Source organism: Mchenga conophoros, linkage group LG1 (assembly GCF_057382185.1).
Source record: "Mchenga conophoros isolate Kocher_MC1m ecotype Shallow Benthic linkage group LG1, M_conophoros_male_GT1.1, whole genome shotgun sequence".
Classification (NCBI taxonomy): domain Eukaryota; kingdom Metazoa; phylum Chordata; class Actinopteri; order Cichliformes; family Cichlidae; genus Mchenga; species Mchenga conophoros.
The window spans coordinates 21,814,331-21,886,419 of NC_140526.1; the positions used below are offsets into that span (position 1 = coordinate 21,814,331).

A 72,089-nucleotide genomic window follows, 5' to 3' on the forward strand; every position below is an offset into this window, starting at 1 on the left:
GTTTTTGAACAGTAAGTAATCAACAATTTGCTTCTATCCTATTGTAGATATGACCCACGTAAGCATTCCTGAAACAGCAAACTATATATGAGCTTTTCCACTGGATTGGTGAAAGACTGGATCAGCTGCCCAGCTGTGATTATGTTGCTAGCTGTATGTGACATTTACCTGAACATCAGCCAGCAGCAGAATAGGTAAACAGCCTAAAAAAAAAAAAGAGTCTCATCACAAAGAGCTTTCAGGAAAATGTAGATAATGTGGAATCCTTCACCAAAGTTTATGAAGCAAATATCCTCAGAGCACAGACTCGCACTGTAAAATTATCGTTTTTTTCATGTTTGCATAGAAAAAGATATCAATTAATTCCATGGTTTGAAACAATCACAACGCAAAAACAAACAAAAAGTGCACATTAGGCGGTATGTGGGTGGAGACGGCACAAACACGCTTGACTGTGGACTGGGAGGCTGGAGTTCAGGTTTCCTTTGGGACCACTGGGAACACAAACTACTCATGGTTTGGTCAAATATTTGAAACCCTGAAAACAAAAGACTGTTTATACATTATAGCAAACATGTTCAACAAAGTGTGATCTCCTCAAGTAACCTGAACACCAAACCTACTGCAGTGTGACTTAGCAGTGCTATAACTATGGCAACAAATCACAGCTGAAACCAGTTTTTATATGGACTGCATTACTTAAACGAATTGTGCAATTAGTAAGTGGATAATCTGACTTTTTTTTTTACTCTGGCAATGACAATTTTTGACAAAATTACTGTCAAAAAAGTGGCGGTAATCAAAGGGACAATTACTTTTTAAGTGAGGTCGCAGTGCTCATTCCTCGTGTCCTAACATCAGTTCACTGCACCCCCTCACACTGTACAAAGCCTCTTATGACCACATTAATGCAACTAATTACCATGTCAATCACAAGTAATGCTTATTAATTGCCCCTCAGAAAGGGGCTATATCAAACAGTGAGAAGTGCCTTTAAAAGCCCACTGAAAGGCTGACTGTAGGGTAGGTTGTGAGAGAGAAAGAAAAAGAGAGCGAGCCATGTTTCAGCCCTACTGCTGGCATTAGTCAATCTGCTGTCCAGATGTCTTCCACAGGTGACAGCTGCAATAGCCTAACAAGCAAATTAATCACGGAGCTTTTGTGGTGCTTCATTTTAGGGAAACTCATTTCGTTTCATAAAAGGCTTCATCTCGTGTGAAAAATGACAAATTGCGGCCATGGAGTGATGTGGAGGACCAAGCAGCCGACTCTCATTTCTGTACCATGCCTGCAAGGTGCTGTAGAATAGAAAAGCAGAGAGGTAAAGCAAGGGGAGGACTGGGCCAGAACCAGCAGCACAGTAATGAAGCCCAGCTCTGCCCCCGTGGGCTCAAGTTCTGACAAGCCTCACAGGTGGCTCAGTCAGATTAAAACCTGCCTTGATTATAAGTGCTAGGCTTTGAATGAGGGGGATACGCTCTGCTGTATGTCACTTATTGTCCCCAAACTGCAACATGGAGGACGTTTTGAAAAGGCGGCCCTAACGAGTGTTTGGTGGTAGGGAGTTTTCTTTGATTTAAACCGAGATGGCTTGTTAGAAGTGGCTACAAACGTGAATTTTAGAATACGTTTTACTGCAGAGCAGGCAGCCCAGCTTGCACGTTGGGGTATTTTTTCATGCTAAGTGACAAAATCCTTCTGCCAGTAGGAATATTATTGTGCCCGTTTTCCTATGGGCACAAGAGGAGCAAAGAGAGGATGATATTGCAGGCAGAATTTGGAGTCCGCAAACTGTAGAATAAGCTTGAGTGGGCACAGATTTCGACATAAGAGAACGCTTTTTTCTTTCCTTTTCTTCAGCGTTAATACCTAAATCTTGCTAAGTCAAACCTTAACATTAATGGTGTCAGATCAGAAAATGGTTTTGGAAGGCATTGACAAATGATGGCCTTCTGCTGATAGGGGTGACCATTCAGAAAGCACTTTTATGTGTTTTGCTGGAAGGCAATTACAAACTATGTATTTTGGACTTGTTGAGTGTGAGCAGGTATTGAATCGAACCCATTTAGCTGCACAAACAGAGTGACCCCGGGACAAACTGAAAATGTGCTTCACATTTTGGATGAAAAATCGAGCACAGTGTCTATATATTTAGTGGAGCAGCTGAACTGTGGAAATATTTTTATGACAGAACATTAAGAAGAATGTCACATCACAACTTAAAGGTATTTCAAACAAAAGTATGGAAAATTGAAAACTCACAATGGCTACACAGAACCAACAAATTAAACTTTTGGGATTTAAAAGCTTCAGAAAGCCATTAATACAAAAAGGAGATAAATCCTTGAAAGCCGTCCAACAAAAACTGTAATTATCATTGTCAGTAGAAAAGAAAAGAGCACAGGGAGGCAAGAGGATTACATTCCTTCAGTACAGACGACTGTTCTGTGTTTATTTCTCTTCATTTGTTGAAAGAAATTCTGGGGTGCCAGATGTCAGCAACACTTTATAATTTAGCATAATTATCATGTTCTTTCTATTCTACCAGCACATATTGTATTCCACTTTCTATTCTTCAAATTCTCACTTCAACTCACTCTGATTGCATAGAAATTCATAGTCCCCCTCTTGAATGTTTGACCATGGCACACATAGGGAATCTTTCGCTTAATGGATTAACAAAAGAAGATTCCTTGACAATACCAAAAATGTCTTCCAGTATACCTGAAAAGTTTTCACTTCGTTTATCTTCGCTGAAGTCTTCAACAAACTTTCTCAGACAGTTTATACCTCACTATTCAGAAGCTGTTCAAAACATTTCTAGAGGATTCATCATTGTGCACGGTTATGTACTGTATGTAAAGGGCAACTCCGCTTTCAGCTTTCACTTAAAAGATCCACTCTGACTTTTGGTCCTTAAGCTGTTACAAAGTGTGTCAGCAAATGCGATACTTACTTACCTTTCATATTTCAATGAATTGTGCGCTTCTGAATAAAGTGAAGAAAACACTACAACATTTAACAATCCAACTTGTGTAGGAGGAAAGTTTAGAAAACAACTCTTCAGTAAGAAGTAATACTAATTTTCTGAAGGCATGACTTTTAGTGCACTCAAATTACTGCCATTCATTTTCAAGGTAACTACTGCATGGTGCATTTTATGTGCATTTAAAACCAACTCGCCAACCGCAAATACCATCATAAAGGTAATATGTACTGTAGTGGGAAAAAGGCGACTCTAAAGGAATTCAACGAGGCGATAGGCAGCTAGTGAGTGTTGGCTGATTCTTGCCTCAGAGACTCTGCATTTCATGGGGAACCCAGACCCTGACGCCCAGATGCACTCCCTGCCCAGAGGCTGAGATAGGGCCAACCTCTGACTCCTCAATGTGGTCCCACTGCAGATATGCTCTTATCAGGACGGGCTGTAGCATACATCTTCCAACAACCAAACACAGATATAGAATAGAAGTCCTTGATAGGTGAAATTCTCAGCAAAGGTGACTGATGTGTATGATCCACTGAAGTGGAGTCCCGATCAGAGCGCTGTGAACTAGCAAAAAAAGAAAAGAAAAGAAAAAGAAAAAAAAATACTAGCAGGCAGCTATTTGGGATTAAGTGACTGATTGACATTTATGTGACTTAGTGCTATTGCTTGCTGCCCATATTAATTCATTCTTTGCATGAAGTAGCTTTAAAGGACAATTTTTAAATGAGATGAACGATGCAGCTCTCGCTTTTTAATTTAAGGTTACAATCAGCGGTCATCTAGTTTAGTGTGTGACGGTACAGAGACTTTAGCCACAACCCCTCTTTATGATCAGAATGTCTTTATTCCACTTTAAAAGGAATATAGCGCGTTATTAGCGACAGCGATTACTGCTATTAGCGAAGACTTTCGACAGAACCAAACTAACTACAGAGGTTTTGCAGACACATGACCACTAAACATGTGACTAGGGTTGCCAACTGCCCCGATTTGGTGGGGACATCCTGTATAATGAGCAAAATTGGTTGCCACTTTCTGACCAATAGACGGCAGTCTTACAATTATGAAATCTGATTTGACTGCAGCCGTTAGTCACACACACCAAATGTGAGGAGTAATACGTGATTCGTAAAAATAAGCTGCTGTGGTCTGCATAGCATAATCAGAAGACAAACAGGTATGGATAAACCTGCTAAAAAGAAAAGGCTGTGCAACTACAAAAAACAATGGGAAGAAAAACATAGCTGGGTTAAATCTGTCAGCAATGATTGAACTAAGGCTGGGAGTTTTCGATGGCCATGGAGGTGAGATGCAGCACAGAACTGATCAAAAATGAACTAAAGACCTCGATCAACTCTCACCATTCGTGTAAAGACTTCTGTTTGGCTGTGCAAAAATGACAAAGGGCTGCTTGAATCAGTTAGGAGAGGCAAAACATTTTCTTGGAAAAAGTAAGCTGGGTAATTGAAGCCTCTATTTACCGTATTTTATTTGAATTTCTTTTGCCTTTTTTCAAAGGAAATGCCTATGGGATTTCTGTTATGATTTACTGTATTTTTCTTTTATTGATTAAATTGGATGTCAGCATTTTACTGCATTTTTTAAATAATAATAAAAACATACAGTACATATTTACACTATGCCCAGCTGTGCATTGTGCTTCTGGCATGCCAGAGTGTCCCTTATTTGATAGTTAAAAAGTTGGCAACCCGACATGTGACCTTAATGTTTCTGCCACCATTTTAGCCCTGTGATAGTCATGGTGCCAATGTAAAGTTAAGTGAATAACACTCCAGCTACTCATAGTGTGGGAAAAATGTGTCTTCTCTGATTGGTTAGCAAGTGGTTGCTGTATGTGGTAAATGGTTGATGGCCATCACTAGGAAATCAATTAGTAAAGTCAGAATCACACAAGTCCACAGACAGCTCTGTGATCCCCTGGCAACCCCCGGTTGTTCGGGAAAAACGTGTATTCCCCAACCGGTTGGCAACAACCTGCTTTGGTTAGTAGCAGAATGCTAGCAGAACATGCCAACCTGTTTACAAAGATGCGCCAGCTAAAGCTGCACATTGCAAGCGGTTGTACTGCTTCCAATATAGTAGAGAACTCTTTAGCATTGTGTGCATGAAATAATATCAGGAAGTCCTATAAGCTATGTTCTTTTTTGTTTGTGATAACCTAAGCTAATCAGTTAGCACAAAAGCTCCATTCTGATTGCTTTGTGTTCTCATTTAGAGTAGAACAGCTCTACACCAGACCGTTTACCATATTTATAGTTCAAACATGAGCGTGGTCTATATCCTGTTGTGTAACCCTCGACAATCCTTTTCCAAATGATCAAAATTTATTTTCCGACTGGAGCAAAAAGCTGCACTTTCTTGTAGTTGTATTGTAACATCATGAAAGAAGGATGACTGTGCATTATCTTACAAATTGAGTTCACTTAAAGAAAAGATTATCTGTTTTCTTTTTAATTAGTCAATTTAATTTTAGCTTCTTTAGTAGCTCTATGAGAGATGCTTTTATGTTTGGGAATGGTTTGGAGTGTGTGCATGTGTGTATGAGTGAGGGGGTGGCGTGAAAGGAAAAGGACTACTGTCGACTTGAAGATATGGAAATATAAAGAAACACACTCACGCACACGCACGGACACTCAACACCCCCCTCCCCTGAGGCCCTATAAGCTAATTAGCTCCTAAAGAATTTATTTATCACAGATAAACTGTCAAACAATCTCACTGGCACATCCCCAGTGGAAATAAGAACTACTCATTAGTTTGTTCAATTAAGCTTTCTTTTCCCACTTCAGCACGCCCTTCCCACATCACCACCGCGATGAGAATACACTTTTTGGTACTGCAAAAGTTTTCTTGAGTAGATTTCTTATGTATACACCACAGCAGAAGGTTGAAGCCTTTAGCAACTCTGTCAGTTTGTGTGTGACCCAAATTATGGCGTAATCATAATAAATCTGAGGGAGAGCCTATTTATTTTCAATTCTAGGGTTTAAAAAAAAGACTCAGAGAATCAACCATGTGCTGGTACTGTTGAATAAACTCATGAGGTGAACTCGTATCACGTTGCAAAGTTTTCCACACGAAGGCCTATTCGAGATTATTTTAAGCTGTATGAACTGAATTCATAGTGTTGTTTCTGCTGCATTTCGTTTATGCTGCATAACAACAAGGTAGGACCAAGTGGATCCAACTTGTGTGGTGTAACAACTTGGTGTCAACAGCCAATTATTCAGTGTGTGCTGAAATAGTACTTTTGTGCTTCCATCTGTTTGGCATTTGCAAAAACATGCTCTTTTTTCAGGTTGGATGGATTGTGTTTGATCTGGATACTGACATATGCAGCTTATACTTGAATTTAATGTTTAATATTATATTCAGTATGCTCCACTGTAGTTTTAATAGAGGAAAAAGTATTTTTATTTCTCTGTTGGCAATATTTAATCTTGGGTAAGTTAAAGTTTTTGTTTTATAAAATTTTTTGTATTATAATGAGGAAAAATGTGTCAAATTTATGAATGACTCTGCCTTTTTTTCAGACTTATATATTTAATAGTGCTGTCAGCGTTGATCTTGTTACAATGGTGTTAACGCCATAACTGCATTAATCCGGCAAATGTCCGTTAGCTAGTTAACGCGGATTGCCCCGTGCTAGGGGCTGCAGGGCACTAACGCATTAGCTAACTGTGCTAACACGTTGACACCGTGCAGCCCTCGCACGGGGCGATCCGCGTTAACTCGCTAACAGAGATTTGCCGCGTTAATGCAGTTATGGCATTAACGCTGTTTTAATGAGATTAACACTGACAGCACTATTCTTTAAATTAATACAAAATAATTTTTATCTGAGTGTTACTGATATTGAAATGCCACATAATACATTTGTTGACATAACATTGAAGTGAGTTTGCTCGTTAAGGCCCGACCCTCATTACAGGTAAAAGGGTAGGGATATTTTCACTGTTTCTGTTGTTATTCTCTTGCAACGAGACACTTTGAAGCACAACGGTCATCAACATTGCATGGAGGCAAACTTCTCTGGCCTGCTGATGAATTCACTGAACTTAGAGAGGGGTTTTACCTTCCTCAGGCCTGAGTATCTATCCCCTCAAGACAATATTGCACAGACACCACGAAGGCAATATTTGGCCCATTCCATCACTCTAATTCACTCCCTCCACATCCATATTTCATTCAGCCTCGGCTTTAATGAAAGTCATGGCAACTTCACCACCACTGGAGTCTCCCTGCACACACATTGAACAAAAAAAAGAAAAGAAAAAATCATAAATAAGGACACTGGCCTTCATACAAAACAATATAAGAGTGACTGGGGCCCGAAAGTTGGGTGGAGAAAGACGAAGATGAAGTGGGGAGGGGGATTCAGCTGCATTGTAGTTGCCTAGAAGAATCTGGCTATCTCCCATCCCCAGCCCTACTTTTCCTCCATCTGACAACCCCTCCTTCTACCACGTAGACAAGTGCCTGTTTATCCCAGTGCCCTTCAGAAGACATTAACACAGGTCTCATGTGCAGCCCTGTTATCTTCCACTGGCCTGAATATGCTTAGATTTTAAGTAGGGTTTGCTGTGTTGACTTGGGCATCTATATCCCAAGGAAGTGAAGATGACATCCTCACTAAAAGGCTGCGGGGATACTGGGCTGGGTGGCACAGCAGTTACATGCATATGCATTGCATTTACATAGCCCCGTCCAGCTGGATACGGCGCTGCATTACCTAGAAGAGCAAAGGGGAATGTTTTAGGTTGCTAATGCTATGAAAAGTAAAATTCAGCATTTTTTTTAAAATCCTCCTGCAACTTACTGCATTTACAAAATAGGTACTTTAAAAATACAGGTGCCTTTATCCATTGTTTGTCTCCATTTTTTCCTCAAATATCACTGTGGTTTACCACTAAAGAAAGGAAAAAAAAACAGTCCAGTTAATTTCTGCTAATATGGCCACTTATCATCTTATGTTATGGTAATCCTATTTTGTAAGTAGGTCCAAACATGCAATACACAAGCACGGTATTGATCTTATTGTCTAGCTTTAACCAACAAAGTAAACGCCATGACAGCAAAATGTCAAACATCTACAAAACTGGCGTGTCTGAAATATTTATTTGCCAGTCTTTAGTTAGCAACAAGTTACACACATAAAGGCTTTATTTATTACAGTACATATTACAGTACCATACTATAGGAACTGATCATATTAAATTGTGAATGGCAGTAAATTACTTGCACAGGATGTCCATTTCATGCAGTCTAACCACTTGTTTCATGCATACAGTTGGCATCAGTTGCTCATTGGCTCTGCAACATCATAACTGCAGTGGCCAGATATATGAAAACTGTAAATTCATTACACTAAAACACACACAATAAGATGAACAAAGCTGTTCTTTATCTATTTTGATAGACTGATTGATTGTTTTTTTTCTTTTGGAAGAATACTATTTCTTATGTGGCAGTAGAACACATCCTTTACCTGCATTTGTTGAAATACATGTATCAACAAGGTTTCAAGTCAATGGTCTAAAAACAAATACAGATGAGTCTATTATGCTATTACAGCCACTCAGAGCAGTATGATGCAGAGGGAGATAAAGAACAGGCTGAGCCCATCAGAGGACATTAAATAGGACCAGCTCTCAATCTCTCAGTCTCTCCTCCCTGTGCTTTCACAGGGAACCAGCAGTGCAGAGGAGGTGGGGCTGCTATAGTGCGGCAGGCCAGAATCACACAAGTCCTGCAGAATTACACAAATAAATTGATACCAAACTCATATGCTGCTGTGTACATAATTCAGCTGAGCTCAAATCAAACATAAACAAATTCTGGGCAAAGATAAATCATTTTTGGGAAATTAAAACAAAACAATTACCCCATGAACAAAATGTGACATTTAAATTGTTATGCATCTCATAACATCTACGGGACCTTTTTCATTTCAAGCATCAGCTTTGAGTTTTTCTTTCAATAAAAACCAGAGGTAAAGATGTGTCAGTATAAAAGCAACTCCAACACAGTTTATTTAGTCTTTATCATAATGAGTATATCCATGCAGAGAAAGCGGAGATGCTGTTAGCTGCAGGTGAAGACTGACATGTAATGACAAAGTGTTTTGATTTGAATTGTGTATGTAAAGAGGATAGTCGCAAATGAAACGAGGGAGGGAAAACGCACACTGCAAATATCCCCCGGAGCAGCGCCTTTAAAGAAGCGGGCTAAGCATTAGGTATTCAGTTAGCAGATAAAGGCGTTCTTTCCACTCATAATCAAAATATACAGTAATGCATCATTTTCTACCAGATAGCTAGAAAAGAATTAGCTCAAATTATTTTAAGTTTTTGTTAATTACTTTTGGAGCCTGAAGCAGCTCATGCCTCTGAATTGCCAGAAAGTTTAGAATCACTCGGTCAAATTAGCTGACTTATAATTCAAGCACTTATCACCCAACTCTAAAGTAGTGCTTTATGAAGCATCCCGGTTTTTATCTGTATGTACACCTCCAATGTGATCACATGGCTAAATGATATTTCTGCTAACACTCATCCCTTAAATTAAAAAATGCAGTGGGCGTGCATTTCTGTGGGCATAATCTAATACTCTTGATCTCAATGGGGCATTTATGGAGAATTTTATAACTCTAATTATCTGAGCCCATTACAGTATATCAACTTTTAGTGGTCCATTGTATTCCCAGTATGCGCCAACTGGACAGATGCCTCTGTGGCATAGCACATTTATCTCAACTTAGAGTAAAAATACACCAGTTCAGATAATGTTCCTGCGGAGCAAACTCTCCTTTTTTTGACTCAGTCATTTAACAGGTGGGTCAGAGCAGCATGAGGATGGCCTTACTGTCAAAAAGTGACACCCAGGTTTTAGCCTCCATCTGTGACTCAAGGGTCACATTTGCATACAAAAACAAAGTTCAGCAGATTAATAACTCTAATAATATTAGCATAGTAATAGAAACTCCACATATAAGCAGGCATTTGATTGACAGGATTTGATTAAATTAAAACAACTTAGATAAAGGACACACTAAAGAATATGCAAATATGTAATGCAAAAGTTTGCCGTTTGTATCTGGAAGCCCCACAGGGTCTTGGCTCGGTCACTCTCAACCACCCTTGACAGTATATGCCATTTCGACTTGGAGACTTCCGGGGCATACTCAGCACACATTCCTTTATACTAAGGCAGCCACTTGGTTATGGTGTTCCATGTATGCTGTGTCGGTTAGCATCTTGCACCCTGCTGTTATGTCCTTGATTTGTCCAGCCGTTGGTGGGATTTCTCAGTATCAGCCACTTCTTCTGTCTGCTGGTGGTACATGCCATGCAGGAGCCTGTCCTTCCATGATGGTTTCTCTTCTCCCTCCTTTTCTTTCTTGAGCTTCTGCTGCTTGAGGCATTCGCTAAACACACGATTGGTTGTGACCATGTTCCTGATGTACTCTTTGATCTTAGTTGTTTCTTGATAGTGGTTCTGACACTCAGTGGTCTTCAGCCTCCTTCCGTCTGCTTACCGTACAGTCTCAGGGTGCTGGATTTGGGGTAAAAGCCTCCATGCATGGTAAGGAGTTTTCTTGTTTTGATGTCACCTTACATCAAGAAAGTCCTGGGTTCAAATTCACTTCCTCTCACAGTTAGATTAATTGGTGATTTTAAATTGGCTTTAGGCTTTCTTGCATTAGCTCTGCAACAGACTGGCAACAAGTCCAGAGTGTACTACGCTTCTCATCCCATTACAAATGGGATAGGCAACTGGGATAGGCTCAACAGTTAGCGTGGTTTAGGTAATGTAAATTTAATATAAATATGATGATATAAATTTGAGTCTGATTCTGCTGGAGGTTTTGTCCTATTAAAGGGGAGTTTTTTCATTCCCACCATTGCAGTGTTTGCTCAGAGAGGGTCGTGTGATTGTTGGGGTTTTCTTCAGTACTGTAGGGTCTTCACATCATAGTGTGAAGCACCTTGACGCCACTGTTGTTGTGAATTGGTGATATGTAAATAAACCTGAATTGAATTTAGGATTAAGATAAACTATTGCTATAAAGCCTCTGCACACACTGCAGCTTTCTTGCACAGTGTTATCAGCCACAGATTACCCATTTGTTCAGTAGTTAAATATATCTCCTAAAGGAGAGACATATGATTTTAAATGCATTTTTAAACATCCTCATAGCTGCTTGTAACTACATTGCAGTCCAGTGCAATTTATTGCTGCTTATGGATGCTAAATAAGACAGACCTGCCTTGCATATTAAAGCTGTGGGATAGGATAGGAACAGATTTCTTCCTAATGTTTTGTAAAAATTCTTTGCCTCTGAAACATGGGCCCCCATGCCATAACAGCCGTTAGCTCAGCCCCTGACAAAGCTGTTAATGTTCTGCAAAGAATGTGCAAATTGCAGAAACGAGTCCAAGTGTGGGCAGAAAACACTTCTGGTACTTAGAACCAGTGATGGAACAAATTTGGTCAAATTGGTAAAGTGCCCAAAGGGAGGAGGGAGATGTTCCACGGAAAACCAATTCCAAGCTTGGGTGAGCTCAGGATTGTTTGGAAACTCTCCAATCTGGGGGCCTGCATTGAATTGCATGTCAGGCAGAGACTGTTAAATAAGATTAGAATAAGGACCAAGAGAGCAGCACAGGTACCCACAGGATGGCTGTGTAATGTTGAATCACAGGCACTCTTTAACAGCCATACATCAGCTGCAGCAGCGTTGGAAAAACGTTACATGAGGTGACACGTAAACTCAGTGGACAGTTGCAGGAAACACAAGAGGTTTTTTTTTAGTACATTATGAGCTCTGTTTGGAACAAGTCCTACTTCCTGCTTTGATTTATTCCTCGTAGCACCAATTAGGCTATGCCCACTCCTGGAGGAGCTGAATGCCGGCGATGGATATGTCATGGGATGGTATGATCAAAGCAGAAAGAGGAACACAGAGAGAAAGAAATGTCATTCATTTTCACATTTATTAGGCTTTCATGAGTCTTGTATTTCAGCTTGTAAAAGCAGCCACTTCTGCAAAAATGCAGCTTAAATCATAAAAGACCAGAATGAAGACCTTAGAATGAAATGAACAGAAACATTATCATCTTTTGATGAGCACTACAGCGAGCTAAAGTGACAGAGAGGTCTTGAAGCTTACAAACACAGAGCGATCCCTCTCTCCCTTCTCTTTGGTGCAGTTCATCAAGTGCAGTAAATCATTACGTGAGAAACATTTAAAAGGAGCTGTACTTACTGCTAGTGTCTCCGTTTTACACTGAATGGTTCTGGACATAGTAATCACTGGAATAATGGCAGAGAGGGGTGGAGTTGCTTTGTTCACATCCTGTAATTTAAACTGAATAAAAAGCAATGGGGTGATATCGTAGGATGAAATTGGACACATTTATTTTGATGTTTCAATAGCCACTCAACAACTAACACATATAACAGCTATAAAACACTTATGGTAAAAATGAATTTACCAGTGCTCCAACTCACAGGAGGAAACACGGTACTTGTAAGTACTCGTCCATCTCATTATTGAGGCTAATTACTGTACAGACAGCTGGACACTTATAAGCAAGGTTTTGCACGGTTTGGTAGGAGTACATGTGTATTCTTTGAACAAAATTCCAATAGAAGAAACTATACTTTATTAATTAAAGCATTCAGAAGCCAAATATTTTCAAGTTGGTGCTCTTTTTTTTTTTTGTTGTTCTTTTATGGCAACAAAAAAAATTAAAAAAGCACTTTAAGGGAAGTGACAGACTTCCATAATCACATAAGTTCCCAATGCTGTTTCCTCATGTTGCATTGCACTTTGGGTCACTTTACTTTCAATTACAGCTGAGCTACTGAAATAAATTTTCACCTAAAATTGTGTTGACATGTGGGTTTTTAGCCCATCTGGGGGCAGCACAGAGAAACGGTAAACACCAGAAAGCTATATAACATCTACCTTTGAAGCTGATCTAGAGAGCCTACCAACAAACAATTGCTAATTTATACATGCAGCTATTACACAGCAACATTAGGATGTGTTCCTAACCGCTAGGCGAATGGAGGTCCAACATTCACTTTGTTTTGCCTCCTGAGCAAAATATTTGGGTCTTAAGCTGGTAAACACTCCAGTGTGTTCACCAGCTGGGAACTTTGTCAGCCTGGTGCTTAGTGCTGAGCAGATAGCATACAGCAGGCTTTTAGAGCTTTTATCTAAAAATACTTGCTTGTGAATGTTAATGTTGACGAGGGCTGTGAGAGTGAACCAAAACTGCAAAGATACGGGTCAGAAAATCAAAACAATACGCCGAAAGATGCTAAAGTGTGCCACAGATAGCTGCCGTAGAGTCGGGTGATAATTCCCTGTGCGTTCATCCCCACGAGTGACCCCCTTCACCCTCAATAATATTTATGCATAAATATTGATTAGCGCAGCTTTAAGTTCACAATTCAAAACCATCCTATCTGCTGTTAGGAGCTAAACTAATAAAATATTGACGATGCAAAACCCATCTATAATCAAAGCTACTGCTAAAGTGTTCCTGGAAGTATGTGAAGTGGAAGTCACAGATTAGTCTTTTCCTACATATTTAAACAGGAACAGGCCAAGGCTAGAAATCAAGCACACTATTTCACAAACAATGTAATTAGAATAAGTATTATATGAAGAAATACCATTTTTGTTCAGGTGAAGGGAGTTTCTTACTAAATTCAAGGGTGTGGAATTAACAGGCCACCTTCCTTCCAATCATTCTCAACTTAGTGCTGTTTGACTGAGACAGATGGGGAAGGTAAATCAAGGCAGCTGAGTGAAGAGGACTGCTGACAGCACATTAGAGCCTCTCTCAATGAACTGTCACAAGTGCACAGTGAAAGTAAAGTTTGATCATACGTGGCTGCTGTCCTGTCAGACATCCTTAAAAGCAAATGGGGCCTAAGTGCTGCGGAGCTCTGAATGAGCTTGAGATGACAGTTGTAGCTGGTGCACTCCATCCTCCATCCTGCAAAAGGACAATGAGGTGAGAGGGACTGTGGCTGCATCTCACACTCTGCACCCTCACCGTTGCGGTAAAACCATCTGACAAAGTGTCAGTCTTCCACATCATCATCATCGCATCATTAAGGAGTGGAGCTAAAGTTTTATGCTGCTTGTGCAGAAAGGTTATGAATATGTGCCTACACTCTGAAGCATACTTACCAAAATGGAGAGCTAGATTAAAACTCAATTTTTACCATAATAACTGAGAATGCCAGCCATTGCTGTTAGAGGACAAACAAATCTCTAAACAAATATATTTTATTAAGAGGTTACGACAGTTTCAGTGGCTATAAATAATTCCCTGTTTAGATTAAAATAACAGAAGTGACTTATAATGTGGAACTTCAGATTTAAATTTGTCTTCAGTGCACTGGTCAACATTATAGCATTGTTCCACTGTTTCTCTTTGTGTTGTGGTTTGTTTTGTTTTACTCTGTTGCCATTGGATCTCCTTTCAGCTCATTGAGACATCATATTGATATTGACATGATACTATATTGAACTTTACAAATATACGCTAATGACTTACAGTATGCATGAATTTTGTTAATGGCCAGTCTTAAAAAGTCTTTCATTGCTTCCAAGGAGACATCATTTCTTTTCATTTCTTTTTAAAGTGGTCTTGAGCAACAGTTCTCCAAGCTTTCTAAAGGTCTTCCAAAAGCTTCCTCTAGACATTTGCTGCTGTTTCACTCATTTTCCGTCCAGTCGTTGTACCCTTGTTCTCTTTGTCTATTTTGTCTATTTGTTTGCTAAGTCATGAATCATTCAAGCATAAAAAAGGAACCCAAGAAGTGCCTAACTCCAGGGTTGATAAACTGTATCTTTAGGTACTTTTTTACTAGCAGCCTGTCACAAAAACACATTATTTTCTTTGTTGAATCTACAAAACATCTCCAAGATAACACAGTTTGACAGGCATAAAATAGTACTTTTGCACCAGCAAGGTGATTTCCAGAGATCTATTAGCTGAAAACTTGCCATATATAGGAATAGTGTGCAGTTTGTCCTTAAAGTTCAGTCATTTTCTTAGATTATTTAACAAAAAAAGAATTCTGTACCCGTAGATATACACTGATCAGTGTCTAATTGTATTTTTTCAACGAATGCAACAGATGCGTTCGTATAAACTTACTGAAGAATGATTCATGGAGAATGCTGACATGGAATGATTCCATTCCATGTCAACTGACATCAGGGTTCAAAAACACAAGGATGTGCATAAACATACTTATTTTTTTCCTGATATTGTTGCAGTTACTTATTTTCAGCAGATTAGATATGTGACCCACACATCTCCCGACAGCTGACAATGATGACAACTAAGCTATGATTATGCCATGTGAGTTAATGTTAGGCTCAAGTGTCCTAAAAATGACATTTTACCTCAGATGAACATTGTCACAACATGTCTGTAAGCGTCCAAGTCCAACAATGTTAGATTCACTTTAAAGAAAGTTTCACAAACATTGAAAAACAGGAGCTAGCAGAGGCTAACAGCAGCTAACAGAGGCTAACAGTAGCTAACAGAGGCTAACAGCAGCTAATAGCGACAAAACCAGCAAAGTTCAGGATATCCTCAACCACTGACCACCAGTGTTGGGAAGGTTACTTTTAAAATGTATTCCATTACAGAATACAGAATACATGCCCCAAAATGTATTCTGTAACGTATTCCGTTACGTTACTCAATGACAGTAACGTATTCTGAATACTTTGGATTACTTAATATATTATCATGCTTTTTACAACAACGTGAATGTAATACTGCTGTGTGATTTATTACTGTTACTGAAAGGTCCGCGACTCCGAACTGTAGTAAAGGGACCTCTGACTAATACAGCGGGGTCCCTGTCGGCTCGTAGCCGAAAACTAGCTTTACTTTGTTGTGTGGGTCAACTTTTCTTGCGAGAGACAGAGAGAGGCGTTGAAAGGCTGCTCCAACAGAACTTATTGTTTTCGGAGGAAAACACGAACACGGTCTACAGTCCAGTCTTAATAGCTTACTTACATCTGGGCTCAGGCACTCTTCTTGGCTGCAGTGGTTATTATTATATTTACATGCTTCCAGCTCCCGTTTTTCCTCGATGACAACTCGTACCTTTCCACTCCCCCTTTTCTCCCTCCTCGCGCTCACAGACCCATAACGTGTATGGCAGTCCATTCTCCCTGCAACACGGACTACACTGCCCATGATGCTACATTCTTTAGAGCTATGCTTGTAGCATTCTGCCTGTTAGCTTAGCACAACAACAACAACAACGAAAAGGCGCTCTCTCACCCAGGAAACACACAGTCGCAGAGAAAGAGAGAGAGCGTCGCCCTGTAACCATGGCAACCATAACGCTGCCGCCTGGAACAACAGAACATAGCTGTCAAACAAAACCCAAACAGTCCTGACCCGCGACAAAATGAAACAGGAAAGTACCGCAGTGTAATCCATTTATTTCAACAAAGTAACTGTATTCTGAATACCACCTTTTTAAACGGTAACTGTAACGGAATACAGTTACTCATATTTTGTATTTTAAATACGTAACGGCGGTACATGTATTCCGTTACTCCCCAACACTGCTGACCACAGTATCAATGTCATGGTTTTTGTTTTTTTTTTGCCAACAACTGACAATGATCCCAAACAAACTGCCACCTCAATAAAAGCATTACCTGGATGGTAAAACACACAATGAACGCTATCAGTCATGGGTTTTCTTCCCCAGGGCCTGGAGCTCAACATTACTGAAGCAGTGTGGGATCATCTTGACAGAGAACAGAACAAAAGGCAGCCAACATCTAAAGAAGAGCTTTGAATGTCCTTCAAGGAGCCTGGTGAACCATTCCTGAATACTACTTAAAGAAATTACATGAAAGTTTCCCTAACAGTGTTCAGGCTGTGTTAGAATAAAGGAGATCATACTAAATATTGTCCTTTAAGGTTGTTAGAATTGTAAAAACGTTATTTTTGCTTTATATACTATATTTCTATGTACATTTCAATAAATTGCTGCTCCTATTTCCCCCCTTTTTTTTTTAGCAATAAAAGAACAAAATGAGGACAGCAGTATATAATGATCCACTACAATAAAACAAAGACTTTTTTGCAAGTTATATGAGACACAGGTAAGGAATTTAGACTTTTAAAAAAAGCAGTAAAAATTGAGTAATCTGTTACAGAAACTGAATAGAAATAAATAATTATTCACACATTACTCTGAGCAATTTCCTCAACATAACTATTTACATTTCTTCTTCTAACCTGATTTATAACAACACAACAAGAGCTACAGACTTGTCTTGCATGCGGAGACTTAAAGTAAATTGGATTTCTTTCCTCCATCGCAGAGCTCCCTACCTAATGTAAAACTTGCAGTTCCACTTTAGAGGATGTGAAAGAGTGGGACATCTCAAAAATAGGTCTTTCAAAACTCAAACATCATATTTATGTTTAATTTGCCTTCAAGTTATAAATAACTATTTTGCACATAAGGTATTGAGATACTTTTGCTGAATGCAGGAATATGAGCACCTTTGGGTGTCAAAGTAAAGCTATTTCAAACGCAACTGCCCTTCAGTTGTGCACCAGACGGAAAAAGTCGAGCTTAATTAATGTCTCTCATAGCTTCTTATTAGACTCAACTTAGAAAACTTGGAAAACTTGTAAAAACTATAACTTTTGTTTTATATGTTATAGTTCAATGTTTTGTTTTAATATTATCCCATGAGGTGAAAGCTTTTTAGGCAAATCTTTATTGCAGCTTTAAAAAAACTTAATCAATCATAACCAATCTTTAATGTGTGTAATTGGAAAGCAGGCCACCTTAAATTAAAAAGAAAGAAAACACAATATGGCTGTTACCGTGGGAATTAGTAGAAAGCACTGACATATATTTAATGAATAACTTACAGGCCTTTAGACCAACAGTGGGTAGAGCCTTGTTTACCTGGGCCCAAATCTGCACTCCTACACCGTATGCTACTTCACTCTTCCATTAGTGTGTGTGTTGAGGCCTGTGCCCACTGTTTAGCCTGGCGCAGAGGTACTTCTAGCTGTAGGAATATGGTCTCCCACATATTTTAAAACCCACTTTCAGTTGCTTCCCAGTGGGCCAGCAAACCTTATCTCTGATGCAAAAGAACACTTTCATAAGTGCCCTGCTGGAGAGGGAAAACACACAAACAAAGAGATATTCAGACATAGATTGGACTTTGTTGTTCTCAGCCAATTTGTTTGGTAGGTGGTATGTGGGCAAATGGGCTGTTTTTTGTTGGGGGGTTTTCAACCCAAATGTACTGTTTACACACTTAAAAAATTTACAGGATGAGTGAGTAGATGTACATGTACATTCGATGCAGTATCATCATTATGCTATTAAAAATGTAAACATTTCCAGGGGCCTTTTTAGGGTCCCAGTGTGAGACCATTTCTTCTACACTGGTGCTTTCAGTGTTGACCATTTAACACTCAAGTCATAGCTGTCCTCAAGGGAGTTTTCCCTTAACAAACATGATAAGCTAGCTCAAAAACGTGGAACAAAGGACAATAGCAAAAAAAAAACAACAAAAAAAAAAAAACGCCCAAAAGATGGTCCGTCTCATTCTAGCTGAATGCTTTTAACGTGCCTGTTCCTTAGACAGACATAAACTCTGCATCTAAAAGTGGGTCTGAACCAGGAGAAACAGCCATTAGGGGCAATTCAGCTGCATGAAAGTAGTGTCTGACAGGTCCACTCTTTGTGACAGATGCCATTAAAACCTGTAAAATGCGATACTGGCACTTTAAGGTTATATCATTTTACCCTTCAACTCTGGCAGCCCATCTGCTCAAAAATAAGAGCACGCCACTTTGTTTTAGGTCAGGCAACATCAGTTTCTTCACTACACCAAGTGCATTTCTTTTAAAGTCAAATGGTAGGGAATGTTGCAAAAAGTCTGTAAATGAATAATATTTGTTTTACCTACAGTTTGATGTCAATATCCTCTCATGACAAAATGAAAGCAATATGACCCTGATTTAAGCGCTATACTTTATTAAACTTTGAATCAAAGCTCCATTTTTTGAGCCGCTACATATACAAACAAGAAGCTACGGAGAGAAAAAATACTCAAATGTTCATTGTCGCCAAGGTTCAGATGACAATTATGACAGCCCAGGTTTAATCATAGAATCGGGTAGTTCATTTTCTCAATGTCAACATGAAACCTTGTCAAAAAATGAATTCTGTCTTTCTCTCGGGAGATAAGCAGGCTCCAGTGCACCGGGCTCATTCAGAGGAAAAAAACTCGCAGGTCACAAGGCAGCGACTTGCATGTTTTCTTATTTTTTTTTCACCCTCTCTCTCTATCCTCCCCCTCTCCTTTTTTTCTGAAAACCACCCAAGAAGAGATTAATCATGAAGGGAAAACTCAACTTCACCCTCTAGCTGCAGGTCACAGTTCTTATTTCGTGTGGAATTGGCTTTCGGAAAGCAGAAGGCCTGCCCGGGGGCCGGGACCTGATATGAGAGGAATTTGAGAATGAAGCAGAGGGGATTGATTAGCCCACTTCATATCCCACACTCCGTAAGCACAGTCCAGCTGCAATCTAACACACCGCTGAGCTGAATAGACAAGAGAAATTGGATTCCTTCCTAATATTTAACCTTCAAGTCAGCTCTAACAGCTGTTGATGGGTTGCTCTCCCAGGTAGTTACAAGAGGACTTTTTACATGTTACATAGAGAGGGAATAGCAAAGTGGGAATGTGATGACTTTTCTGTAGGTTATTCAATTACACTGGTGCAAAGAGCAGCTAGGCCATTGAAGCACATCATCTGCATGCCACTGCACTGAGGGATTTAATTTTACACCTCTACTTGTCTGAACAGCCTGTGTGAATATGTGTGGGCACACACACCACTCACATACACACACACACCACTCACACGCAGCACTCACATACATGTGCACAAGCAGGTGTATGAACATAAAGAGCAATTAATGCTACAAAAGTTGAGGGTGCAGCTAATGGATGGATCATATACTGACATAATGACGTTGGCTGTCAAAGTAGACCTATTTCAAACTCAGAGCAAAAGGCCCTCTGCTGCTGCTGTGTTTTTTTTATTTTATTTCCTTTCACCAGCAGATGTTAGAACAAAAAGCAATGGCTTCAATTCCTTACACTTAAACTTCGAGTAACATACCATTTAGATGTCTGTCTTTCCTCATCTGTACACAAACCCAGATCAATGTATAAAAATATAAAGCACGCACGGATAAATGGCGCATCTCAGTAACTCTTAAGACACCCGTGATTGCAGTGGCTTCATTTACAGGCCAGTTTGATCGTATCCACCCATCATCTCTCGTGCCAGTCTCGGGGAAGTGTTGATAAGAGAGCAGGATGTCATCAGGCTCTTTTTCTCAAGTCATTAAGCCATACAGTTTATTCCAAGCAAAGTGTTGCCCATTTGAATGAGCACATTAGTGAATGTCTTATGATAATTAAGTGCTTGAGTTGCAGAATTGCAGAATCGGATTCATTAGTAGAGTCACACATTTTTTATTAGCACCTCATTCTGTTCCCGGGCTGCTGCAATGCCTGTTGACATGCAGCCTACCCCCCTTTCCAAACAATGAAGAGAAATTCAAGCACTGAACTTCCATGATTAGAGGGATTGTAAAACTCATGGACTTGAAAGTAAATTTAGCTGATTTTTATATTCCCCATAAGAATTTAGGTCAATTTGCTAAAGCATACTTCAGGCGCAGGAAAGCAATCCAATAAAGCAGTCTGGTACAAATCTATAGATAAATGATGCTTCACATTCAATTACAGTGAGGATTTTATCTTTACTTTTCAATGATTTTGTCAATTAGTCAACACAGTGTTTCTTAATTCATCAAGGACTCTGGCCTAGTATTAGTCAGTGTGTGAGCATTTATTAGATTAGCAAAAGCAAGGGGAGAGAAGAGAAACAAATTGGGAGACATTCTTTTTTTTTCCTTGCTAAAATAAATCCACTGGTAAAAAGAGCAGTCCACATTCTCATAAAGATGCTTGTCTGTTATTAGATAATGATCTTCCTGGACTGGTTTCATATCAGCAAACATAAAAAGAAGATAAACAATTCCTTATTCTATGAATTCTGACACACTGACTATTGTGCAAATAACACCCCAGCAGACCAAACCAATCCACCGGGGAACCCATGCATGGACCATGAAACTATACTCTCAACACAGATTAATTGGGGGAAAAATAACTAATTCTGACATTCCCCGAAGAGGTTCTTTCATCTTATAAATACTTGCTGCAAACTTGAGTATTTTTGCTTAAGTAACACAACACTGTAGATGATAGGATTCGTTTGGCTCAGCCTCAGGGGCCCGCCATGACAAAGAACACTTGTTTAGCAACTGCATAACCAGGTCCCAACACGGGCCTGTGACTGTGCCCAACTTCACCTAGAAACCGGCTCCATTTGCATTCTGCCTCTCCAGACACCGGGCGACACAATCTGAGGGGATACAACATCCCAGAGATACCAATGGAAGCTCACACATAAATTAGTCTTTGTTCCCCCATCTCTCCTCCTTTGCTTCTCCCGCTACTGCTCCTCCCCTCTCCTCCTATTTGTCCCATGGCTTCTTCACATCACAGTTCATGCAAAGGAGAAAGTGAAATCCAACTTTAGAGTTTTTCCACCTAATTACAATCTGTATTTACTTTCCCGGGGCTGCTGGGCGACCCAGCATATCTGCTTTTTTCGAAGTCTTGAACCCAATGTTTAATTCAGTGTTGAATGTGTCCTTTGGAATAATGAAACAGCACTGCAAATTAAAGTTCACACTAAATTCAAACCCAGAAAAACTGAATCATGTGCTCATATTGAAAACATGTATCATTTGTCTACAAAGTAAATTAGCCATGTTTTGGAATCACACATCTAATGGAACATGTTCCTTTTTAATCAGTGCAGCTGTTTAGACGTTTAGCATGGATTTGCATGTGCTTTTACAGCTAATTCATTTGGTCCAAACCAAAAACCAGTAGTGTGAAACCTCTCACTGACCACATGTATGGACCAAATACTTGATCCAGCCAAATCGGGTGGTCTTGGTTTGGATCAAACTAAACTATAAATAAAGGCCTTTATTCATTGAGCGCATTGCAAAAAAACAACGTGATATTTAGAATTTTTCAGATCCAAACTTGTCATGTAATATATTTACACACCCAGCTCGTTTAGTTTTTGTGGAAAGTTTGTCCTCAAAAAATGCACTGTGAAAAAAGATGAAGTCAACATCAAGCAATAATGAGCTGGTTCTGATGTTTCTAAACAAGAAAACTGAGATTCTGGGTTTGTCCAATTCTCACGAGAAAGCAGCAGCAGAGAGAACTTAACAGTTTGGGCCAAGAGTAGAAGCTGGATTGCGACCACTTTTGTACATATTTCAGGATGTCAGTGGGGCAATTTGAACTCTTGCTGGCAGAGTTGGGACCACATCTGAGGAGGCAGAGAAATAATTTCAGAGAGCTGATTGACCAGGAGCAGTATGTATCTGAGGTAAAATAGTATTATTGTGCTCTTTGTATATTCAGCACCTGTGCGTGTTTTGAGCTTCAGCGCACCTGTTGCAGAACGCAGTGGTCTGATTGGTCAGATCTGTTTATTCCGATGCAACAGCTTCAGTAAGAATAAGTGAGTCTGAAAAATATTTTTAATGCAGGAAGTATTTGCACAGATTTTTAAATAGGTGTTGTTTAAAAGAATTGTGTGCTAGTTGAGGCAGGTTTGGACTTTCAGACTAACCACGCAAGGTGCACAGGCCATCAGAACCACAAAAAATGAAAACATAGAGGAGATGCAGTTTTAATGAAAATAACAGACATTACAGGTGTTTTCTCCTATGATGAGAGTAAGGGGATGAGAGGATAGGAGAGCAATATTACCTGAAGATAGAAAAGCTGCAGTAAAAATGACAAAGTTGAGACAGACTGTCATTTAAACAGTTATAAGGACCAACTGCCGAAGTGACAACACTCTGTTGTCAGATGCAAAAGCTGTGCTTTTGTTTTAGCACCTAGTGAGCTCTTAACGGCAAAAAGCCTACAGAGCAGAGAAGCACTTCCTCCAAATCGGTCCATTTGACTCAAGAAAAGGAAGACAGAAGACCACTGTGGTGTGGACTCTTTCAAACCCCCACCCCCACCCAATCCTTGACTTTCCAGACAGCCCCACTCTTAGTTGGCACATCATTTGCTTTTGCTGCAAATGTGATCATTAATTTACCCTTCCCAGTGAAACTTCATATACCCATGACACTTTTTTTTTCATAGTTTAATTAAATATAATTTTGAAGCTCTTTAAATCCAACTTCATCCAAATGCACAATCTAATTTTTCATTTGCTTTTGTACATGATATAAGACATCAAGTCAATAATTTATTAAATTACTTTTCCCATTCATTTTCTTCTATCTATAATTGATCTCTCCAGCTGAAATTCTGTTGTTCCTCTTACTCAGCCAGTCTACAGAGAGTCTGCGTGACATCACTGTGAACAGGGCTTGTACCTCACCGTGCCCTCACTGGAAAACACACTCACACAACCAAAATCACGCGCACACACACACAGCTGTTTCAAATAGCCTTACAATGAGCATATAATGCCTGTATGTTCACCACCAATTCATTGATTCTTTCTCTCAAACCAAGAGCATTATGTAAGAATGCACAAATGCATTAACCAGTCCTCCGTAGAGGAGCAGTAGGCTCGATGCTCAGTAGCATCGTACTCTACTAGATCAAATAATTTCTTATTTCTAAACCGTCCGGGAAGCTTTTATGCAGAGACCCTGGCACCACTGTCACAACTCAATGCCACAAACAAATAAATTGGACAATAATATGAATAATTTGTCTATTTGCAAGTAATTACTGGTAACCAAAGATCACAGTTTGCTCGTAGCTGACCTTACCTAGGTATTATTTTGAATGATGATCCGGTTATGTGTCGGTTACACCACAGTGAGAGTTTTGCCGGGAGTTGTTGAATACTAATGATGAACTTCTAACAACAGGGCACCAGACCCTTTCTGGATCTGCTTACAGAGCTCTTTTCTCCATATTCACATTAAAATGCTACTAGTTGGCTTAGCCAGGTGCTTCACCACTGCAATAACTTCAAAGATGTTTACTTTTATGTTACAGCGGGGCCCTGCCAGGAGAAGTTTCTCTGTGTACTTTTCTAGAGTGGCTTACAAATACTGCACACCATGCTGCCTTTGAGCTTTTTTTCTGGGCGCAAAGAGCCTTCTTCTACCTAAATGACCTTCAAATTGTTTCGGCCTTGGTCTCCAGAGCGATCCCTGCAGTGCAGTGCATCTCACCAGGTAAGAACGAGAGTTCAAAATCATGCATCATCATCATGCAGGGAATGGGAAGTGAACTAACTTTTGCCTCACTAAATAACAGAAGTCCAGGTGCAACCTTGACTTTAATGCATCTTTAAGGTTTATGGCCAACAGCTGACTTAGTGTGCTTTTACTTGGGGTTTTTTTGGCCTCGTATGCAGGAGCAGGTGTGTTTGGTGCCTCTTGGGTAATATCCTACGTCACATGCATCACATAGTAACCATTTCAGTCTGCAACATTCATAGTTTAGACAAGGTTCAATGAAGGATCTGAGCTGCAACAGCAACAAATCAATGTCTCTGTGAAAGACCACAGGACAGCCATGTGGTGTGCTGCCTGTGATAGTGAGCTAAATGATGCAGCATGTGTACTGGCACATTAAAATTTGTTGTATTTCCACTAAAAGAGAAAAATCACATGTAAAATGGTTTTCAGTGACCTTTTTGACTGCTTTTTTTCGACCTAAACTGTTGATGAGTCGAACAGAGAACAAGGATCAGGAGAAGAGACAAACAGCATAAGGTCTATAATTAAATGTTCACATTTAAAAAGCTATTTATTTTGTTTAATTTTAAAATTACAGTGCATCAACGAAACTATTTCCATTCCTTAATTATAATTTCCTTCTTGAGTGGGATTTAAAATCTTCAAATCTTTGAAAATGTGTTGACTTATTATTTCTTCATAAGAAATAACAAATTCATTTATAAAATAAAAGATCAAATTTAAAGGGCCTTTGACCTGAATAGCCGGCTCATTATCGCATGTCAAAGAAAAGCTGAACACTTTTGACAACCATGTACAGCAGAAGAAGATCAGAGGAAGAAATGGGTTGTTTCAATTTTCTCAAAATGCCTTTCTGCGATTGAAATGAACTGAAGGGACATCAAACATTCTCAGCTGCGTAGCTCTCAGAGGGAAGACAGACAAAATTATTTGATGCCATCTGAGGCTCACCAGTGCTAAGGATCACAATACAGCTAGCTGACACGCTGGTGATTATTCATGGCACTCACGCTTATTATTGTGGAGAGATTGAACAATGGTTTTCTGTTGCGGGAAGTGAACAGTTAGAAGTTCTACCCTCTGTCCTAAGCTTTTCTCTCCGCAGTGAAGCAACACAGCGAGGAGGGATGCAGAAATCTTTCTTGGGCGTAATCACAGTTCAAATAAATATTTACCGTGCAGTCCGAACGTCATGCAAAATCCTTGTGATGCTTTTTTGAAGGTAGGCGTGATTGTTGTATTTCATAGCAAAGACAGATTTTAGAGTCTCACTCATAACCACAGTGATGGCAAACACTAGTTATTAAGGCCCCATCTCGAAGCCTCAAACTGATCACTGCTATCTTGGTGTTTTCAAACCAGACATGACGAGCAAGGGGTGGAACTGACCGAACACCATGAAACAGTGCATGCTTATACTGTGGCCATTATTATCGCCGTTTGTGACTCCAACTGGGACCACAATTTCCAAAATGAACATCCTTTGTATTAAATAACACTGAAAACTAGTAATTAAGAGCATAAAAACATAAAATTAACTGAAGTGTACAATCTGATTTCTTTTTGCAACCAAACGAGCTGCCCCCTGTTGGTTACTAGAATAAAACGCAGGTTAACGCGTAACATACCAACGATTTGTCACGGCCCGAGGCGTCTCAAAGTAACATTAAAGGTACCCTTTCAGGTCCCTATGAGATGCTCCGGATTCTCAATTGAATCCAATAGAACGCCGCTCACGGTGGTAACACACACTTAGAGCAGAGGCTCCAGCGGTCCATTCGAGCCCTAACCCTAACCTTAACCATAACCCTGTCAAACAATGTTTTCCAAAGTGAATCATGATCAGAGCGTAAAACACATTTACATGTATAGATTCATTCCAAACGGCTTTCATGCTCCCAAACATGTAACATACCGACGATTTGTCACATAGTGTTGGTATGTTACGTGTCGGGATGAGTTGTTAAGGCACGTTCACATTGGTTTTGTCTTTCAGAGAAAGAATTGGCTTTTAATGACAGTTTGGGCTCTTTGCTTTATCTGTAGGCTACACATATAAAGAGGAATGAAAATTAACTAAAGAAAAACCATTTGGGGTGTATATATATATAGATATATAATATATAGATAGTTATTGATCCAACATATTCAAAGCAATGTAAAGAGATTTTTATTTTGAATATTAATGCTTTAAAAGTTTCCAAGAGGTTAGCTGAGTGTCTGGCATCGACACAAATTATATTGCTTTTCTCTTTGAAGAGCACCAGTAAGACTTTTCGCTGAATTTCCGCTTACTCTACAGCAACCAGACGCGTGTAGCTCGTGTTTTACCATCTCCCACATCCATCATTAAGTCAAGAATCATATCAATACTCGCCCATTTCCCCATTTGGGGTGAGCTGAGTAGATCAATTCATTTAAAAGGAACCACAGCCAGACATCCGTTTTAGAGATTAGTGCATATATTGGCTAGTCAACTGATGGAAGGTTGAAGGTTCATTAAGTCAATGGAATCCTTAATCAATAAGCAAACTTTAAGTCCAGGCTTTTATGGAAGACTTTCAGCTGCACATGTAGTTACACTGGTAAAGCACTAAGCTATCGTTATCATGATGTTAATATTCTTGTATTTTACTCCCCAACTTTTGTGTATTTTGTCCTTGGTAAACAGCTAGCCTCGTAAAAGGTTCAAGCTATTTGTAACAGGATACTTCAGTGAAGTATTTGGAAAAGTATGAAATGCAGCCTTAGAGGAAAGATTTTTACAAATATGTTTCATAACCTTGGTACTGAGATGTGGTTTTGGGATAATCATAACAGCGATTTATTGTTCCATTCTCAAAGTCAAACAACTGGTAATCTTGGATAGTCAAACACACATGATAACCATCAAACTCATGCTGTCAGTACAGTCCAAGTGACAATGGGTAAAAAGTCAGCAGTATCCTCAATCACTGGGTTTATGTAAATCTTTCAACTCAAGTTTGTGTCGATGGTCCGATGTATCCCTCTCCAGCTAAATCATGGGGCATGCTCAGGCTGTGATTCTTAAGAGTCACTCGTGTCCACCTGAATTATTGTTTGTCTGTAATGCGGGGGAAGAACTGGAATGCAATGAGAAGTGGTTGTGCCCTCTGATTGATTGTTAAGTGTTGTCCAAGAGCCCATTGCCAGACTCCACTTAACGGCCTGCACAGCAGAAAGCAATCAGTGGCTGTTACTAAGGGTCTCGTGGGGATGGGCCCAGTCATGATTGATCTTCAGTGGATCTCTGAAGATGTCTAAGAGGACAGGGTTTCAACACAGTTGTGTTCAGGTCAGAGTGAATGCCCTCAAACTTGAGTGTGTGGCATCATGTCAAGTGAAAACTTTGGTTAGATCAACACAAATAACCTGAAACTCTTTTCTTTCATGGATTTAACTTTCCTTGTGAGGAGAAAATAAGACATATTGATATGTGTCATTGCAAGCGTACTGTCACTTAATTGGCAAGACAAATTTGGGCATTTGCATATATTATTCATGCAGTATGTTATCTTCAAATTGCTGCATGAGAAAGTGTACTCTGTCAAATAGTAAATCCCCGCAGATATACTACATGTCCCCAGGCCCTATTGTATCTGAGGACGCACGCATAAACACACACAGCCACCTTTAGTACCAGGCAGCAGAGCTGTCGGCTCTCCAGTGGTGTGTCAATGTGTTCAGTGACCACAACGCCTGGTGTTAGTCTCATTACAGACGGATCAAAGGGACATGAGCTTCATAGCAGCGGGGACTCTCTTCAGCCCCCCCGAGAAGCAATTCCTCCTCTAATCTCAAAGGTCACATTTAGTCATTCAAATATAAAACAGCGTCACATCATTCACACCCAAGCGACCCGCTAGTCTTCTCCAGAGCAGAGGTTCAAAGGAAAAAACACAAAGCCTATTCCATATAGAATTTAAATCTTAGTGCATGCAGGCAGTTTGTAAAAATGCAGTTCATCTCTTTGTAACAATTAGCTTCTTAATTTCCCATATGGTATATTTTATATAGATATAGTAGTGATTAGAAATATAAATTGTGATTCCAGTTATAGCAATTCATAGATGAAGTGCTGTCCCTGGATGGGGGACCTGAACTGAACTTGATGATAACTTTGTATTCTGTGAAATTACAGCCTAATAGTAATGACCTAACCTGGGCTAACTATAGACTGTATACAAAATATGGCAGAAGCTACGGCAACATTGCCCATAGGTTCATGAACTTCTGTTCTGAAGTCTTAATTTTAGCATTTTGGTCACAGACATCTCTCCTGGGAGTCAAAAGTGACTGTATTTGAACAAGGAGGTGAAATGCTAATGCTAGCAAGCTTGGCTAGCATAGCCATCAATAGATTAGATATTTGCTTCATATAGACAGTTAACCTGCTGATTAGTGCGAAGTAACATATAAATGAATATGTGAATTTGACTCACCAAAGAGTTAACTGAATCGATAGCTGCATTAGAAATGTTTTACGAGGCACTATTAGCATGTCGACACCAACCAGTCAATCAAAGTGGCCATACGTCTAATAAAATATTTATAAAACAAAGGTGGGCTATCAAAATAATATCCTGATCAACGATAGATCAAAGGACAAAAGGCTAAAAACATTTTAAATTTAGCTTTAAAATTCAGCCTTTTAAAGTCTTTGGGAACTGACATGTCAGCCTCTAGTGGTCATAATGGGAACTGCAATTTTTGGCATGGCTCTTTTTAGCCCCTCATGTTGCTACTATATGTTATGCAAGTAAATTTAAGATAAAATCTTGGAACTATACACTGATAGATATTCTTCTATGTTCCTTTTATTAATATTTGTCTTTAACCCGCTTACTTGCACGGTTATTTTCTGGGCACTGCCATATAACGGTTTCTGTGCACATATTAAATTCCTGCGCACATACATGCCGGAATATTGCTTTTGCACAAAGACACAAACACCGCTGTAGTCAGTGCAGTTCTAACAATTAAAATCACACCAATGATTTTTGTCAGTGAATTTAGTTTTCCTTAAATGACTCTGTGAATGGACAATCATGGTGGCAGCTAATAACACTGCAGTGCCAACAGCAGTTCCCCGGGATCTGAGCAGCTGTTCTGCAGTCTATATTGGCCTGTTCCTCAAGTGGAGAAAAAAAGAGCAACCTAGATGAGAATTTTGTGCTTCAGTGGCTATTGAAAGATGAGGCAATAAACTGCTAAACTTGAGTAATCACACACTCCCTGAGGAATTTCTCAAATGGGGATGGTCAAAAACCTTGAAATTTGAGCCCCTTGCACACGACCCAAGCTTTAACATTTGATGAGATTCATTATTATAGAGAGCTGAATACAAGTGTCTGCTGATTACAGGCCCCGCCATTAAAAGTTGCTACCAGCATGCATTTCCATAGCAGATCGTCAATGGGATTAAAATCTCAATTCATTGCAGTCAATTCTCCAGTAACAAGATTTCATTAAAAGCAGGCAAGGAGGAAAATGGACTCGAAAGCACTGAAACAGCTGGACTATAAATTATAAAGATGTGCTTTCTGCTAACTGAACACACCTTCAGCTTGCATATGCATTATTATTTAATGTTCAGAGTAGCTGGCTTTATGTAAATTGGAGTCTTCTATTCTCTTCAGTCCCCTTCTCAATGCCAGGTACTTCCAAACCAAGCAAAGGGAGAGATTATGCAAACCAATTAACATATGAAAATAACGTATTAATATACTGTCTCTGAACTGTATCCAATCAGTTCCTTTTCACTGGCGTGTGTACAAAACAATTAAAATTAAATTTATACTGCTCTTCCTTAACATATTCTGCAGAAAATGGAATCAGTGAGCAAATGCTGACAAAAGTTTTACAGGCCTGTGTTCTTCCTTAAAGGCACACTGACTTTAAGAATATTTATAAGAAGCCATGCTAATAAATTCCAGTCTTTGTTTCTCCCTAATGATGTGTGCATCTGAGACAAAGCAGTGAAATCCATAGCGGTAGCCAGGTGCTAATGAATGGCTTACATTATGCTGTCCACTAATTACTACTGCACCATAAATAAAACACAAGACAATCAATTAGTGCTAGACGTGTGTTTGTTAGTCATGGGAAGCAAGTTCCTCCAGGCCAAGGCTCTCCAACAGACCCGCATCTTCATTGTTTAATATTGAAACAGAAAGATGGACGGGTTTAGCTAAATCACCTTTTTTGAATGTTAGCGAATTCACTTTAGGCAAGCTCCTCACAGAGATTACAAACAAATTAAAATCTGCAGTTTCGACTGAGTGGGGAGTAAAATGTTAGAACGCATGTGGAACAGAAAGTCCTTTCCACCGAATGAGACAAAAGAAACCCAAAGGGCAGCTGTCATCTCTCTGCTTTTTTATTGGAGTTCTGCAAAGAAGAGCTCCACTTAATACAAAGACCCTTCCAGTTTCCCAGACACCAACTGGCTGACGTAGCACACTTGATTTGAACCAGAGCAGGGAAATCAGAGTGCATTAACACTGCATGTAGAAGGCACTAACTGAATGATCCCAGCATTATGTGGCCTCTGGTCTGGCCTATCTGCGTAGTTTGATGCATAATTTGAGCATTAATGTAATTTACATTTTCACACAGTCCCAAAAGTAAACCGATTAGTCGATAGTTATCTACTAATGTGCCAAGAGGACCCACGCGTCACTTGCATCTAGACAGGGACAGGATTACACATGACAAGGTTGGCCTTGCAGGAACACAAAGAGACAAAGCCTGCCAGAAGGACAGACAACAGAGAGTGGTACCACACACATACACACACAAAGTCTAGCACAAAATCTCGTGAGGTAAATGGCTGTCGTTCAGGTTTGCCAGTGTAGCATTTCTTAGTAACTGGATCCATCTTTCTTCTTTGTTTTCAAGGACCTTCAAACAGACCACACCAATAAAGAAGGAGAACCAGAAAGATAAATCGAGAGGATAAAGCAAAAAGGTTCACAGTTATGTTAACGCCAACAAATATGGCTATGCAGACGTTCGAAGGAAGCATTAGTCAATCTAAAATTCAAATCGAGAAACTTATTTAAAGTAGTGCCAGGCTGTCAAATGCATATTATCACAGCAGAGTTTCTTCTTTTTCATTGGACAAATTAGTGCCCTCCTAGATGATAGAAGTGCTTTAGAAAAAAGTGCAACAGAGTTGCAGTCCCATGATGCAACGCTCCCAGTGGTTACATCTGCTCCATTCTTTCATCTTTCTCCATTGTTAGGTGGGAGCTGTCACATTAGGAGGAGAATCGTGGCTCCTTCCCACCCCCAAGTATCCCTTTTTTCCCATTCCAGCAGTTGGCAGGGTGGCAGGCCCATACAAAGGAGCATGCACCAGGAGCACAGAGGGGAGCACCGTTAGAGGAAAAACAGTTTGGGAATTAAGGTCATTAATTTTCCACTTTCAAGGACTGCCACACAGACGGAGATAAAGTCAGCATAAATATTCTGCCGAAGTTTCTCCTGTTTTTCTCCTCTCCCCATTTTCATCGGCAGCCCATTTATCTCCATGCTGTCAATTAGAGGCAAAAGCAAAGAACTAATTAGGAACTGTGCAATTTTAATTAGCTGTTTTGATAATTAAACTAATTGGTTCCCTTGTGTTTCTGCAATGTGTGCTGAGAACTTTTTTGATATCTGGGCAGCAGATTTCCTATCCGCTGGTTAATTAGTCACTTTTGCATTAAAAAGGAGCCTTCCTTAATAGCCTTAATTTGCAGTTGAAAAGAGAATCTACCATCAATAATTTGTGTAATTGGTAACCGTTTGATTGTAATTTAGAGGCACGGCCGGACAGCTCGGCATGTCTAATTCCTAATGACTAGGATTAAAGTTGGATTAACTGTTTGGGAAAGGGATTCACTCTCCCCTCTTCCCTACCCACCAACTGACACCTTGTCTACATGTGATTGGTCATGAAATTCAAATTGACTAGGTGAACAGCAGGGTTTATACTGTTTCTATATGATGAACATGCCAGGTTACATCAAAAAGATTCCAATAATTATTATTTTCCACACGGCATTTGAGTAAAAGAAGAGAAGAAAAAGTGTTAGCAATGTATTACGAGATGTGTTAAAAATCAGCTATCAAAGCCATTTGTGAGCAAGTCTGAGGGGAAACATAGCCGGGATCAGCCACTAGGAGGAGCAGAACCTTAACTCTCAGGGTAACAAAGTAACCAGGCCTCACTTTTGAATGTAACCTTATTTGTGTCGTTTTTACAGATTTTCTCTGACTATAAGCACGGCACATTTACAAAACAAATGCCTACATTTAAGTTACAGACCTAAAAACCTCAAGTCGCGTAGTGACTACACTCTATTTTTATTTTTCCCTTTTGCAATGACCTACCAACCCATTTTTTCCTACAGTACAGAAACAGAAACACGAGGTAAATCACGCAGATGTTTACAGGTGTCACCAGAATGCCAAAATGCATTCAAATATCGGTGGAAGCTGGAAAAGCCTGGACTAAAAGCATATCGTTCAGCATCTTAACTATCAGGCACTATCTCTATACTTTTACAACACAGAGCCCCGTCAGTGGTCTGATTAAAAAGCACCATTCATCCCACTTAGCCAGAATACAATTAAGGGACATGGCTTTAAAAGCCCAGCCCTGAAGCCTCTCCCCATCCCACATAAAAGGAGCACTCTCCACTGAGCCTTGCCTGTAAATATCATGTTTGATATGAGGTTTTAATCTGCTTAGCCATTCTGAACTATAGAATGGGCTCATCCTCTCTCTGAAACCCCTGTCCAATGGCTGTGTGCCTGAGGACGAATAGGAACACAACACTAGTGTGCTATCTGATTAGGTGGGGTTAATTACAGAGCACTGTTTTGTAGTGGTTGCATTTGAAAGCCGCCCATAAATAGATGGGCATGGCTAATGCATGCTCAGAAATGAATTTTAATTAACTGTGTATCAGAGAGGCCCACTCAGGGGCCTGTTTCTAGTATTTACTGACCTAGCTGCTGGATGTGAAGTAGGAAAGGGTCTGCACCCAAGACAGAGGGCTGAGATGATGAGCAATACGCCGTGGCCTACCTGGAGCATGTATCACAGGTATTATAATTTATAATTGATCATTTTAGATTTATATTAATGAGAACTACCTTTAGTGAGAACCACTGCTCAACTTGTCTGTGACTTCACATATGTTAAAACAGGACTTTATATATGATCCTGTCAACACCATATAACTCCAAAATCATCACAGACTGATGGTTGGCAAGGAAGCGAAGGCTTTATACTGTAATGCACTGAAAACCCTTTTAGCGTCACTTTTCACTGTGCAGGGCAGTCTGCAAGACAACATGAGCTAAAATGCTCTTCTGGTTGTGCAACCCTGGTATCCAAGGACATGTAGCAGTCACATACATAGTCATAAACATAAAAGATGTCAGAAAACCTCGTTGGAGATGGCATACGTTTGTCTTTTAACATGTGTGAATAAATGTGTGGTAGTGCATCTTTTAATACAAACCATGCCTTTCTCCTCAAACTCTAACAATGTTGTTATGTTACTTAAACATAATGACGTAATTTTATTGTCAAGCCCAAACCAAGCCGCAACAGAAAACTCAAATATGGCAATAACATGGACTCAAAAGGGTCCCGGTGTGTTCAAATACGAAACTAAAATATGATGACCAAGCTGGTGACTTTAAGATACACGGCACCTCTCATCTACAAGATATTTTTCATAGCAAGCAGGCTCTAGTGAAACAACTGTGTCAGATCCACAGAAATCCACATAATGGTGTTCACATTCAAAACTCCACTTCCTGAAGTGGAGCCCTGATGATACTGAACCATTCTTCCGCTTTCCTTCCCAGTTTTCCGTGTGATTGGATTAATTATGTGTCACTCACTTTGCTAGAGGTCAGCAAACATACATTCTCGGTCATAAGTCATCAATCTATGTGACCGTGGAGATGAAAAGTCAAGCGTGTCAGCCAGAACGCTATACAGAGAAGGATCAGCCCATTGATTTGAGGGCCAACCCAATCTCACCACAGCCTGCTGCGCTGAAAACTGAAATTACCCCTACGGGCCATGTACAGTCAGCTTTATACCTTAGATTTGTAGTGCATGATCACATTAGAACGGCCTATAAAATGTTTATTTCAATTGCAGAGCAGGATAATTACGGCATAATAAAACATGCATAGTTCATCCACTGTAAACTAGTGTTAAAACGGAACCTATAATCAACTCAAAACCGGTGCAGTTTAGCTCGCGCTTCGTCATCAAAGTTTTATCTCACAGATAAGCTTTCGCCACGGCAAAGTTACTAAAATGTGCTCCGAAACAGTTCTGAATAGAAATTGCATTATTATCGCTATTGTTTATTACAATAATTTGCTTATATGGGAGCTAATGATGATGTGCCTGGAGGAGGTCTGTAATATGTGTGCAAAATGTAACAGAAGGCAAGGACAGACTGAGCAAGCTCACACCACAGACAGCCTGCTGGCTGCTGACGAACCTACATTATTGTAGCTATACTCCACTCTACTCTCCTAAATGGCTAATCTTTGTTGGATCTCACCCTTAATTGGTTAACAGTCTCCGCAGGGCAAGTGAAAGTGGTGCTATTTAAGGCTCCACCATGAAACAGCAACACTTTCATCTTGGCAATAACAGGCAACAATTATATTACCAGATTCGAAACTGAACCTTCTATCTACCCACTAATCAAAAACGCAGCCCATCTGTTGTGCTGTCTTTTGAAACGACTGTTTATCTGCAGCCTGTATGATAACTGTGTCTGGACACTAATTAACTGCTAAACAGACCACAATTAGATGCTATTTCTATTAAATTCTGCAGAAGAAAAAAAAAGTAGGGAGAAGGGGGAAAAAACAAAAAACAATGAGCGCGTTTTATGTTTACTCAAACTGTACCAGTGAAGCACTATTGCTCTCCTTCAACGTCTCTCTTCCTCTCTCTCATTCTCCCTGAAACATGCACCCGCGTGCGTGCGCACGTGCATCAATACCAACTTAGGTGCATGCGCGCTCTCCTTCTTTCTCCCTCTCGATCGCGCACATTCAGACTGGCAGGCGGACCAGTAACATACACGCACACACACACACATACACACACTTTCCCTTAGCTGTGCTTTTGTGTTTTGTCAGAATTAATGAGAAAAGTTCCCTTGCCCTAGGGGTAATTAGTGTCCTTGGAGTTAAATAAGCTAATACTTAGACACCTCTGGCACAAGCAATTATGTTTGTGTATTGAATAATTGATTCAAAGAGGGGGGAAGGGCTGCTAATCAGATCTGAGCATAATGAATTGATTTAATTAACAGGGGAATCCGAGGGTCTCTGGAAACTGCGCGCATTTATTCAGTAGCAGCAGAGGCGAGCGCGGCACATAAACTGGGAGAGAGGCGGCGCGAGTTTGCTTTTAGCAGTTGTCAGATTTGCAATTGGATTTGTTTGAATATAGTTGCCGTTTCGGAGCAAATGAGAACGGGAAAGAGAGAATATTAAGAAGCGAGGAGAGCTCAGCCGTTCAGTCTGAGCGTCTGATCCGACCGTGTGTGCACAGTTACAGATAGGCGACACTAGATTTGTATCGCTTTTCATTGTTTTTGCCCCCCTCCTCTTTTTTCTTTTTTTATTCTATTCGCATGGAATTTATCAAGAGCAACCGACGCTGTTTGATCGCTATTTGTTTGCGCTGCACTTCAGTCCGGATAGGGGTTTCTCGTCGTGTTTATCGCCGTATTCCGTGTGTGAATTATTATTGATAGGAGGGAGAAAACGCGCAGACGGCAATTCATCTTTCCAGGGTTTCGGTTTATCGAGGCGTAGTCTAGTCAACCGCGCGTTTCAAAGCCATTTCCAGGAGAAGCTGTGAGCACACCGAGCGGTGCAGCCTGCTGGAGCCGAGGACGGATCGCCCGAGGAAGGACTCCTCGTTCCTCAGGACGATGGTGTTGGACAAGGAAGAGGGTGAGTAACGTCTACCACCGTAGGATGCTATAACCTAGGGAGTAACGCGGCAAACTAGTGACATTTTACACACTGAGTGTTTTTTCCCCGGACCCTGTGCACCGGCAGCCTCCGCTTAACGCTGGCTTTTTCAACCCCATTCAGTCACGATGGGGTCCGGGCGATTTTTTCTCTTCCCCTCCCCTCCTTTTTTGTTAACTAACAATATCGTATGTGCTTTCTGTACCACGAAGTTGATGCGCTCTTCCACAAAAAACCCTACAAATGCCAAACTGCAGTTCAGTTAGGGAGAGTTTATTATAAACGGGATTTGTTTGTAGCTTTTTTTTGCCTTTCTTTTTTGTTTTCTTTTTTGTCTTTCTTCGTGTGAGCCACAGTTTGATGATACTCCACACAGACTGCAGTGCATGTGGCTCCTCTTTTCTTTCCTCCTCCTAAGTGCTTTTTGCGTCTGTGAAGTTGGCGAGGCAGCCTTTGACATCACCACGGGATGGGAGATGACAGCAGAGTGCTTTTAACTTGATTGCAAATTATGGATAGCGCCTGTGCAGCGTTCGCTCACTTTCCATCCAAATAGGCCTACTTGCATTACTTATCTATTTCAATGTATTTAGGTTAATGGGCGAGGCAATCTAATTAATTTTAATTTAAATCAAATTCGCCTCTAATGACGTCCCATTTTGGATTAAGCCGATGTTGAGATGTGTGCAGTGCATCCGTCACATTCGGCTCTGTTTAGTGCATATGCTCTGAACACATTTGCACAACCTGATTGAGATGAACTAAAAACCAAGTAGGTGTGTGTTGCATGTCTTTATTCTGTCACTTCTTTAAGAGTATTTTGAGGTCGATTTGCTGACAATACAGACCACCTGCTGGCATGCACGCTGACAGCCACCACGACCATAAAACACTTCTTTTTTTTCCCCGTGTGTGCGTGTGTGTGCATGTTATTTCTCAAAGTACGGGATATTTCTCTTGTACACTCCAGTTTATGCAGGACTCCTCCTCCTCCAAAAGTAATGGATGCATCTGTAACCCATTATTTATGTTTGAAAATGGATCTTTCATTCATCTTAGAGGAGCATCCTTTCACTTACACATCCAAAAACCAATAAAAGGACTGCGGTAGAGACATAAATTGGTCTGTCTGGCTGAATCTATGTTGTGCTGCTAATGTACTCAAATTAACTCAACTGTAAATTGTCTCCTTTGGATGTCTGTCTTGCTAAAAGTTCCCTATATGATTCATGATTCAGATTGCTTTTAACAGTTATTGGCTAAGCAATATGGTAAATGTACAAGGTGATGCAAATGGCATTAGTGGGAAAGGATGCACAGGAGCATGTAATGCAGTCAATACTACATTAACTACTGATGCCCAATTACAGAACCAGGGAGAGAGGCTTTTAGGAGCATTAGGACTTGCAGAAAAGCTGAGATCACCTGCTGCTCATTGCCTAAAAGCTTCACCCTTTATTTGCTGGGTCCAACCAGCAGCTCCAGCATTTTGGCCAGGTTGTCAGCAGAGCGGCTCGGATCTGGTCTCTTTCTCTATGATGCCTCTTAGCGTTTATTGGCTCCAAAGTTATAGGCTTGTCAATTCAACCTTCACGTCTAATGTATCCACTTAGTGCCTGCGCAAACAGATGCACGCGTATGTGGCAGTGGAGGTGTGGGTCTGGGTGGCCACACGTGTGTTTATGTGTGCTTACTCTGCGTTGCTGTTTTTTTTTTTTTTGTTAGTTTATTTGTTTTTTGTTTCCTTGATTGATGTACTACTATGCCCGTGTGCGAGTCGCCTAAGTGTTCATATTTCAGTCCTTGCGCGGGCTATAAAACAGATCATCAGTGTGTCTGTTCTCGTGTTCAAAGCCAGCGATCCAAGTTGGCAACAAAGTAATGATGCTGCTTGTTTGGCAGACCGTTTTTGAACTCTGACTCCTCTTAGAAAAGTCTGCAACAATTTATGCTGCAAAAGCAATTACCAGAAAGGAGCCTTTGTGACTGATACCAGTTCTCTTCCCACTGCGCAAGTTTGTCTCGAGTCGAAAATGTAAATTAAAAATTTGTGACGCACCCCTGTCAGCTGTCATTGAAATCCTCGTCCTGAATGGTTTCATGTTGGATGCAGATACCTGTGGATACTGTGTGTAAACTTAGCTTCTTACTCTCAGATGATTAGGTCATTATCCTTGTATGTATATTATCTGGCAGAGCCCTGAGTCTGGGAGCACAGAGGACGACTGCAGTAGGAACACAGGCACTGCTCTGTGAAGTGACCTAATATGCAGGTTATAGTGGGCAATGAATAGCAACATGTACCAAAATATTCACTGTCAACATTTTATTTTACTCTGCGATATGAGGTTCCAATTTGCGTATAATTTGAGAGGGGTGGAAAAAGCAACTCAGCCGTTTTCTCTCTTTCTTCGTACACTGCAGGAGAAGAAAGTGGGTCCACGCTGAAGGCATCTTCCTGCTGAACATTACCATAACTACAGTATACTCTTTACAGACCTGAACCAAAGGGCGGGGGGGAGAAAACAGGAGAAAAAAAAAACCTCCAGCTACTTACAAGTTTCCAGTTACCTGTGCTTGTTAATTTAAGATCCTGTTATCAACCTGTCCACTAAAAATGTGTACATTCATAAAGCATGTGATTGAAAAGCAGTGCTCCAGATGAATACAGACTGGCGATCTTTCTGTCAGCTGCTGTAATAAAACTTGGGCTTCGGGCTCCGATTTTTATTTTGAAATAATAAGAATTGCTTCATTCTTTACCAGTGTTACCATGGTAATACTGTCTTGTAGCGATGTTATATTGATTTAGAAAGTGGACAGTAATATTTCTTTTCTGTTATTTGCTTTCTGAGGGTTGATTTCTAATTTCCAGTTGGAGATTACTTTTATATGTTCCTTAAGTCTTTTCACTTTTACAAAGGAATGCAATTTGCTCTCTCGTATTTGCTATTTTCTCAGCTTATTGGTTTGGTCTTACTTCAAAATTAAACTTGCCCATTTCAAATATTGAAATTACATCTGGTTTTGGTGCTCTAGGGCTTGAACAATATTACAAACACATTGCTGCGTTTGATATTTCTTAAGTCAGTACGTTTTTTTTTATTAAGCTTTATTATAGGCACCTGCGTTGCCTGTATTGAACTTTTTCTCCTCTTACACACAGTTTGTCAGGAGGCAGTTGAGTATTTGAAACATTTACAAAGTGTAACCTAGTGCTTTTTTAAATGTATTTTTTTATAAATATGTAACAAAATGGTACCAAAAAAAAAATACATGTGCGTAAATAGCACAATATACCCTGCACTGACAAGCAACAGTCTTACACCCTCACTGTTTTGGCTGTCCATGTAAATCATTTCACTTTATTCATTTTAGCTGAGCTCAGAAGAAAAAAAAAAATGCACACAAAATCGCATTAATACAATTTTCAGCTGCGAGTGTTTAATTCCATCTAATCTGAGCCTGATCTTACAAATGCAGAAGCCTCACAAGAGACAATTTCGTCTGTCACCACTAAAACCTCTAGATCCCTATCAGTCCTGATCGTTTCATATTTTACGAGTGCGGGAGATTTGTATCACTTTCCATGATCTAAGTGGAATTCAAAGAGACTGAACTGAGACTTAAGAGACGCGTGTTAGCGAGCACGCCCACCTGCCTCCGATGTAAATTGCTGCACTCATCAGTGTGGCACACAAACTCAATTATGCACTCTTGAGCTGTAAGAGCATCCCTTTTATTATTGCCAGAGGCCACATGCTAGCTATGTTATCATACAAATTCTCACAACAAGATCTGCTGCCACCACATGCATCACAGAGAACAGACCATCCCTGTTGTGTTGTCCCAAGTCTGACCCCCTTTTTTGTTTTTGGCTTGTTTTTATTCACTTCAAAAACGATGTTTTCAGCATCAGCAGGAATATTGCGAGACTGGTGAGATTCAGCCAGTATAAAATGAGCAGGACCAATGCAGCATTTTCCCAAATCTGCATATATTCTAACAAGCTGAGATGAGTCACAGACACTGGGGGAAACCTTGTGTCTTAGTGCAAGTTCAGAGGCAAATGCAGAAGAATACATCTAAAAATATTAGATGAGCCGCTTTACTGGTGTCAGCACTGATTGAATAACTAACACAATACATGCGTATACACTGTATATACGATACTGCTTCATCTGTTTGAACCTGTTGAAAGCAAGTCTCACTGCTACCTGTCACCGTGAAGCCGACTCCCTCCAGCAGTTATTGACTGCGCTCATGTTTACGTGGCAAGGGGGGGGGGGGAGGAGAAAACCGATACACTGATGCCTCTGCAAACATACATGTACACACTTCCTGCAACATCTCATCAGTTATTTTTTTCCTGCTGTTGTTTTGTATTTTAACATGAAGTTATTTATTCACCTGTTTACCGGTTGCATGCTCACGGCTGCTGCTTGTGTGTCGTTCCGCACTCACTAAAGCTCACTCTTTGCTCGCTGAGAGAAAAACAATCATTTCTCCTCTATTCTGTCATCATAGGCTTAGAAAAGGAAGACAAGAAACATGGGAGAGACGAATGACATGCAACAAAGTTCTTGAGATGAGCAGATGTCAAAACTACAAAGCCACCAACTATCGTTCTTCAGCAGCTTTGCTACAATGGGGGGGGGGGGGGGGGGGGGGTTAAATGACATTTGGAAAGATTTTAAACCTGAAATACCTGAAATATAAATGGATGTTTATGTTTGTTTGATTACGATGGTGCGTCCTGAATCATGTTTGACCCGACTTTCGAATCCTATCAGCCTCTTAACGCCTTCTTGTGTCACAAATCAAACTAACCTACATTTTATTTAAACCCTCCTGATTTAATCCCTTGATGCACATTTTTTAAAAGTATGCATACATGTGTTTTTTTTTTAATCGCAAAACCCTATTCGGAGATTTTAAAGAATCTACTGACTATATCAGTATGACATATTGATTACTACTTACTCCTCCTTTTTACTTTCATAGCTATTAATGCTTTGTGCAAAGCTAACAAAGAAATCCTAATTGCGTATATGTTTTTTTTGTGTAAGATAAGATAAGATAAGATAACCTTTATTAGTCCCACACGTGGGAAATTTGTTTTGTCACAGCAGGAAGTGGACAGTGCAAAAGTTATGAGGCAAAAATTAGAATACAATAAGAATAAATACAGTACACAACTGTACAGAATAGAATAAAATAAAATACTATATACAGTAGAATAAAATAAAATAAATATACAATAAGATAAAAATAGAATACAAATACTATATACAACTGAGTAAAAATACAACGATGACAGAAAGGATTATTGCACTTAGTATTATTGCATATGTATGGATGTGTGTGCTTGATCAGTTAAAGTCTTTATTATGGAGTCTGACAGCAGTGGGGAGGAAAGACCTGCGAAATCTCTCCGTTTGTTTTGATCTTTCAATCCTTCATCGCAGTATCTATGAGCACAAATCCAGTCATACAAATTCAGGAAACCGGATCTCAGATGAGATAAACCTTTGCCACTGCCCTCACTAAAAGTCATCAAAATTGGCCAATAGGTGCTTGGAAATCAACAATGCGGTGCTTGGAAATCAACAATGCGGTGCTTGGAAATCAACAATGCGTTATTAGCCTATGCTGCCTTTCATCGCATGCTCGCTCTATAGTTTTTGCCGTTGTCATATTTCCGTTTGCAGAAACCCTGATTGTTGTACATTTTCATCTGTCTCTGGCCCTGCCTGTGCGGATTTGTTTCTTAGGGTGTAAGTGTTCACTGGTCAGTGAAAGAGACTTTGTTCCTGTAAGTGTAAGGAGCAGCGCAGCCTCTAGGGGCTGCTAGCGGGGCTTTTAAACTTTCAGACTAACTTCACTCCACTCTCAACTTCTGAAAACAGATTTAAGCAGATTCAATGTTTCTGAAAAATTAGTTTGATTCTTTTAGGGCAACTTAATTTTGTCATAAATTTGCCATAAACCTTTTTGTTCTAATGTTTTACACAGCTTAAAATGACACGTATTGAAATACTTAAACTGATGCTTGCGTTTCTTTTTTATTTATGCCCAAAACATCAAAATTAAAAGCTGATTTATAGCATGAAATAGAGGAATCCAAAAGAAAGGAGGGTGGAGCCGTCACACTTTATTAAGATCTTGCAATTATCTTGTTGGTAAATAGAAGAGCCTGGGTGCCTTCACTTAAATAAGAGCCAACTTGCTGAGAGCTAACCCCTCATTGGTTGACCTTTAGGTAATAAAATCTTAAATAGCTAATTAAAGCCCGTGATTAAGACAGCCTTTTTGTTGCCCCTTACAGTTAGATTAGGCTTTTGATATTGACTATCTGAGTATTTGCAAATACAGCTTCTGATCAAATAATGCCATTTGTGTGTGTGTGTGTGTGTGTGTGTGTGTGTGTGTGTGTGTGTGTTTTCCCAATGAAGTTAAAGTTAAACCTGTTCCTCAGACACTTTTGGCCCCCGTTTCAATCACATTACCTTTCATTTCATTTTATTACATTTCATTTGACCAGCCATTTGATTTTAGCCAGCAACAGGAATTACTCCTAGAGGGAATGGCATAGCTCTTTTATATTACGGGGTAATAAAATAGTATTCAAACGTATTCATTAAGACCATTTTCATAATGAAACATCAAATATCCTCTATGGCGTTTCCCTTTTGAGAGTTTTGGGACAGGCCTGACTTTGCGAGACAGCTTCTTCATGAAGACCTCTTTCTCTAATTGTGCACCCAACCTCCCTCATTATTTACCCCATCAGGTGTGGGAGTAGGTGCTTGAATGACATTAGAGGCCTGTGCTGCCAAATAACTGCCCCCTGTGGGGAATTTGCATTATTCAAGATTAAAGAACCTCACATAGTGCACCACAGTATGGTGTTCCGTCTTCCCTTCCATTTTCAACACACCGAGGACCCTGAATGGCACACCTGTCTCCTGGCATATCCTTTGAAATAATAAGTGTGCAGTAATTGCTGGGGAGTGGGAAGGATTTCGTACATCACTTCCTGACCTCATGAGTGACACAAACTTTAGAGGGCTCCATTTTTCCATCTCCAAATGCATTTTTAATGTGGACTGAAAAGTGTTTGTGCATTCTGTTCCGGATGGCGGAAAGTGGCTGTGACGGGTCTAATGGTTTGATTTCTTTCTTTCTTTTTTTCTTGACAGGAATCAGAAAGTGGCAGATAAGATTGCCTCTTCTATAAAGGTTTAAAAGTATCTAGTTTGACAATATATAGATTTTTAAAAAAAAACTTTATTCAATCTCAAATGGAGACTCTGGGGGAAATGTCAGTTGATCTTGTGCCTACTGTACTCAACTGAGATGAAGATGCATTCACCTTCTCGATTATTGACAGCTTGCACTTAAATGAAAAGCTGCAAAATGGCAGGTTTCAAGAACTAAACACCTTAGACCAACGGCAGACAAAGCTCAATAGTGAGCCCACATGTGATTGGCTGGATGAAATATCAAATGGTCTCCTTGATCTGTCAACACTGACAGTCTTCCTTCTTTAAGACCTCTCTTGGGGTTTATTTGGAGTAAAACTGCACGATCAAACCATGGCTGTTTTTTGCGTCTCTTCTCCTCCTCCTCATTCATCTTAATCCCCCACTCTCATTTTCTTTTTCCTCATTCTTTCCCCCTCACTCTCTTTCTGCTGTTGACAGCTTACCTTGCAGAGCTCTAATCTCAACCTACTACTGAGCAACCAAGTGTTGGAACAAGTCGCCTTCTGTAATAATTTGGAAACTCTGCCAGTTTCATGTCTTGAAAAAAAAAAAAAGCAGCAATGAATTTAATTAGAAAGCTGTTGCATATCTCTGTGATACATTTCTTTTAATTAACCCCATGTGAATAAATTAAAAATAATAGGAGGCTGAAAAGTGTGGAAAAAAAGCACCCTAATGAAGTTTTCCGTTAATTGGGATGGAGTGTGCAGCCAAACCACAGTGAGTAGTGAGCACCAGGAGCTAACAATACCTTCTGTAAGCCTTTAGAAAAAGGGCCTAGGGCCTTCGTGCTGACTTCAAGTGTAAGAAATGCACCTCTGACGTGATGGAAATGACCGTAGGCTGGGAGAAAAGGCAGCCCTGTTCCAGGCTGCTCTGCTGAGACTCCCCATGCCGCGCTTGAAGCTGGGCCAGTGTTATTGCAGCCCTAATGTGCCTGACTCATTTGGAGCGGATCAGGAGTAATTATGGTAGGGAAAGTGGCTGCCGACCGTGGGGGTCAGGACACTTGTAACATGTGAAAAGAGCAATTATTCCAGGAGACAAAACCCTCCCTTATCCTGGGCAGTGCCAGGGTCAATGCAAGGGACGGCTGGGCTCCGTTTCAGCGGGGCTTATTAGCCACAGCAAGCTGCAAAGTTTGAGAGAGTGCATCTTGTTAATGAACAGTCCCCTCCTCAACTGCACCAGCCCTGTCTGCTCTCTCCCACTTACTGTGGGTGTTAATTATGTCATAATCATAGCATGCATACAGTCCCAGAAATCACCTCACAGACCCTAGCATTCATACACAACCATCTGGAAAAGTAGCATGCCGCACGGTAACATAGTAGGCTCTTAGAGCAAATTATGAGAGGGGGGAAAAACAAAAAAACACAGCCAGTATGAAATGTAATATTGACTTGGGCCTAATTCGAGAGAGCATATGCACGTGTTCATGCATATCTCTTCTTTTGCTCCTTGCATATGTGCCAGCTAACGATAGGCACATGATTCAGGGTTCTTTATTTTGTTTATCATTCAGAATGCGCTCATCACTCTGCTTTCGACTGACATGTCTATTCCAGCTGATATTATTACCAGATGTCTTGTATTTTGTCTTGGAGATATAAAAACACGTCTACGGACTCAATTACAGCAATGATGGAAGCTGAATGAAAAGGGGCTGATTTATGCGCACAATAGCAAGACATCTGCATGAGATGCCTATTAACCTCAGTGGCAGACACCTTGGCCCAGGGACAAATTTTATTTTCCAATGCCAAGGCCACAACATGGCTGAAGCACAAAACACTTGGATAAAGAACTAGACCAAAATCAGCACAGTAAGTTTGGATTTTTTTCTACTATTCTTCACTTTTTCGAGTTATTTGAGCTCAGCATCGTTTGTAACTTCATGCAGCAGTTTAAAGACTCTGTTAATATCCGGCCCGATGTCTTGTGCAGGAGTGGTTTGAATAAAGGAGAGGGTGGTGGTGGTGGGGATAATGACACATGCGCTTGTTCCAGATAAATGCAATCATTTGCTAATACAGTATCTAATTTCCCCGAGCATCGCGCTCTGTGTATTCACCACGCCGGTGGCTAACGCGTTCTTATTTAGTGCAGCTGGGAGTTGGAATTATAGGGGCCCCCAAGAAGAGGCCCACCCAGGGCCAGCTTCCACTTCCTTGAAAGACCACCTCCCTCCCCATGTGTCAGGAAGGCTGAGCGAGTCTCATCAAGATCCTTTACCTCCCCGTGAACCAGCAAAGTCTGCATCGCACCATGGCGTCAGAGCTTTTAATTGATCAAAAGACATTTAACAAACAGAGAAGCAGATGTAACTGTCCTTTCTGCCATTAAAGGTTGAGTGCCTGTGAGAGCAGCTGTTCCACTGGGAGTGTGTGGGTGTGGGTGTGTGTGCATGTACAGCAGTTGACTAGTGAAGGGGTGAATTTGTGAGTTCGTTTCCCTATCAAATGAGACAACTGGCTAATCAACATTAAAATTATATTGTTTTAAAGCTATTTCTGATATGAAATCAGTTTAGTTCTTTAGTGAATAAACATTTACTGTCAAGTTTTCTTTTTCTTTCATTGTAAATTTAATATAAGAAGAAACAGTGCTGATTTTAGCAGGTGATTATTCAGACTAATATTATCATTCCCACACCTTTACGCCCACAGAAGCTGATACAAGACTAACCAGTCTTCCTTTTAGTCTGCATGAAATGACACAGCAGAGCTGATGGTGGCTCCGGGATTCGTATAAATTAGTGTATGCGGAATACCATTCAAGCACCTGCTCACTTGTTTTAAAATAGCAACCAACACTTTAATGGTAATGATGGGGAGGGGAAAGGGAGTTTGGGGCAAATTGTAGGGTTTTCCCATGTCTGTGTGATAATTGTATTTTTCCATTTTCCTCCCCTGTATTTCCTTGAGTGCTCCATCCAGCGTGTTTTCTTTTAAAACCTTAAATATATCAGAAAGGTTAGTGGACTGATGTGATTTTGTTGATAGCTCTACAGATGGAAGTGTAAATGGGGTAACAGAAATCGGATGCTATCTATAATGGGAAATACATGCTTTGACAGACTGCTTGGCTTGAGTAAAACTAACTGTACATATTCCTGAAAGATACAATCTTTAAAGGGGAGGAAAAAGAGGGAGATGACAGGCATTTTCACACAGTGCTAATGGCAAATTAAATTTCTCCTCAGGAAGGATATTTGGCAGGCCAAGTGCTGTCTCTCCACTTTGAGGGGTAAAATGCATCCCTTGTTGGAGAATGAATCGTGATGTGGAGAGGCATGCTTTTGGTAACATCAAATGACACTGGAAGGTCAGTGGCACTTGTATCTGTTAAATGGATTGGATTAAGTGGAGGCTGCCTCCTAGTCTGCTGCTTCCTTTCATAATGCAGCTTTTCTTTCTGGGAGGTGGCAAGCTTTGGAGGGTCTGTTCTACTCCACCGTTTCACAGAGCGCCGGGAGTGGTGACAGGTGCAAGAAAATGTCTCATGGCATTAGGGGAATTGAAAAGACATTTACTTTACACAATCATTTTTTTTCTGTCACCGCTCTTTGTTTAGTAGGTTTTAGCTACTGCTTGCTACACTACTATTAAAGCAGTTTTCCAGAGGCTGCTTTGGTAGAAGACATCAAACTTGTGTTTTTGGGGTTTTTTTTTCTTTCCCCCTCCCCAGTGTTGCTGCAAGGAAGAGGCATATTGGTTTCTTGGCAGACATTTGGTGCTCCTCTGCTGAGGTGTCTTTCTTAGTTAGGCCTAAGGACCGGGACATCTGCATAAAGAAACAGAGAAACCTCAGTGACATGAAGAAACAGTCTGTGTTGTCACCTTAATGATGCCGAGAAGCGTTTTATTTAAAAAAAAAAAAAAGAAAAAGAAAAAAGTGTTGAGCAGCACACAGTAACTCCATGATGGGTTAAGCTTTGGCCTTTTCAAATGGGATGTAAAACACACGCGATATGTTTAAGGGAAGTGTTGCGAGTGGTGGTGGTCTCGACCAATTACGAGTAGCCCTCCGGAGGTGGAGGAACGACCTTTTTGTATAATTAGTTCTCTTATTTAAAGCAAAGATTTTGAGTAGAATAACTAATTAGGTGTCATAAAAGGCAAATTAAAGATTTTTGAAATCCCTGAGGGAAATGCAGCAACTTCTATATTTTTCTTTGCACAACCTCTGAAACACACACACACACACACACAGGCATTTTCTCTCTCCTCATTAAGACTGTTTTTAGTTCTGTAGAAGCCTGTCAGGCGAGCACTGTTGGCATACCTGCAGAGAGCTCCCCTAACAAGCCATGAAATACAGGTAGAAGAGTCCGCCCTTATCCAGTGTGGCTTGAATTTGAAGCTTTTTAGCTTCATTTACACTGAACATTGGTATTTATAGCAGGGTTTGTGATCCTAATGCGGCAGCTTCAAGGGGTCTGTTTTGGGAAGGAGGGAGACGAGGGAGCTGGAGGGCAGGCAGAACACTAATTGATGGCTCACATCACCAGCACTGGACCAATTAGCCTCTCCTTTCTACTTCTGATAAAGAAATAAGACGGCTCAACACCACCACAGGACTTACTGACATATAAACCAAAGTCATAAATTTGACTAACAAGCCCTGCAATTCCCTTCACCTCCTTAAAAAAAAGAAAGGGGGGGGGGGTGCTATTTGTATTACAGTCATAGCATTATTGATGTGCGGATGACCCTTAAAAAATTGCAGCGCAAATCTGGATCCAATGAGGTACTTTGTGGGTCCACTTGCTTGCGTGTGAGAGCATGTGAAAGAAGGAGAAAAAAGGCAGGGAGAATGATAATGATTTTCTGTTCCAAAGAAGTTCTGCTGAAAAGCGGTGTAAGATTTCTGTGAAGGAGAGCGAACTTGACAGATTGAGCTGAGAAAAACAGCGCGGAGCGAAGCAGTCCCTTGTTACCAGCTGAAGTTGTGTGTATCGCTCAGTAAACTGCAGAAGTTAAAACGGATCCAACTACAGGATGACCTTATTCACACGTAACATAACACAACTACACAATATGTCACATGTTTGCATACTTTCATTCCTGAGAAACGCCTGCGTGTGTGTGTGTGTGTGTTTGGACCGCATGCACAACTTTAAAGTGCAACAGTGACATTTCATATAAAACTGTATAACCCGTCTTTAAAATGGGGCCCTTTACAGATGCCCACACATACAAAATGTTGGCCTGACCCCCCATGTTGCAGACTGTCCAGTCTTTTTTTTTTTTTCGAGAGAGAGAGAGAGAGGGAGAGAAATGTGTTTTGAAAGTAGAGTGGCAAGTGGCGTCCACTGTGTGTTCTTTTAGATGGATCAATAGCTCAGTGTGTGAGAGAGTGTCTTAAGAGCTGTTGTCTTGTGCTTTCAGCTGTGGCAGACCTGTTAGTGCTACAGAGGGGAGCTGCACACCCCTGCCTCTGTACCAGCAGTGGCCTGAGGGGGGCTTTTAGTCCAAACACAAATGTCAACCACACATAGACTATTAGTGTTTAGTGCAGTTATTAAATGGACTTTATTTGTCCTTTAGGAGGCTAAAAGGCGCACTTAAAGGGGACCTGCGTGACAGCAGGGCAATTTGCGAGTTTGGTAACTTAGGCTCGCTCATTGCAGACACATGAGTACAGATAAGTGTAAAAGGAGGAAAGGCTGTAATGCTCTGAGCAGGGAGCACTGTGTGTGTTGGCAATTTGTGTGCGCACACACGTGTGTGTATATGAGTCCGTGTCTGTGTGTGTGTCCCCGCGTGTGCTAAAAGGCACTTAGGCCATAACATATCTCACTGGGGTCTGGTAGCAACGTTTTTGTGGTCAGAGGCTTTTTAAAAGGTTAATGTTAATCTATACCAAACAAAGCCCACAAGGAGCTTTTACAGCTGTGGACAGTTGAGTGAAATGGGCTTTGATGAAATGATAGGTCACTAACATACTACGCAGCTTGTTGTAAATACCTCGGTAAGCAAAATAACTCTGAGAACTACCTGAGACGTGCTCCGTCCTCTGAAGCCTGCTGCCAGTGATCATGTAACTTTTGTATTACAGCATGTTCTTAGTGGAACAAGTAAGTCGAGGCTTTGTTGTCCAATGTGACCTGTGTGCCTATCTACATGGAAGAATGTTTTCTTTAATGCATATGAAGCAGGTAGGCAGTGTGCTGTGGCCGTGTGCGAGGCCAGGCTTAGACGCCTCGAGAAGCAGCCAGCTTATCAAAAAGAGAACATGAAAAGTCACTCGTGTTCCCCGGCCGTAAATCACGCGTGGCTGTTTGTCTCCTTATCACTACAGGTGTGCCGATGCTCTCCGTCCAGCCCAAAGGGAAACAGAAGGGGTGTGCTGGCTGCAATCGCAAGATTAAAGACCGCTACCTGCTCAAGGCCCTGGACAAATACTGGCATGAGGACTGTCTCAAATGTGCCTGCTGCGACTGCCGCCTGGGGGAGGTGGGCTCCACCCTCTATACGAAAGCCAACCTCATCCTCTGTCGCAGGGACTACCTGAGGCAAGAAAGACACACAATCACCTTTCTCCCCTCACAACAAGCACAAAAGCGATGTCGTTCCAAAAATTGTGTTACTTAAAAGGATCGCAGAGTTGTTGTTTTTTTGTTCCCTCCTCTCTTTTCAGTTTCGCATATAACCCTCCCGGTAGGGTTTGTTGTGCTTTGTCAGTATGAGTCGCGAACACTTTTAAAATCAATTTCCATCAGATAAGGTTAACGCCTTATTCTTTTACAGAATGTATATAGGTGAAGGCTAATTTGTTTTGCATAAGGAGAAAAATACGGGCAATTTTTGGAACACCATTTTTCCTTCTTCCTCTTTTTTATTTAAAAAAAATTTGTCCACAAACACAAATCACAGTTCCAACATCTACGATAAACCACGTGGACACACAACCATATATATATTTCTTCTTTACATGAACAATGAACTAGAGTTCTGTCATGACGACATGTTTTTGGTTGTATCAGCACTGTAGGCTGTGAGAAACCTCCAGGCAGGCTTGTTGCTTCACTAGTGCTGCCCCCCCCACCCCTTCTTTCTGATACCCCTGCCATCTGCTTGTTAAATTAAACATGACCATTTCCTGGGCGTTAGGTCACATTCCCTACCATTTATTTGAGGGGGAATCCCCCTGGGGCCGACTTAAAGATGCCGGTGCCTTAGGCCCCTCCTCCCGAAACACCCTGCCCTGCACCGTCCTCCCCCCTTCCCCTTTCTCCATTTTCCTTCTGCCTCCTTGTCTCACAGCGTGTTCACTTTTATCTCTTACTGCTACCCATTTAAGTTTTGATTAGTTTATTCCAATTTAAGATGGTAAATTAAAAAAGAGCAGCATCACTTAAATAGCCACTAAAATTCAGCACAGAGCGCTTTAATCAACCTGGCTTTCCTCTACCTCACTGATGCCTTTTAATGACATTTCACTTTTATTTCAGCTCTTCCTTCGACCTGGAAGAAGCCTACAGCCCACTTGCGAGGTGCTTAGGGATGTTACGTTGAGATAGGCCATTACCATCCATCAGTCCCCACCCACAGTTAATGCTTTTAAGATGCAGTGAGAGGTTGACTAAGACCTGATGTTTCCCCCAAAAGGGGCAGATGGTGCAGATGAGGTAATAATAAATGGGCAAATGACCGAGAGAAGGCAAAAATGATGAAGCTCAGAGTTTCACTTGGTAAAATACATCAGCTGAAAGGACAGCAACCTCAACCCTGAAGCCATAAGTGCCTACTGGCACTGTAAAGGGAGAAGGAAAAGCTTTCTCGCACATTAGGCCACTAAGATGTAGAGTTCACAGAAGGGATGAAATGAAGAGAATGACATATGGAATCAAGAGTTAGGAATACTAAAATAAGAATAAAAAGGACGGAGCTGTAGAGAGCTTCCTGTGCTCCTCTGCTGCCCCAGATTGTCTAATGAAATCCATCCCACTCGCCTGCTCTTCAGCCTGCGACAAATGCAGAACACTTAATGGCTGAGATGCTCGAGATGAATTCTATTATGGAACAAATTAAAACCCTTGCCTTGCGTATATAGGAAAGAGGCAGTTTGAGAGACCAGAGTATTTGAAAGTAGGTGATGCAGTCTCCATGCAGCGCCGGTTTCCTTTTCATTCCTTCTTTTCTCTGTAGTAAGACGAAGGCTCTGCTCACCTGCAGTAATGAAGTTAAATCTGTACACTGAATTAGCCTCCCGCACTTCATTAAATACAAGCAGTGGATCAAACACACTTTGGTTATTTCCCAGGGTTTGGAACCCTGCCATGCTCACATTAATTATTATAGGAGCTCCATCTGTGATTGTCCTTCAGTGGCATTAGCAACTTATTGAATACACCCACACTTTACTGAATATTACACTCCAGCGCGCGCACACACACACACACAAACACACAAAATGCACACCTCAGCCAGTGTCCTCCCGTGCCCTTCAAAACCATGCACCATCAAAAAGTTTAGTTTTAATCCACCTGATGTCAGTTCCCTGCATCTTTCTTTTTGTAAGCGACTTCCTTGTAAGAATAGCAGCTTTATTAAGCATTTTCTTTATTGTCAGTCTTTTGGTGAAGTCGTAAAACCTTTAACCCCTCGTATATATAGTGATGATACGATCATCAGGACATGAAGCTAGAAATAATTCAATATTCTGTTTCATATATTAGAGTGGACATAATAGTAAGCCACTTATCAAAATGTGGTGTAATTAACTGTAAGAGGAAAACGTTTTCAAGATAATGGACATTATAAGTTATCCTAAAACCAGCTGAATAGCAATGTGATAGAGGATGGCTCCACATGGATGTGACTGTTTTTCAGATCAGTCTTCTTCTTACTCCTTGAGGAAGTGAAACAGTCGCTCTTCTTTTTCAGGCGAGATAGATCTGTACAGAGGTTTACACTTTCAAAAAAGACACAACTGTTGAGGAAGGTCAGAACACGCGACGCATGCATTAACAGTTTTCCCTTTTATGAAATCTGACAAACCCTATGCAGGCAGGGAAGTCTCAAAGAGCTCAGAGAACAGGTAGAAAACTTCAAGAGCCACAGCCCAATCTGAGAGAAGCAATTCAGAGAGGCAGATGATGCACTGTAGGAGCTTTAAGGGTTTGAAGTTAGCAAAGCAGCGAGTTGAAAGAACTAAAGAAGGCCCTCTTTTCTCTAAAGACCCATTGTAATAACTCAATAACAGAGGAAGGAGAGCTCCTTTATGTTCCTGCCGTCCAACTTTGCTCGCAACATCCCACACCAGCACACAAAGTTACATTTTTAGCTACTAAATAGGAGCTCTTTTAAGGAGTCGAGAATAGGCTTCATTCCCCTGCACTGAAGATGGTAGAAAGCAGGGATAAGGCAAGTATACAAATTCTATAAAGTTAAGAACCTAAAATGCAACTAAATTGTTTAAAAACCCAAAGTCAGCATGCATATAATTAGACCTAAGCCATAATAATGACGGCAAGTGATCCAAACAAAGCCTATAATCTTGAGATGGTGAGATAAGAGTAATTTCAGCATTGTTAAGCAGAGACACACATATCTATTCATCTACAGATGCAATTTAAGGTGTCACTCATCACTGTGTATCTGAAAGGTGTCAATTATGGTCATTAGATGAACCACAAAATTACTTTATTGATAATACAGTTTGCTGCATATTATACTGCAGATATATTAAGGTTTTTTAAGCTGTCTTGATCCTAATACTTACCAAGACTGGTGATCAGTGTCTAAAGTAAAAATGTACGTTTGGCATAGAGAGTCTTTCTTTCATGGCCATTATAGTAACATTCTCACACCCCCGGCATTGCCACCCTTAGATTTAGCAGTCTGAAATATTTAATTATAAAATGTTTAATCTCAGTCTGCAAAAAACACATTAAAAACATCACAGTGTGCGTTGAAGACATGTCGTAGAATATGGAACGACAACAGTGGTACAACAATGTCGTTAACATTTTCTTACCTTGCCACCCCATATTGCAAAACTATGGGGTGGCAAGGCCATTATACGAATTTGCATTGATCACCAACTTCTCCAATGACCTGTAAACTCCAGCTGTGTTAGAGTAGCACACACAAGCCACCACTTGATGCAAGTGTGACAAGCACAACAACAGTCTCCTCAAGGCACTTTTTGTTGTAAGGTAAAGACCCTACAATAATACAAAGAAAACCTCATCAGTCAAACAACCCCCGAAAGTGGAAAGGAAAAGCTCCTTTTTAACAGGAAGAAACGTCCAGCAGAACCAGGCTCAGGGAGGGGCGACCATCTGCTGCGACCGGTTGGGACAAAAGACGGGGCAAAAAACACACTGTGTGTACAAGTGCACAGTGAGTGAAGAAGAAACTCAGTGCATTATGGGAAGCCCATATCAGCCTCGGCCTATTGCAGCATAATTAAGGGAGGATTTAGGGTCACCTGACCCAGACCTAACTGTAAGCTGAAGGCTCTGCCTCCTATTCTACTTAAGAAACAAAAGCAAGCCATCAGTCTGAAAGCAAAGTGCTCTACTTGGTTGATGCGGTACTACGAGGTGGTTACGATAAGATTCGGCCAGTTTATTTAAGAGCTAAGGTTAATGTTCATTGTTGATCTTTTCCACAAAGATTAAGACTTAACAGTAATAACTGCAAAACATCGACAATAGCAAATTTAGCAGGATGCTAGCACATCTTTATCAAAACGTAACTTGTATTTATACCTAAAAGCATTACCACTTCAGTTTGAGTTCTGCCGCTACTGCCAGTAAAAACATTTTTAAGTTTGCAAAAACACAACACTCATCTAATAAGCACATCCAGCTTGCTTTTACTTATACTGCATTATGCCATTTAGAAATCCATATGAGAATGCGTCACAGGCTGTGGTGAGCAATCCAAATCAGCACTTCTAACCCTTTAATCCATTTATATGAACCACAGAATTGTTCAATTTTAAAAGAGGGCTTCTTGCTACAAACCCTGCTACAATACCGATGATTGATCAGCAAAGCACACAGGCCTTGGTGCATTACAAGCTGGAGAAATTTGCCAGTCATAAATGCTGAAAAAATGGTGTTGATGTTGATTTTTTTTTCTTTCTTTCTTTTTTTTTTTTTTTTACACTTTTCTTCAGAGAATATTGATTTATTTAATCCAAATGGCCAGGGAAATTGAAGTGCATGAGCCACTGCACTCCTACAATACGGGACATGTGTCAGAACAATGCATTCGAATTCCTCCAAAAATAGTCTATTCAAACAAAAAGAAAATCTACTTTAAATGAAATGAATTAATGAACAAAACCCATTTACAGCTTATGTTCGTGGAATGCACTGTTTGGGTGCGGTGAAGCATGTCAAGTTTATAAAAAATGACGGTTAAAATTAATGCAGTTTTATATATGTTGTAGTACACATGTTGTGTATAATTGCAGAGTCCTTGATCACACACAATCTATACTTAAGTACAAGTTAAAGGTGACTCTGAATAGCTTGCGTCTTCATTTTTGTGCTAATATGTTGGGATCTGTTGGCTAACATTGCATTTTAGTATGAAACTCATTACTTAGGATGCTCTGCTACAGTGGTGTTTCTCTCTGACTGCCTTTTAGTTTCATAGGAGCAGGAAGAAAAGAGTATAATGTGTGCTGAACAGTTCACTCAGCCTGTAATCTCCTTTTAGCACAAGGGGCTCAATTAAGCCATATGTTGATGCCACATTATAACCCAGACACGTCAGCTGTTGGCTGAAGAACAGTATGAGTGGGACACAGCGATTACCGAGAGCACTTTTTTGCACTCCAACTTCTCTGTGCCAAATATCTGCCTGCGATTTCAAATCACAAAGCTGATAAGGAAATCAGGTTAGCACGAAAGACTATTAAGACGCTTAAGACAGACCGGTTATGAGAGCCGTTACCGTCCTTCCATACTGAAGGCCTCTAACCCCTTTTTGGTGCCATTAGCAGAATACTTTCTCACTGTGGAGTTTGAAAGACGTGGGTGTTTACCAGGTTCTGCAGGCTTTATGTTGTAAATGTTTCGTATCCAACGACGAGCTCAAATAACCCTCATAATAGAGTGGAAAAGAGGTTATACCCACACTATTTGAATTACTGGTTTGTGGAGAGTATAGATGTAGCCGCAAAGTAAAAAGTAGCCACAGATGTGACACGCTGCTCTGACTGAAGGCGGAACTTGGTGTCAGGAGCAAGCTGGGCTTCCCCACCAGGCGTTTTCACAACCTGTATGTATCAACTGAGCACCATGTCTGCAGCCCAGCAGGGTGTAATGGAGATGGGTTAGAATAATCCTTCTGGCTGCTATAGGTGTGTGCATGTCAATTGCTGTAAATGACCAAGGGTTCTCTAGGCTCTTTTATAGCTTAGGTTCCCTGAGGGAGAGAAAGGACATCACTATGACCTGCTCACTACATGGAAGAGTCTCTGAATGTCATGATGACTCTGGGTGCTCTGGAGTTTTCTCTTTTTTTCCATCCAGGTTAAAAAAAAAAAGAGAGAGAGAGAGAGAGAGAGAGAAAAGGGGTTCATTTATAAGCTGGAAACTCAACAGTTCACGGTTGCCAATACTTGTGCTTTGTCCACACAAACTCACTCATGTCTTGTAATATGAATGCTGGAATAGTGTGATAACAAGGTCAGGTTCTGTAGCACTGGTATTTGCTCTGTTTTCAGATCAATACTGAATGTGTGAGATTGCAATTTTTTAAAGCTGTTTGGATAAGTCTTTGTGTCTCTCTAAAGAGGGGGGGGAAAAACATTCTTTGAGTTACAGAGCACCCCGTGGGTGGCAGATGTCTACTGTATGAGAACATTCAGTATTTTTTTTTCCTTTTTGTTACTGAAACAGTAACCAGTTGTAACAATGTTTCAGTTTAACACCCTGTGAATCCCTCTCATGGAACATAACAACCTTTCTCCCTCTGTTTCTGTCTTTCCTGCTCCTCTGGGGCAGTGGCCCCTAATTAGAAGCAGAGCTGCTGGATAGACATTTTCTTTAACAAGGTGAAAGCAACTGAATGGGACTCGCATAAACGAGGCAGAATATCAACATGGGGACTCCTCTGTCTGAGCTCTACAAGTTTGGGGGGGAAAAGTGTTTAACATACTGTTGGAATGACAATCTGCTGTTGCCTTATCCCCTCTTGCAAAGCTGTGAAGCGGTCCTTTTCCTGCTGCAGAATATATAAATCTATCTGTGCTTCAGAATCTCCAAATTAAACATAGGGGCAGGCGCTTGGAAAATGAAAATGTAAATCTGACTGGGGAAAGCATTTGAGGTTCCTTTTTTTTTTTTTTTTGGCTTTGAGGAGATCTACACCAGTGCCTCCTTGCTGTGTTTGTGACCTTTATCATTTGGCTCCTATCTAATAAGCCCAAACAAGCCGCAGTGAGGTTTGAGCAGTGAGTCTGTTCACTGTAAAACATTTAGTTAACTCCTCAAGGTTGCATCTACCATCACTGTCTCAGGTTCTTCTCTGAATGAAAGAGGAAGACGGAGAAAAGCGAGAGAGCGAGGGTTTGAGCCTGAATCCTTGTAACAGAAATCTTTTTGAACTTATGACTACATTATAGAGTGTAGCCTCATGTGCAAAAAAAATCCAGCTGGATTTGGTTGAAGACAGACTCATTAGGTAGTTTTGTTTTGAAAGAAGAAAACTTTCAGCAGTTCAAATGGTTTGCCTCAGACCTGTTTTCGTTGCTTTTGCAGTGTGCGAGAGGGAAATTCTTTGAAGAAGGGGATTAAAACCATGTGATCATTATAATTAGATCATTAGCCAAGAATTAAGATCTATGTTTGTAACTCTCATTAACAAATATACCAACTGGATGCCAAGAAAGATTTTTGCCTTCAATTCGATTTTCACTCCCTTTTTCCTGTGAAAGCCCCTGTTTTTATTGAACTTCTTTCTTTTACATTTCTTGCTGTCATTTTGCTACGTGTTTGTTTGCTCTCTTTACTGCATCTAGGTAAAGAGAAGGTGGGTTAATCTCTGTCTGTGCGCTCTGTCTTTCAGGCTCTTTGGTACAACGGGGAACTGTGCAGCCTGCAGTAAACTGATCCCAGCCTTTGAAATGGTGATGAGAGCCAGAGATAATGTTTACCATTTGGACTGTTTTGCCTGTCAGCTTTGTAACCAGAGGTAAGAATGGGGGTCATAACTGCACAACAACATTGCATATTTAAGAAAAACACACACACACACACACAAAAAAATAGGGCGTTAAAATGGCCAGTGGCTTAAATATTCGAGGCTCTTAAAAAATAATCTCAGGTGGAAAAGAAATTTTATATTTCATTCCATTATTGCAGACCACAGTTTATAATTGGTGGTGGGGGGAGTAAATTGTGGTTGGCTTGTGTTGCAAGAATCAAGGTTGCATTGCATTTGTAATGCCCTGCTAATTATTTTCTATTATGTCACGCTGCCAGCACTTTGTCCTTGTTTGTGGCTAGATCTGTAAATCTTTTAAGCCAATGGGATGTAAAATTAGCTTTTGTTCTCATTTGTCCGAGGAGGCAAAGGAGCCACAAAAAAAAAAAAAAAAAAAGACGTCCTCCAGATTTGTGCTGTTGCACAAAAGAGAATAGACACAGGTGTGAAATGGCGTTTTCCTAAGGGATAGGAACTATTATAGAATTGGAGCAAGCACAAAGCCTACTGTATGGTATGATGTACACAGAATATGACATAGCCAAATATTGCTTTTTCCCATTAATATACTGTCAGTAATGGCACCTCTCTGAAAGCAGAACGTCCTTTGCATGCTTGTCAGGGGTGCTGTGACCCTGTTCCTCCACACAGCACAAGCCCATTAACCTTCTGCAGACCAGATTCAGTTACCATAGTGAACACCTGCTGTAAGGGAATTATGACTGCAGTCTCTTTTCTCAGCTGGCAGACACAAAGCCAGGTCTCATCTGGCACAGTATTGCCACGGCTGTGACCGTTACCAGCTTTATTTACTGTGTTACCAGCCTGGCACATTACTAAAGCCAAGCCATTTTCAGCTGTATTCTTATCTTCACTCCCCTTCAGTCACATTATGGAGCTGTGTCCACTGTGTCACACAAACAAACAGCAGCACACAGAAGAACATCAGTGGGGCAGGCTGCTATGAGTTATTTTTCCCTCTCCAACTGACTGTGAGACTTTGGAGGAAAAATGTTTTCGAGCACCGGAACTAAACTGGTGTGTGAAAAGCTAACCCCGTGGCAGAGTTTCCTTGGAAACTCTTGCGGCGCCACCGCCGCTTTTGCCAGGCCAAGGAGAGCTGACCTGCTTTTCATTGGGTGCCAGCGCCTGTGTCTGTTTGATTCGAAACTGTTTAGGGTTTTAATCTACTTTTATTTGAAACCACACATTTTACGATGGCCATCAAAACAGACTCTGAATCTGGCGAGCCGCGGTCTCGGCGCATGAGGTAAAATGTCTCGAGCCAAATGGGTGCGATCAAACAGAATCATCAGTACCTGCTGATCCTAAACGCAGCGTTTTCACTGCCAGAGCAGAGTCAACCAGTCAACAAACACACACCACTTTGTCGTGATGCCAGCATTAATCATCTTTTTGTTTTCGTTTTGTTTTTGACAATGTTTTTTTTTTTTTCGCCTTTTGTTTTTGTGTGCCAACAGGTTTTGCGTCGGGGACAAGTTTTTCCTAAAAAACAACATGATTTTGTGTCAAATGGACTATGAGGAAGGTCAGCTGAATGGGAGCTTTGAGACACAGGTCCAATAGTTGGACCCCGACGGCAGCAACAGCCGGCTCCACACGTTACACACGAGATGGATGTTCCGCTGCACTTGGAAAAAAGACAAGCGTCTGTCTGCTTGCCTGCAATACTTTTTAAGACCCCTTTATCAGTCCCTAAGGACTCTATTGTAAATGTTAAACTTTTTGCCCCTCCCACATCCCCCCCTCAACACTGAGCAGTTACAAATTTTGATGTACAGTTGTGCCTGCTTAGCTGAGCACTGTATTGCTTGTATGTTTTGTGAAATTTGTTTCAGGTTTGTTTTCTTTTTCTTTAAGAAATGGTTCACTAGAGGGTATGTACAGTCTGTTTTCTCTGTATATATAAACTGGAACATTTATTTTATGAAATGTAATGCAATTTTATTACTAGTGTGAATTAAAGATTCTTAAATGTTCATAGTGAGATTTTTTTTTTCTCTTACCAAAAACCAAAGTTGTTGTTGGAAGGAGTTGGCCCACGTGTTGATATGTAATCATGTATCAGAAAACTGCAATGCTGTAAAGAGCCCTGCAGGCGAGAAAAAAAAAATATTTGAAGTCCTCTTTAAAACATGATGCAACGAAACAAGTTTTATTACATTTTGCAGAGTTCTGATGGAATTAGAAATGCTGTTTAAAATGAACTAAATAAGATTTTATTTGGAATAAAAGAATGCTTCTCCAAAACCGTGTTGTTGTGAGCGTGCAGGTGTCATGAAAGGGGGCTGAGATAAGCTGAGCTGCTCTGTGTGATTCATGCTTCACTAATTGCCATCTGATTATGAGGGTGAATTGGCCTGGAAATGAAATGCAACAGCAAATAAATTAGAGAGAAAATAAATGCTCATTGAGTTTGAGCTCATTCAAACTCATCAGCTACACAAGTGCAGAGCTGTATTAAAGGGTACTTTCCCCAGAAGACTGTTAATGGAGATGTGTGACACTGTCTGTTTATCTGATGAGGTTATATCAGATATACCAACTCTGGTCGAGCTGTCAAGATTTGCAGCCACTCCATCAAGTGATAATCCACTTCAGTGGCTTTGCTTATTACATGTATTTGTACACATTAATCTTTAAATTAAAGGAGGGGGAAAGGCGTTAAGCATATATTAACTGCAGTGTTCCTGCACACAGCAAAAGACTATGTGCAGGAACACTGATTACCATGGATTTGTTTTTAATACATTAAGGCTGAAAGTTAAATAGTAGTCATAGTTTCTTGTTGTTACTACACAGTTACTAGCAGTAACAAGCTATAATTACAAAATAAATCTCAACATTTATGTGATGTTACACCCAGCGAAACTGAAACAGCCACAGGCTCATCATCCATTTCATTTCCATCCAAGGTCAGTAAGAAGTATTGTTGCACATCGGTTTGGACGGGCCTCATTGGCCTTAATTTCACTCACATTACCAGACTTCACGTGTGTCGTGGAAGACCCTGAGAATTAAAACCACCTAATGCTGCCTTCGATTTAGTGGGAGAGTTTCTGTCACCAGTTTATCTCTGTGTGAGAGAAACATAAATAGCTGCATTTACGTTCATGTATGTTTGGCCTTTTGAGAACCGCGCAATTCCAAAGAAACAGGCCACGACGTATATATGTCGCTAAATGTGTCTCAGATGACGAATACATGAATGCTCTTGGGGTTAATACGACTAATCTCCATGTGTGTATTAACTCTTATTCATTCAACAGTGTGTCCAACAAACTTCAGATTTCCACCGAGGCTCGCCAATCTGCGAAGAACTCTCCTACCAGCAGGACACAGAACATCATTATAATTTGCTAACACATAAATCAAGTGTGCAAAGAGCATTAATTAGAAATTCATTAAAAATTTAGACTCACCGGCAGGTGTGCAAATAAAGGATTAGGTAGGCATCAATTATACCACATAAGAGAACATTTTAATTGCAATTCTTGGATTGATTTACAGGGGGAAACAATCAGGCTCTTTGCAATGTGGCTGATTGCTCATTTTGCTAAAAAATAATGAGGAAAAAAAAAACCTCACCAAGTAACACTGTCCCCGACTGAAAGGTAATAGGAACGTGCCGATTCAGCTATGTGTGCACTGGCATGCATGCACGTACACAGTCTATCTATCTATGTAATAAAAACACATGCACACAGATATTATTACGAAACATACACATCGATAATTGCAAAACACGGTGCACAAACAGGCATAGTCACACACATAAATACACACGCACTGCAGCTTGGCATTCCCATCTGCTTGTGTTGGTGGAGAAGTTCTTAAGCACCAAATGTTGCTCTGTTATGACTCAACTTTGTGAATTCTCAAACCTCCTCTGTGTTCCTGATTACTGCATTATGGCATCTGCTTAATTAGCTTGGCTGGTGTCATATGTTGCACACGAGGGGGTGTTAAAAAGTGCCCTTCCCTCTTGCTCATTATCTGCCTCGACTCATGTGATGTATAATCTCTCTTGACAGGCATTCATATTGACATAGGGACAGCTGTCAGCAGAGCGTGGTCATAAAGGGTGCACGTAGAATAGAAAAACCACACGGAGAGCAGATAAGTGGAAAGGCTGCCAAAAAAATCTAAGTGAAACTAGTAACTCTGTGTTTATTTTGGATCCATCAGCAACAATTCTAATTACACTGAATTTAATTTTATGGTTGAGAGTTTTCTTGAAGGAAGTGATAATAGGCTATGCATTTTGATTATTTCAGGTATATTAAAAGTAACCTCTTGCCAGTGTATTATATAAATTAGTGTGTTGCCCAACTCTTGGCGAGGAATCAACCTCATTACGGCCATATGGGGAATTATAATCATTATCTGAACAGTTCTGTTCATTTCCATCTAACAAAATACTCCTTTCTCAGTGGAAGACCAAGTTTGTGGATCTTACATGGGGCTTCTTCACAGATCAAGGGAACATGCTCATAACACAAAAGGCATTGTATGTAGTGACCCCAACAGGACAGCTAATTAGAGGAGGTTTTTTTTTTATTGTTATGACTCAACTATACAGCTATACAATGTTACAAGTTTTGTAACATCCAGGACCAAACCTTTTCATCTTAGCACAGTGTTCAGGCTTAGAGAAAGATCGGTGTTATAAAGCAGTGAAATTACAGGATGCACTGGACATGAATCACAACCTTAGCATCTATGCACTAACAGACCTTGTTCCTTTCTTTCTTTTTCATTCTTTCTTTTACCAAAATGTTCACATTTATCTCCCAAAATATTTAATAAACATGCACGACAATGCCATCATTTTTAATTATTCTGGACCACGTGGGGGCAGGTCGGACTTATTTCAATAAGTTGCAGATCTTTTTAAATCCCCTGCCAGATTTGTGGGCATCCACAGCCTTTTTTATTCTGAAGGCCTCAAAGACCGGCTTGGCTTGATGACACTGCATACTTCAATATTACAGAGAACACAATATCTCAGATATGAGAATTTTCAAATGATATGGGTTACACCTGTCACTTATTTAGACCTCAGTTGCACAGGCCTTGAGACTGTTCAGCCACTCCCTGGCATCCTCCAGCCACTGGGAGAAAAAGGTAGATTTCCCAACTGGTTAGAAAGTGGAGATTGAGTTTGCTGGAGGTTGGCGGTGCTGCAGTAAAAACCTTAAAGTGTTATTGCTTTGGTGACAGTGGATGCCTTTAATTTCAAAAGGTGCAGCATTTCCATTTTGCATTGCACTTTTTACAGATTCACCACCGCGAGGTGAGAAGCTGCAGGTGTCTGCAGAGAAGTCAACGTCTTTCATGCAAACTATGGGGGACTGCAGTGAATCTGACACAGGCAGGTTTTTGAAACCCATTGTACCTAGCAACCGACTGTAGTCGATAGCCAACCGGTTAAAAGAAGAATCCACATTTTTCTATGGTGGTTGTCTTGTGTGGCTTGTGTGACTGGGGCATGTTGTAGTTATCAGCATCTCATTTGGAGCCCCGTGATCTAATCGTATTGATGTGAAGATGTGATAAATGTAGAGGTGTACATAGTTTTCCCTGTGACTGATGTCTTTTATTAACTCGAATTATGGAGATGACAGAAAAATGTAAATTGTTATGTTTCTGAAGCTCACCTTTATGTGCATGCACTTTTAAATGGATTAAATCTGTCCTTGTCCAAATTTATAGGTCTGTGTGTGTATTTGTGTATAATTTCTACGGGGTACACTTAATCTTTTACATGAAAGGATATGTACAGAGAAGCTAATTGTGGTCAAGTGACTGTTATTCCCCTTGCAAATAAACAGATTTTCAAAGCTACTCTAAAATTTCAGCATATGTTCCATTGCTGCCTAATAGGCCTGCTTTTTGCTATATGCAAGAGACTGAAGAGGGCAATTAGTTACAAGTGGCTTTGATTAGCACTGATTCCACAGCAGTGCTGGAAGGAATATAGAAAACAAAATGCTAAATTACTGCTGAAGCTCTTTGTGACAGAATGCAATAAAAATGGAAGAAACTATTTAAATTCATGGTAATAACAGGTAAATGTGCACATGTTAACTATAGCATGGTGCCCATGGCTAAGATTATGCATATTCTACCTACAAACAGCCTGTGCCAAGCAATGCATATAAAACTGAAATAAATGGCTACAGATGCATGAACTTGCCCTGAAAGAGGTTTGCTTACTCTGATCTCATTCTTAAATGAAACCAATTTGCCTAGAAATTGGTTCTAAGGCCTAATGTTGAACTCTGCACATCAGCTCTGCCACACACACACACACACACTCAAACGCACACACACTGAGTTAGCTTTTTACAAACACACTTTCACAGTCACACTGCTTCCACCCCTTCCCTCGCTGCAAATCATGTTTGACTTTGAAGTGCTAATTTTGGAAGTTTAGCCAATTTTTATTTGCTGCTTTGAAATGTATCCCCTAAGCTGCTGCACCAGCAATGAAATATACAGACCTTTACAATGAGGGATAAGTGACCAAAATGAGAAGCGCCTGGTTTTCTTCCTAACATTATATAACTGTGAATAATCCCCACATAGCATTTTCTCCTGCCATCACAGCCTCAATTTATATTCAAAAATATTATGCAGACTTTTTACTTTTTGCTCATTCCTCAATCATCCCCACCTAAAGTTAGAGCTAATTTCAGATATCTGCTATACAATACAGCCGACAAAATCCCTGAAGCATTTTTCACATTAACACTATGTTTTATCAGTGACTCAGAACAAAAAGTGTAACTAACATGGGAAGGGTAAAATGGTCATTTGAGTCGACAGTTTCATAACATGCCTGACATGACACCTTATATTGTACACTGTAGTAAAATCTATTTCGTGACAAAAAAACCAAAATTCAGCTCGAGAACATGCGGTCCACGAATAAACACTTTATAGATTGATCTGCTCTTCGAAAACATAAAAATATTGTTACACTTCTTGCCACTAAGCTCCGTCTCTTTGTTGCAGAAAAGCTAACTCTTAGACTGGAAATGTCCTCAGTCAAAGACATAGTGTTTACCACTGTAATGGATGCAAAGATGACCTCAATCACAAGCAATTTTTAACTGCTTTCAGCGGGAGCTGGGACATTGTATAGTAAAATAAGTTGATCAGATTGGCTCCTCAGCAAGCAGCCCAGCTAATAACGTGGCAAGCAAAGAGCTTGAGGGAGAGAAGATTTGGAATGTGGGTCCCTCCACTTTCCAGTGCTGCTTTGCTTTAACACAGTCCTGGACTTGGCAATAAATTGCTTTGGTAATCAGCTTTTTGAAAAGCTTATTTACTGCTTGTTTTGTGTTTATTGTAGTTCTCAGAATAAAATATAAAATTGGATTTTATTACATGTGCAATTTTCTTCTCTCATAAAGAATAGCGAGCGTGCGCATCACCTTGTTGAGTATGGATGATCCAGAGAAGACATATACAGTATATTATTTTTATTATCTCTGATGTGATGCTGTCTCTTTACACCCCCAAGGATAGTGCACTTGGGATTGGATGGAAACACTTCATGTATAAAACGTCCAAAAAAAAAAGCTGAGAGATCACTGCATTGCTATGTGTATTTACATAGTGAGTGAGCAAATAAAATCACGGGGAGTAGTTTGTACTGTGTTTAAGCTCCGAATGCATCAGTTCGATGGTGTAACGCTACTTCACAAATGCACAAACCATATGCTCGGTGGTCCTTTTCATGGTTTCATTATTATGTACAATGCAGTTCAATACTGACACATCCAGAGTTAACTTAATACTAGCACAGGCTCGTATAAGGCTGCCTTCACCCCAGTGGTTTTTTCGATCTTTGCTGTCAGCCCTCAGAGTCCTTTCAGTTTTCACTTCATCATATTTGGCTTTTTGAATTTATATAACTCCATGCTACGACAGAAAACACTCCAAAATTCAACCAAGTCCTAACACAGATCTTTAATACTTCCAATATTTTTCAGTCCTCACTGTAATGTTACAAAATAATGTTCAATTTTGTTGGATTACTGCACGTTTCCCCAACAGCACATTTTAATCATAAAATGCTAAATCAGAACAAGTGCAACAAAGTGACTTCTTACCAGCTCTTTCAGAATCTCTAACAGTGTCTTTAAGCAGAAAGCATTTCAGAAGCATTTTTCAGTCATCTGCTTTCCTCTATTTTCTCCTGTTTTAAACACAACATGCCTCCTGGACATCCAAAATGTGGGCAATCCTACAATGACGGGTTAAAGTGAGCCTGAGTGATCCAGAACAGCATTCCAGCACCTTCAGGTGATGAGTAATTAAATCTGATAGGCAGGTTACTATTAAATGAGCTAATTTTTCGGGTGCTGCAGCCTGGCGCTACATCCAGTGACAGCGTGGAGATACTTGCTCAGTAATAAGAAAATAATGACATCCCAAGGCCCGCTTACACCCTCAATACATCTTTTTTCTTCTCATCCCTGCGATGCGTTCATGGTGCAGACGTAGTTGCAGTATTTTACATGTAGCTAGCTGTGGAGTGAGCATAACATCAGTAACATTAAGTATCAGGTGGTTTCAAGTGCAAAATCCTGAACTGTTTCTTCACATTTTTTCACAAAATGTGTCTCTTGGCGAAAGGTACGTCTGCTGTATTTCTCAGGATGACAAAAAACATTTATGTGACACTGACAGATGTAACAAAGGAGGAAAGTTACATTTTATATATTGCACATTTTAATCATACATGTAAGTAGGGACTGATGGGAATTTAGCGATTCCTATTCCGTCATCGATTGCACTTATTGCTTTGACCCCTTATTGATTTGAGTTTTCACTGGCTCTGCTTTAAGAGTCACCACCATCTCTAAGCATGTTTGTCAAAGAAATTACATTCATGCAAATGAACTGCATGCTGTGTGGTCAAATGTCTGTGCATATATTTTGATCAGTGGTCATTACTCGAAAAAAGCCACTTGTATTACGCATATATTACACAGAATACTTAAAGGTACTGCAGTACATTACTTAATTACTCTCAGGAGGAAGTAATTTGTTACACTACCTGTTATATTACTTTTGCCTTTCTCTGTAAAATGACCTTACCCATATGGAAAATCGTATAAAGTTTGTATCTGTCTTGTGTGAAACTTGTATGAAAAGCATACAAGAGTAAAAACAGATATAAGACCCCTTGAAAACTTATATAATGAAACTTGTATGTTTTGGATACTTACTAAAACAATATATGAAAGTAATGTGAAAGTGGCCACTTTCATGTGATTTACTCATGAAAGTGGCCACTTTCATGAGTTAAGTCATATAAGTTTTTACTATTTCTTTTCCATATGGGTATTGTCTCATAATTACCATTTATCTGTATAGACAGACACACACACCAACACAATCCCTGTCCTAATGAGAACACGCATATGATCTTTCTTAGTACTTAGCTATGAACACAAAGCCGACAGGAAAAAAGCAACAATGAAAACCAGCACAAAGAGATTTTAAAGCGATCGCCACGGTGATTTTACTTTAGAACATGAACAGGAAGAAACAGAGGCTGCAGCCTGACTGCTCATCACTGCTTTTGTTACCTGTGAAAGTTGAAGTTCAGGTCATAATTGACTAAACTTTTAAATAGCTCTGGGCTCTTTGTTAGCTTAGCGTTAGCATGCTGTTTGTGCAAATGCTTGCAAAGAGCTGAAGTTCTGTTAGCAGCATAACATAGATGTTTCTGTCTTGAGTTTCCACCTTAACATCGCACTCTTGTCCTTTAGTGCAATAAAAATAAAAGTAATACCCATATCCACACTCTAGACTAAGGCAGTGTTTTCCTCGAGGCACACAGCCAAACTGTGGGAGCCAAATTTCTGGCTAGGTTGTAGGGGATCACATACTTCTTTCACTCAGTGACATGCAAATCCAGTTTATTACTTTTATGCAAAGTGTTTGTTCTGGATTGGGTAATATTCTGTCTCTCTGAATTAAAATGAAACTATCATAAAAATCTGAGCATGCTCATTTCTTTGTAAGTGAGCAAACATACAAATTTAGCAGGGGATCAAATAATTATTTCCTCCTCTGTACCTGATGTTTTGATTTATTATGTTTTTGTGAGATATCTTGCAAAACAAATTGAAGTATACTAATTCGGTGTTATTCAAATGTTGCATGGAAATACCAGTTTAGTGCAGACTACACTGGTTAGTATGCAGTGTTGTGATGAAGTTTACAGTTTTTCACTATGTTGGACTATTTGCATTTGGGTTACCGTTACTGGGCTACAATTTATATTTCAATTCATATTTTGGGTTATTAGATTGATTGCTTGATTCATTGCTGATTATATTTACTAATATTCAATTAATTCTACCTTTTATGCTAGCTATATAGTGTTTACAGTTTGGAAATTGACCATATAGTTCACTGCTTTTATCTTCTTGAATTTGGTTGGCTACATCCACAAAGAGCAGTAGATATCAGAGTAGCAGTGCCACAGATCAGTTGATCCCAGTCTGTACACAAAGAAAAATCTACTGGAGCTAACAAAACAAATTATTATGTCACTCCTTTCTAAGTAATTCTTTCCCCCAAAGTGCAATAGTGCATCTGATCTCCAGGTTCCCCCACCCACCAAATCCCAATTTAACCCCTTCTTGCAATCAATACTGTGCCCCAGATCCTATGCAGACATGTAGATAGATCCTATGTAGACATAGATGACGAGGTCCTGTGTGTCACACTCTGAACTTGCTATTTTAATCCTACAAATCAGTCCACAGTATCAAGTTATGTATGATATCCTCTATAACATACCAGGCAGCTAAACCGTGACCTTGTAGCATTAAATGTATTTCTCTTTCCAAGTTTTTGCATATTAAACCAATGATGAATTCAATGAATAGTGACATTATGTAACTTTACAATTGAATAGATTGCATTATAATCAAAAACTTTATAGGGATACATACCAGGCCTTGAACTTTTCAGTCAAATTAAGGCTTTTATTGGAAAGATTTTATTGGTTTGGATCTTATATTTAGCACAACTAAGTATAATATCCTGCTCTACAGGCTGTCTGCCTCAATGCTACATTTTAGTCCATCGTACATGGTTGTTTTAATAACTATTATCTGTTGTAGTTCTGTTACTGTTTAATCCATCAGCAAACACAGATTTGTAATTGTTAATGAAACTCTGGACAGGCTACAAGATAAATGAGTGATAGCAAAGTAGATTTCCCAGTCGTCTGAGATATACAGTATATTGCCTCAAAGTAAATACATCAGGATATATCTGCTTGTTAAGCAGCTAAACCCGGTGATCTTCACAGGAGGTTGAGACTGTTCTTTTTTGTTATTGAGGTCAATTTGCTGAGACATTCTTTAGAAGTATGATCATTTATTAATGTTGTTGGTTACAGTGCTTACAACGTTTATTAGACCACCTGTCATACACACACACACATTTTAGAAATCTGTCAAACATTTTTAAGCGGGCACACTGGACTTCTCTGAGAAGTCAGAAAATTAATAAAGCATAACATTCTACTAATAAAGCAAACGAATGCAAGTAAATAACTGTAATTTGGCACATTAATCAAAAAACAAGAATGTACTATTTTTCCTGCTTTCTTGTAGATCAGTAAAATTGAAAACTCATAATAAAGATATCGTTATCTATATCTTAACATTAAAAATATCTGTTTGATTAAAGAGCTTGTGCATACTGCTGGGTTTACAGAAACATAATGATGAAAATTATTTTGGTAATTACCAATACTGTTGATTTAGGGCAGCTCTGGCATTGTTACCCTCTGTACATGGTGCAGTTAAAATATACAGCACACTGAAGAAGTATAATAAACTTTAAGGGTTTTCTAACCCTACAGACATACACATCTCTTGCATCTCCGTATGTGACCTAGCACCTGTGCGTGTGTGTGTGTGTGTGTGTGTGTGTGTGTGTGTGTGTGTGTAGGTTTCTATCCCTTCTTGCTTTTTTCCCCAGTTTTTTGGGAAAGTGAGAGAAACAAGAAAGATCAAGTTCACACCTGCAGCAAATTTGCATCAGTCTCACCCACGCTTGTTGCCATTTTCATAAATTTAGCCAGAATAAATAGCTATTTACCCTTTTATGTTTCTTTCTGAAACATAAAAGAGGCTTCACAAGCAAAGACTTGGCTTCCTAAGAATTCTGTCAGTAATAACAGCGGCCCTTTACTCTGCCTCAGTGACAGTAGCGAAAGTTCACATTTTTTTACATTATATCCAGAACAAATTCCAAAGCTAGCCCTGCTCATAAAGAGCAATTATTCTGGTGGCACATAGTTACAATGAAATCCAAATGAGATCTCTGTAGCACTGACATACTTTCTGCTAGCAGGTACAGGATGCCTCATATATGATTAATTAATTGCGGCAGCCTGCCATCTGTGTTTTAACTGATTAAATAGCTCACAAAGTGGGATGCACCTTTTGATGTGAACCTTTGGGGAACTGGCTCTGTCTTTGTATTTCTACCTTGATTAAGCACAATACTCCAGCACTTCCTCCAGCCCCCTATTTCAAAGTCTCTTTAATTTGGGAGGAAAGGACACACGAGCATTTGGGATGCTTTAAAATGTTGCCCATTTCCAGCAGTCGAGCGGCCGTCTCTCCCTTTGCCGCTTTTTGTTTTTTTATAAAGTGAATGTTTCACACAGGGCAGGGCTGGTGAGCAAGCATCGAGCTTTCAGATAAAAATTGATTCCAGTAAATTCTCACCTGAGATCCATCATGGTGAAAGGCTTTAAAAGGTCACACATGTAATAAGTTCCTATGGTCTCAGTACCTCCAATAATAGGCCTTTAGTCTGCCATGGAAGGCTGGTATATAGAAATAATTGAGTAATCTGTGGACCATTCAATTCAATCGTAGGACTCAGTGACAGTGCAAGGCCTGCTGGTCTGTGAAGAGGTTGTTCTGGAGAGTCTTTCGGCTGGCAGGGAAATGGTTTGTCCCCTCAAGCCATGCACCTCCATCTTTGCAACAGAACAGGGGATCACTAACATTTTAGAGGCTCTTCCAGGCCCAGATTCATGTCAGCATTTCAAAGGGAAAGAGGGAAGAATGTGACATGGCAGATAATGCCTGAGAGCAATAATTAAATTAAAACAGATCTCTAAGTGTTAATCTAAATTAACATGCACCCCCTGCATACAGTAGTAGCAAAGTGCATATAGGAGAGTGGAAATTTCTCTTGTGCAGCAGTACATACATCCTGAGTGCTAGCTAATGCAGTCTCGCTTGCACGCTATACATAAGTAAAAAGAGAACACCTACCACCAGTTTGAAGCATCAGTTTCAGCATTATTGCCATTGCTACCTTGCTTTTGGAGCCAGAAGTAACCCTATTTGAACAAGAGGGTATGAAAATCTACTAACGCTAGGAAGCTTAGTCAGAACGGTATATGCTTACACTGTATGGGTGCGTAGCACAGACACAGATTCCTCCAAGTCACTGTCTCTCTGTCTAACTGACCACACTGCAAATCAGATTATTTGTAAGATAACTGCATTATAAACATTTACATAAACACCACACAAAGGTCCAGTTCAGTGACTTCACTTTGCTGATCCAACCAACAGCTAGCAACCTAGTTAGCACCCACTTGTCACTAAAGCGTGCCTCTTATGACGCAGTTAGCTACAGCAACCAGACACTTTATTGGACCGCGCTGTAAACATATTTATTTTTGCTGCACTGTGCGGATTTACTAACTTTCGTGGCCTTTCGACATGATGCAGTTGTAAGTGCTTAATGCTGACTTTATTTTTCAGTAAAAAGTAAATACATTTTACAAAGTGAAGCACAAACTCCAACATCTGAACATGTTTGTCTCTCCAAGAATTCAAGGTAACAATATGAAAATGATTTCAACCGTGCTGATGGCATAAGCCTTCATGATAAACCGTTTCTATTGATCAAACTTTTAACTCCTATAAAGTACGAAGGCATACAGTAGTAATGATTTATCACAGCAAATTCTTAATGATTGTTGTGAAACAAAATCTATCAGCAAAGCTCAACTACCCAGGTGTCCGCTTCCTTGTCAGT

The 72,089-nt window shown here is 40.2% G+C and overlaps 1 protein-coding gene across 1 annotated transcript; it reads left to right on the forward strand.

Moving 5' to 3' along the window:
* The first annotated feature begins 35,727 nt into the window (after nucleotides 1–35,727).
* On the forward strand, nucleotides 35,728–59,956 carry lmo1 (LIM domain only 1). The gene is made up of 4 exons (XM_085269879.1): nucleotides 35,728–36,487; nucleotides 50,083–50,296; nucleotides 57,819–57,944; nucleotides 59,438–59,956. Exons 1-4 carry the CDS (start codon nucleotides 36,466–36,468, stop codon nucleotides 59,541–59,543), a joined length of 468 nt encoding a protein of 155 aa, XP_085126005.1. The 5' UTR covers nucleotides 35,728–36,465; the 3' UTR covers nucleotides 59,544–59,956.
* The last annotated feature ends 12,133 nt before the right edge of the window (nucleotides 59,957–72,089 follow it).

Coding starts and splice junctions, on each gene's coding strand:
- lmo1 (XM_085269879.1), top strand. CDS start 36,466: ATGGTGTTGGACAAGGAAGAGG. Junction 50,297..57,818: donor TGTCGCAGGGACTACCTGAG/GCAAGAAAGACA, acceptor TCTGTCTTTCAG/GCTCTTTGGTACAACGGGGA. Junction 57,945..59,437: donor TGTCAGCTTTGTAACCAGAG/GTAAGAATGGGG, acceptor GTGTGCCAACAG/GTTTTGCGTCGGGGACAAGT.